The sequence below is a fragment of the Paramisgurnus dabryanus genome, chromosome 19 (assembly GCF_030506205.2).
Source record: "Paramisgurnus dabryanus chromosome 19, PD_genome_1.1, whole genome shotgun sequence".
NCBI classification, from domain to species: Eukaryota; Metazoa; Chordata; class Actinopteri; order Cypriniformes; family Cobitidae; genus Paramisgurnus; species Paramisgurnus dabryanus.
Window position 1 is genome coordinate 8,000,112 of NC_133355.1, and position 72,089 is coordinate 8,072,200.

Here is a 72,089-nt window from a genome sequence, read left to right on the forward strand (position 1 = left end):
AACCAACTATGTGACCTGAGTCCTGACAATGTCAGTAGCCTACAGTATATATGCAAGATGATAAACAGTAAACATAATAAAATTGGCAATGTTGTTTGGTTTTGCAATCATTAAAATTACGTGCTCCGACATAATGGTCATATAAACGTGTCTTCTCTACCTAGATTGACTGGATACGGATAGTGGAACAAGAGATCATGCGTGTCACTAATCAAATCAAACAACCAATCACAGAAGCGGAGACATCAGTCAATGTCCCGCCCCCAAAGTCCCAAAAGTCATCTTGATCGAGCGAGCGCGTGTGGTGCAGCTGTGAGAGCATAGAGAGAGTCGAGCGAGCGCTCATCCAAGCCTTTGCTCGCGTGACTACATTTGTGCGCGCTGAGCGGAGGTGCCCTCTCGCGAGGACGCTTTTCCGCGCGCAAACTGTATTCTGCGCGCGAACTGTATTCTGCGCGCTCGCGGGGACGCTTTTCCGCGCGCGGATAGTGTTCTGCGCGCTCGCGAGGACGCTTGTCCGCGCGCGAATAGTGTTCTGCGCGCTCGTATCTCGCGCTCGCGCGTGGTTTTTGTGTGCGCGACTTTTGGGTCTGATTAAACGCCATATAACTATCTTTAAAAAAGTCTGAACTTATGCAGATGTAATGGTATAATGGTTCAGACATGCTTTAAACATATGTTTTAGTTTTTTATTTATTACATTATAAATGGCAGGGTGAATGATGTCTGAAAGCTAAACAAACACACCCCTACCCCAATAGAATCTGGACCTTTTTTGATAGACCCACCCCACACATACGCAACCCAGGCAACGATGTCGGTTAGTAGACACGCCCCTTACTGCTGATTAGCTACAAGTATGTTTTAGTACTCGCCCTACTACATTCTCCAAAATGTTTTTAAAAAAACATGCACCCAGCCTTTAATAACGTCAGTTTTTGTACAGTTGTATTAACAATCACTTGTTTAGTGGTGAGAAGGGAATTAATTTCAGCATAGGCTAATATTTTTCTATTTTCATGGCATCTAAAACGAGATTACTATCTACATTATAAGCAAAGTCAACACCTCTTTAGCCCATCCTAGTTTATTTAAAAACCCTGCAAAGATGACAATCGTGCTCTAAGTGCAGACAAGCTTTCAGATTCACACATCTAAAGAATTCAACAAATGTATGTATATTTTTATTATTATTATTTACAGTTACACTATTTCAGTTTAAAAGCTGTACTATTTGAAAAATAAAAATAAACTAATGGTAAATGTAACTTACACTAATACTGAAGCACTTGTATTAAAAACACATTTACTGTATGCACAGATTTTTTTCTCTGCCTGTCCGTGTATTTTTTTTAAATGGGGATTTAAGTATGTGTATTTTACAGCTATTTCTATTTCAACTTTTTAAAAATGCCTCTATAATTTATTATATTACATTATATTACTTTTTTCCCCTGAGGTCCACTTATGACGTTAATCATGTTTCTTGTAATTTCATAACAATTTTTACATGTAATAATATTTTTAAGCAGTTTCTTGTTTTGATAACATTTTATATTGGAACCGAAATTCATGAATAGAAGTCAATATATCTAAAAAAAAAAAAAAATGATCAGAGTTTATCATAAAATAAATGTATACTATTTTTGATAACAGTTTGAATAAAGTCAATGTTTCATTATTCTCTTGTAGCACTAACAGCACTGCAGTCATGGTTACTAGAGGGAATCTAACCTTTATGACATGGAACACAAATGGGGTAAAATCAAAGATTAAGGAAGTGATTTCAGAAATAGAGAAACATAATTGTCATGTTGCATATATTCAGGAGACACACATTGGGCCAAGCGACAAAAATGTTTTTAAAAGCTTTGGCAAATGGACATATTTTGTTACAAAGTACAACTCACAAGAGAGAGGGGTGGCTATTTTAATAAGGAGAGATATTTTAAACAAATCAAAGATCTGTACCTGGAAAGATCCTGCCGGCTGCTTTGTTGTAGTCAAATGTACCCTCAAAGGTCAGCTGTACACACTTGTGAGTGTGTATACTCACCAAATAGATTCAAGACCACTAAAGAAACTCAAACTCATACTGGAAAACTTTGCAGAAAGTGTCTTGTTGATTGGAGGAGACTTCAACATCGCTCTGAATCCGTATTTGGACAGAGATTCTTCAACACTGAATGAGCGACATTTTATGTTGAGACCAACTGTAGAGAAATTCATTAAATCCTTTCACCTTGTGGATGTATGGAGAAGGTTCAACCCAATATGTCGGAAATATACCTATTTTAAAAATAATTTTAAAAAATCTTCAACCAAGTCACGATTGGACTATCTTTTTGTACCAGAGGAATCAATGCAGTATGTTAAAAGTTGTAAGATTTCTGTGGAAACCTGTCGCTCTGACCATCAGCCAATTCTGTTTCAAATCAGAAGGTCGAACACAAAAACTGAAACAAACCAAAGAAATATCTCTGACTTTACCTCAAATTTTTCACAGCAATGGCACAGTTGTGAACAAAAAATTTGGCATCACAATTTTAAATTGAATCCGCATGCTTTTAAAATGGTTCAGGTTATGGATGTTGAAAAGGCAATTCAGTCTTTGGCAGTAAACAAAAACAAAGTTAAACGGCCAGATGGTATAGCACTCTTATTCTATCAGAGTTACTCTTATGTTCTCATTCCATATTTGTGTGTGTTTTATCACAATTTACTTAAACAACTAATGAATGTCCCAGAGTCTTTCAATAAGACTTATGATGTATCTGGGATTCATTACATATTCAATATTGACTATCTGATTCTGGCCACAATCATGGCCAGGTGGCTTGATGAACACTTGGATTCTTGCTCAACAAACTACACTGTTGACAAAACAAGTAAAACAGTGCTGTTTGCTTTTAAAAAGGGACCCAAAAAGGTAAAATGGTCAGTCTTAAAGAACTGCTTAATAAAAGAGCATCATAGAAATCCACCATTACCAACTAAATTTAGCATTGACGTTCTTGAAATGCTTTTGAAAAACAGTGGCGAATACAAATCACTATGCTGGGGTTGTCCACTATCTCCTGTACTGATGAGACTGTGTCTTACACATGTTGCTGAAAAGTTCCTTAAAAGTATTGACCAGTCAGATTCAGAGGTTTATATTTGCAAAGAGAATGTCATTGTGAAAGTCTCTGGAAATGTCAGTAGAGATTTCCTGGAAAAGGCAGAGGGTGAATTACCCACTGTGCACTGTAAATTTGTTGATGAGCTCAAAAGTGAACAATCTAAGTAGGCACACATTCATCAAACAGTTAAAACAAAAAGTTGAGTGCAATGTTATTTTAACATACTGAACATCTAAATGCAACTTTAGCTGAAGTTCTTTAATTGCATAATATATATATATATATATATATATATATATATATATATATATATATATATATATATATATATATATATATATATATATATATATGCATTGTAGAAAGTAAAAAGTTGGAATACTTACATTTTTTAGGTGTTACAAATTGAAATTATTTTTTAAGTTGATCCAACTCCTAACTTTTTAAACTGTACATTTACTCTAGTTGTAGTGTCTAGCTGTCCAGCATCTTCTATGCATTTCAGATGATAAACAAAAATAATGTGTTAGTCTCATGTAGTATTATTGTTGTCATTTACTGTAACTGTTCTCTTAGTTATAATGGTTTGGTGGTGAGCCTCAACATACACACTAAAACATGTGATCTGAAAACTGAACAATAGGCCTACGTATCTATAACTGTTGTGATATGGCCACCACTATGGCAGGGAAGTGGGAAAATTAGGCTAAATATGTCTACAGAATTACTGCATATGGTACTGAATGATTCCAGGTTATTTAACAACTTTTTCATCTTGATTTTTACTTGATTTGTTTGGTTTTTCCTTGTGATTTTATCATTGAATTTGTTTATCACTTAACGTTTTTTTTAAACAAAGAAGATAATAAATGAAAAAAAAAAATTAGTTTGCTGTTTTATGTACCTTTTTTATATTGTGATGAGCAAAATTATGCTTTTCAAACTTACAATGAACTGTACCAACTGATTTGTTGGTTGCACTTTATTTTACAGTATGTTTACTTGTACATATATGGTAAATATGTTGTACTTACAGACAAATGTGTGGTACTTACTTTTAAGTATCTACATGGTAATTAACTGGTATCATTATTGTACTTACCAGGGTTACATACTTGGCAGTTATTATGTAACTCTAGGTAAGTACTAGGGAATATTATAAACATACATATTTATAGTGTATGTATATTGCAAATAACAAGAAACACTACTTTACTTACAAATGAATGTACAATATAAGAATTTAGTATTACAGGCAACTGTGGGTTAATGACATGTAGTTGTGAACCTTTATGATAACTAATAACAAACACTACTGTACTTACAAATTGTATGTACATGGTAAGTGTATAGTATATTGCCTACTGGTCAGTGTATGTTATTGGCCAGCACCTACAGTGTATGTATACTGTAACTAACAAGAAACACTACTGTACTGATAAATTGTATATACTGTACATGGTATGTATTTGATAACTAATAACAAACATTGCTGATGTGCCCTTTTTGTACTCCATATCTTTGTCCTTTATTGTACCCTTTAAACCAAAGCATTGAATCAGAGTCCTGCAACAGGTTGGGTACCTGCGGGTACCCGTGGATACCCGATAAAAGTGTCTAAAATGGGTGGATTGTGACATTCCTAAAATTCATGGGCGGAGATGCTGGCGTATAATTATCTCTGTGCAGGCGGGTAGTAGCGGGAATGAAAATATGTGCAATATTTGTATGTCTAAATAACCATTACACGCGCAACATATGACATTTGACCCATCATGTCAACACCTCTGCGACGGTGCGCGACCTTTGTTGATGCTTCTCATAGCCTAGTTGGAGCGAGTGTTGCAGGAGTTGGATAAAGTGTTGCCGTTATTAGCCGGAACCTGGGAACGTCTTCTCTTAGAAGGCATTTCGAGAAGAGACTTGTATGAGTACAGCAGGGGTTGTGTGTAGGATAAAAAATAAAGCACATTAATTGGAATGATTTTAGCATGTGTGATTTATGCGTGTGCGGGTCAGGTAACGGGCCAAATATTAACGGGTCTGTAGCCAGTGTAAAGATGCCAGAATTGGGCTTATGTGGTCATACTTCTTAGATCGAGTAAGTACCCTTGCAGAAGCGTTTTGATATTAATTTAGTTTAGAAAATGTGACACGTTGATGTAGATTAAACTATTCAACAGTATATTAAATTAATCAACCTTAGAAATATGTATCATAAAAAGAATAATATCAACACAAAACATAACTTATAATACTAATAACTTTTTTTGATAAATACACACTTTAATTTAATGAAGGTTTATTGTTTATTTTAGAATATCCAGCCGCTGTTGCAGGCGCGCAATGAATCTTGGGATATCCTCGGCTGTTAAGGATCCATTCGTTCTATCCTTAACATCGCGGAGAAATGAGGACGCATTTTGAGGCTTCATTCTAAGCATCCTTTGAATTGGGACGTCCTTACCAGCCTCAAGTCGCGCTGCTGTGACGCAATCGGTCTTAAAATATGTCCTCAGAAGGTCGCAGCCTTTGAATTGGGACACAGCCATGGAGAAAGTGGGAGCACGAAGCGGAAATTAAAAAAGGAAAAGGACATCAGAAACGCAGAAAATGTAAAGTATAAACAGTGGTGTAGTCTATGTGATACGCAGTGGTATCTGCGCGATCCGATCGGCGTATGAAATCAAATTACTATAACAGCGCAAAAGTGACTGGGGAGCAGAGAACCCACAGGCGAGTGACAGCAAAGTAGCGCGAGAGCGATTCCAGTTATCACATGGAGAAATCTGCTTTGAATCGCTCTCGCGCTACTTTGACATCATCAAGAGGTCTGCTTAGCGCCACATGAAGTCGAACCTGCAGTGTAGCTGCTCACGCGACACTTTAAACAAACCGACCATGTGGAAAAGTGACCCCTCGTTCAGACAGCCAGCGACGTTATCGCTGTGTGTCGCTTGTCTCTTTCAATGAGGCGTTTCTAAATCTGCTTGTCATAAACAAATGAGTACCATCCACGCCAGTAACTGACGAGAGAAGGATGACGTGAACTCCACTGCTTCGTTCTCATTGGTAGTCGCTCCCGAAAGTCGCTCGACATTTGCATAAAGTTAAACTTTTCTTAACTTTCTCGCGTCGCTGGACACGTCCATACGGTCGCCAACGGTCACTTTCGCTCGTGTTGCCGGAAGTCGCCAGGTTTCCATTAAAATGAATGAGATCGCATAGCTCTGCTACTGCTTGTCGTTGGCTGTCTGAATGGGGCGTGAACGAGTGAAGCAGTACACAACATAAAATCCGGAGAGTTAACAACGTACATGTGAGTAAACAACATTTAAATCATCAATCCAGTTTATTACTTTATCTGGAGGTAAGTTAAGGCTCCAATAAAATAAAATAGGCCAGTGTTTATGTCCTGATGGTTCTTAGCTGCCCTCCAGCATGTTTGCTTGTGCTTCACAGTGTTAAACTTACTTTGCCTGTGTTCATTTATATATCTACGTTCAAGATGTAGCCTATATGATCTTAAACTTCTGTGAGAGAAATCATGTCTGCGTTGATGTTTAGTTCAGACTTCAAATTAAAGATCATTTTCTTCACTTTGGTTTAGGTGTCTAATATTAGGCTATATGATGGTCTTGTAATAATAATTAAGTAAAACCCTATTTTCATTTTTAGACAATGCTTGTATATGCAAACAATAAGCTTTTTATATCAATGACTATGCAAATTAGAGTTAATCCATGGTCATCTTAAATGTGTATTAATTAAAAAGTTCTGTTAAGTCAGATTCCGTCAACGATGAGGACAACTCAGCTAAGTTAGCCAGGACTTTCTACACCACCAGCTTATGTTTACAGCCCAGAGATTGTACAGATGCTGATGTGTTTTGTTTTCATAGCATCATATGTGAGTAAATGTCTTTGATAGGGGACATACAGTAGTAGTGCATTTGTATGAGCATTTAAATATTTGTAAATCAAAATACACCTGATGACAGTTAGAATTTGAAGTATTGAGTATATGTACTGTACAATACAGTAATATATTCTGTATATGACCATATTATGGTGATCCTGGGGTCATGATGATGGGGCCCTTGAATATTGTTGGCCAGGGTATAACAAAGTGTTAATCTGGCCCTGCCTGGACACAGTATCTACAAAGAAGAATATGAACCACATATACTTCAGACCTACTGTGAAGGAATTAATGACATCTTTTCATCTTGTTGATGTGTGGAGAAGGTTTTTCCCAATAGACAGACAATATTCTTACCAGCAAAAAAAGGTCAAGTCAAGATTTGACTACATTTTTGTTCCAGAGGAATCAATGCAATATATTGAAAAGAGTGACATTTCTCTAGAAAAATACTGCTCTGATCATCATCAAATTGTGTTTAAAATTAGTATTTGCAATGATGAATACAAGGAACCAGAATTTTGGGTGGATATCACTACAGAAGAGACCAAAATGCATATCCTTATCTTTCCGATGACAGCAGTGAATAAATGGTTCACTTTACTGGATAAATTTGAGATTAAGATTCTTCAGAGCATCCTAATAAACAGCCCCAAAATTACATGCAAATTACTTTACTGGGGTTGCCCTCTGACTCCTCTGTTGATTTCAAGGGAGAATGTCATTGTTAGATTCCCTGTTAATTTTGTGTGTGTGTGTGTGTGTGTGTGTGTGTGTGCGTGCGTGCGTGCGTGCGTGCGTGTGTGTGTGTGTCCCTTTAAATATACCTTAATCTACTTCCACAAACCCCACTCACCCCTCAAACTAACTCTTCTCCCTCCTGCCCTCTGGAAAAAGGTTCTGAAGCATTCGTGCTGCTACAAGACGACTTTTAAAGCAACACTATGTAGTTTTTCGACCTTTAAATAATGTCTCTAAAATTATTTTAGTGAAAGAACAACTCTTAACTGGATGAATTCTACTGCTGCTGCAACCTAATCAGCCTCCTAGCTGCTACAAGCACACTCTGAAAGTTGCGTGGTCAGGTAGAGCACACAGCCCCTCCCCTCCCCCTGCCTGCAGAAGAGTGTCTGATTGCGGACACTGTGGCGCTTTTCCACCACATGGGGGAGCCAGAAGTCAATCTTACATGGAAAATGCATAGTGTTGCTTTAAACAGTTTTTATCCACAAGCCGTCAGGCTTCTTAACACCAAAAACTGACTTCGCCATACACAGGATAGAAACTCACTCAAAAGATATTTGTGACTTCATTACCATTTACGAATAAGTCACTTTAAGCACTGTTACCACCATTATATGTTTTATTACCTTCATGCACAGTCACTTTAAATAACTGTTACTGTAAATACTTCTGATCTATGTCACTTTGCCTTAATCACTACTAATGACACCTTATTACTGTTATTACTGTAAATACCTCTCACCTACCTGTATGTCACTTTACTCTTTTTAAATTGCTATTACCTTAATTAATCTCTTACTGTTGCTATCATTATTTGGTAAAATGTCACATTGCACTATGGTCTAAGACTATGTTTGTCTTGTTTGCACTTATTGCAGTAGGTAGTTCTGTGTTGTTGTTGTGTTTGGCTAGTGTAGCTCTGTATGCCTATGACTCTCTGTTGTAGCTCCATAGTCCTGGAGAAATGTGTATTTTTTAATATGTAAAGCATTCCAAGTTGCATTTTATGTTTGAAAGGTGCTATATAAATAAAGTTTTATTACTATGTTTTGTTAACTTTTGCTTCTGTCACAGTCCTGTTTTGTGTTCCACTGTCTGTGACTTAATTTTAGAAATGCAGGAAACAGTAGGATGTTTATTGTGAGCGAATCTTTCAAACACGGTAAGGAGCTTCACATTTCTGGCTGATGTCAGAGGTATTCAGACCAATCACAATGTACAGATTAGCTGGCCAACAGGGACACAGCGCTGATCAAAGAGTTTTGTACAAAAAAAGCATTTCAAGGTATATCAGGAGCTACAAAAATGTATGGTATGTGGAAAACTTGCATGTGTTTTTTGAACCATAAACCACACAAACACATCGCATTATACCAAATACACAACATAAAGTTGTTTTTAGCAATGAAATAGAAACACTTTAAATTAGAAAATGAGTTAATTCTGTGGAAAAAACAGCTAATTTTGTCCTTTATTAGGAAAGAGGGTAAGCAAATGTTTCACCCATTGTAATATATAGTCTCTGCTGCTAAATTTAAGTAAAATGGACTGTTCCATCATTGTTCAAAGGAACAATGTAATTTGATGTGCAGAATCACATCAACTGGCCCAAAGAAAAATGGCGTTACTGTACATTTTGTGGCCTGATGAGAGTAAACATTTTCTTTTGGGGTCTGGTGGTTATTGACAGAACCTTAGGTGACCCCTGGGTGAATTCAAGAGACAGTACTCTGTAAAGACAGTTTAAGACGCTGGAGCAAAAGTCATGGTATGTTAGGCCTATTTATCATATACAAGGAAACATGCATCAGTTTAAATTAGGGCTGTCAAAATGAATGCCTTATTAACGCGTTGACGCAAATTCATTTTAACGGCACAAATTTTATAAACGTGCGATTAACGCAATATGCAATGTCTGTTTGAACCTTTGTTTCGATAAATTGAGATGCAGCCTTAATCAGTTAATGTGACCCGTACTGTCTTATTGAGTCTGATGTTTTCATAAACATTAAGCCTTCATCTAGTGATCCCAATGCTCTAAATAGTTGTTGAACATCTAAAATTATCTTTTTTTCTATGATTTCTAAGATATGTAAGCTAACGTTACCATCTTAAATGCTTAAGCAAGCACATTTATGGCTTGCACACAAGCAAGAGGGCAAAGTCTTGGTTCCAGAAAAAAATTGAACATTTGTGGGGTGACAGTAAAAATGCAGTTTCTGAAGCAAAACCTAAAAATTGACAGGAATTGTGGATCCTGGGCTGAAATATCTGTTTCTAAGTCCCAGAAGTTGGTTGACTCGAATTGACACAGATGTGCAGCAGTTATCAACAACAATGGTTATGCAACTAGATATTAGTCATTCAATAGTTTAAAGTTAAGTTAAATATTTTTAGTTTTAAGTGTCTACAGAGAATAATATTTTTTAACAGCTTAATATTAGTTTTCTTTGTTGAGCGGATCCACTTGCAGTAATTTATTAAACAAAAAGGCAATGCAAGGCAAGGCAAGGCACGATACTTCGTGCATACCGTAACATGCGTACACAAACACACACAATGGACTGGGACATAAAGGTGAACAGGAAGTGAATATTTACATGACAATGACCAATGAGTAAACGGGAACAATGAATAACCATGACAACACACAAGAGGGCAACGAACGATAATTACTGAGTCCATGGAAACTAATCAAGGGGATGGAAACATTAATAAGACAGGGAAGCAGGGCAAATAATAATACAGAAATAATACAAGACAAATCCAGACAAAACCCTAACATGCTTCCTTTAAAAGAACAAGACAGACTTGATAATTTTGTTAATGCTTTGATTTGGAAATGAAAGTGAAATGTTTTTTATAACATATTTATAACATTTATACCGTTTTTGCACATTAATTAGTACCCTGCTATATTTTGGACACAACTGTCTCGAAATTGAAACTACACTGTAAAAAATACTTTGCTGCCTTTTTGCTGCAAATTTTTGTTGAATCAACTTGGATTTACAAGTCATTTTAACTTACTATTATTTATCTTGACTAGAGATAAGTTGTTATAACTACAGGTGAGTTGTTCTAACATATAAAATTAAGTTTACTTTTCTCAACTATATTTAATAAGTTATGACTCACCTTGGTTGACATGACTTGTAAATCTGAGTTGATTTTACAAAAAATTTTAAGGCAGCAAAGTATTTTTTACAGTATACTGTCTAGGATGTTAATAGTAAGATTAATAGATTTCATAAAGATTTAAACTCAGACAAAATGCTGGTGGTAGAAATTTACTCTGGTTTTTTTTTTTCAGACTTGAAGCTGTATGACCAAAAATAATTGTATAATTGTGCCAATGAAATTGGAATAGCGTCATAGGAGGCTTTGTGTATTGCCTTTCTTACAGGTTTGTCAGGTTAGAAGTTTCCAGACCTGATTTACCTAAAGTAACACAAGTTATCACAGCTTGTACTTCATTGTGAAAGTTTTGTTTATGAAGAATAGAGGGTGGATGCAGTTTGGCATTTTCTTTTTATACATACAGTCTTTACATATGAGACAAATACAAAGCCAAAAAATGTAGACACAACAAGGTAACACCCCACATAGCAATTTTGTTCCAGCCCAGCTTCGGCCCACAAAACCAGTTTTATCTCGGCCCACATACAACAAAGAATGACGGCCCTACAGTGGCCCAGTTCTGAATTACATAACTGGCCCATGTCTCTGTCAGGGTCCTGCTTTTGAATTATGTTTTGTATTTGTCTAAGTCATGATGGCAGGATTCTGGCAGTTCTATGTGGAGGTTCATGGCGTTAGGTGTGTTCGACATCGGCTGTGGCTGGATGTAACCGATTGGCGAGATTAGCCGCGTGCAGGCGGGGAGGAGCTGAAAACGGAGACGTGAAGTCGGACGCGCTGTGGTTCCCGTAGTTTGCTGCATTTACGTCAGGCATGGCTGATCACGTGCCGTTTGCTTGCTTAATCGCATTAAACATGATTTGTAAGATGTAAACTACATAAAAAGTGAATTATACTGTTTTGAATGTCCGTGTATGAGCATGAGTGGAACTGAAGAGGCTTACAGCAGTGTTTTTACAAGAATAAAGAGTTCAACATAAGCATATATTATTTAAATACCAATGTAGTGGGGTCTACGTTTTTTATCCATTTTATTTTGATGAAGATGACACAATATAACATCGCGACTACATGAAAATAGCTTTAACTGTTATAAAAATACAGATTTGTGGAACTGAGGGCGTGAAAATAAACACGAAATACACGTGATTGTTGTCATGTGGTGAATCCGACCAATCGTGAAACAGCTGTGTCGTCATTACAGCCCGTGCAGCTCCTCTTCGCGAACTGCGCTGGCTAACTCAGGCGGCTGATCTCGAACCGCTCTCGCGGTACTTAAAAGCCATATGACACAATCACGTGACTGCAGCGCCAGCTGAAGTCGGACAAAAATACTAACCGGAATGCACTGCTTCAAGTCAGCCGCCGATCGGTCTGCGCAGCGCCGCATGAAGTCGAACACACCTTTTGTGTATTGAGTCATGTGCCTCCGGTGTCTTGTCTCTTGTCCCCGCCCCCTCATTCTCGTGCTTATTGTTAAGCAATTGCTTGGTTTGCTTGCCTAGTCGCGACGGGCCTGCAGTCAATAACATTACCACATTGTATGTGTTAAAACTATTCTAGTATAAACTGCCAGCAATAAACAAAAATACTTGTTTTTTCAAATACATTATTGGGATTAATCTAACACCAACAACTTAAATTACAATGCAATTTCATCCTTAGTAAACAAACAACACATAGCAACTTTTCGGTATTGGACCAAGCAAAAATCTGTCGTATTCATTACAAAAAGTAAAGATAAAAGGCATAACAAGGTCCATGCACATTGATTTTAATGGGAGTTTTCCCCCATGGCATAAATGGATAAAGGTTTGACATTTTGTGGGCTCTCAACACTCTTTTTTTGCCTTAGAGCAATATAATATGAAGTTTAAAATAATGCTTGGAAGAGCAAATGTCCACAGTCCACACCCAAATATCTGTTCTATTGTCTTGTTCATTGATCATGCCATGTCGTGGATATGTTTATAGTTTTGTTTATTAAAGTCACCATCTGCATTTAGATCCTGCCTCTTCTAATGTTTGGATTACACACATTAAAATAACTTGGTGTTTTCAGTTTTTAAATAAACTTTGACCTTGTACTAAATGTTTGAAATAGTTTGAATTTGTTTTATTTTTATAATGATTTAACCCCTAAATGTGTTTCATAAATCAAAGGCATTTATTTAAGAATAGATGATACAAACTTGAAAAAACAGAAGTTATAAAATCAGACTGTTTCTTGTGCACATATAAAACATAAAACCTTTCCCACATGGCAATCACTGGACATTACATCACTACAAAATAAATCATCAATTTTCATCATTCTTCAATCAAAAAGTAAGGCCATCTCAGTCGCAAACTACCAATCAAATCAAATCAAAATCAAATCAAATCACTTTATTGTCACATCATCATAGCACATGTGCCTTGGTGAGTGAAATTCTTGGGAGCGTGCTCCAGAAATAGCAGAATTAGTTAACATATAACCAAAAGACAACAGGTAAAAAAATTTGCAACATGCACATTTAACAGGTAAAGATGTGCAATATGCACATACAAATAGTCGATACACACTGTGTACTATTGGACATACATACAGTTAACATTACACATTATACATTATACACTAAATGTACGCCTGGATTATGTAGACATAATTATGCATGAAAATGAAAATCTCCTAAAGTGCAACAGAGTGTACTTGAGCTGGACACAGAAATGGATGCAGAAATGTTATGTCCAGTGGGAGCAGGTAGATTATTGTATTACATAGTTCAGTGTTGGACTGTTAAAGTTAAAGTGCAGTGTGTGGCATACTGTTAAAGTTAAAGTGCAGTGTGTGGTTTACCATGTTGTGAGGTATGCTGTGGTGTGTATTATTTCTGACTGTTCATTAGTCTGATAGCCTGATGGAAATAGCTATCCCTTTTGACTGTTTATTAGTCTAATAGCCTGAGGGAAAAAGCTATCCCGCAGTCGGCTAGTGTGTGATCAAATACTGCGGAGACGTCTTCCCGAGGGCAGCAGAGAGAACAGTCTGTGGGACGGATGGCTTGAGTCACTGATGATCCTCCGGGATTTCCTTATACACCGCCTGGTGTAGATGTCCTGGAGGGAGGGAAGCTCACCTCCAACAATGTGGCTGGCAGTTCGCACGACCCTTTTCAGAGCTTTGCGGTTGCCAGTAGTGCTGTTTCCAAACCAGGCAGTAATGCAGCCCGTCAGGTTGCTCTCAATAGTGCAGGTGTAGAATGATCTGAGGATGCTGGGGCTCATTCCAAACTTCCTTAGCCGTCTCAGGAAGAAGAGGCGTTGGTGTGCTTTCTTCAGCACTGCATCAGTGTGTGTGGACCAGGTGAGATCTTCCCTGATGTTAACACCGAGGCACTTAAAGCTGCTTACCCATTCCACAGGTGTCTTGTCGATGGTGATGGGTTTGTGTTCTCTGCTCTGTCTCCTGAAATCCACCACCAGCTCCTTGGTCTTGTCGATGTTGAGTGAGAGATGGTTCTCCTGACACCATTTTGTCAGGACGTTCACCTCCTCTTTGTAGGCCGTCTCATCGTTGTCAGTGATCAGGCCTATCACCGTTGTGTCATCAGCGAATTTGATGATGACATTGGAGCTGTGTGTGGCTGTGCAGTCATGTGTGTACAGGGAGTACAGAAGCGGGCTGAGGACACAGCCCTGAGGAGCACCAGTGCTGAGGGTCAGCGGGGATGAAGGGCGCACTCACACTATCCAAACCAAACCGCGCTCGGGCGCGTTTGACCCCCAAAGCCTGGTTTGATTGACTAGTGTGATCGCTCTGATCCGTGCCCGGCGCGGATTGATTAATCGCGCCGCGGCCGGGTTGCAGAGGTGGGCCGGAGCGCGGTTCACTTGGGCTCAGGCGCGGAAGGCTGTGGTGTGAGCGCATTCGCCCCTGAGCGCGATTCAAAAGGTGAAGACGTCAGTTGCGCGACCACTCACCTTCATCTGCCTCCGTAAAAACCTTTTGATGCGTGCAGCGCGGTTACGTGAATGTCCGAGCTGCACACGTGACAGATCAACTTAGCAATATGACGACATGTGAGAGGGCTGTCTGTAATCGCGCACCGAACGACTCCGAATAAAAAACACAGACTTATCATTACGGTGGGTTCCAGTGTTAAGAGAGCGCTTTACTTCCTGCTTTTATCAAAACAATCGCATCTTATTGACGAAAGCGCGCCCGGACTCGGATCGATAAGAAGTACAGTGTGAGTGCGTGCACCTGGGGGAGTAGGGAGAGGTGACAATCGCGCTGGGGCTTGGTTTGGTTTGGTTTGGATAATGTGAGTGCGCCCAAAGTATTGTTGCCCATTCTGACCACCTGACTTCTGCCTGTTAGGAAGTCCAGGATCCAGCTGCACAGAGATCTGTCCCAGAGTCTGGAGTTTTGCAACAAGTGTGGTAGGCACTATGGTGTTAAAGGCTGAGCTGTAGTCCACGAACAGCATTCTCACATAGGTGTTCTTATTTTCCAGGTGGGAGAGAGCAGTGTGTAGGGTGAAAGCAATAGCATCGTCTGTAGAACGGTTGCTACGATATGCAAATTGTAGTGGATCCAGTGAGGCAGGCAGCACAGAGCAGATGTAATCTCTGATGAGTTTCTCAAAACACTTACTGAAGATGGGTGTGAGAGCAACGGGCCTCCAGTCATTCAAGCATGTGATTTTATTTTTCTTTGGTATTGGCACAATGATGGATTTTTTGAAGCACGAGGGAACCACAGACAGACAGAGGGAGAGGTTGAAAATGTCTGCGAAAACACCGGCTAGTTGGAATGCGCATGCTCGGAGCACACAGCCTGGGATGCCATCAGGACCTGCAGCCTTGCATGTATTCACCCGTCGAAAGGATCGGGTTACATCCGCGACTGAGAAGGAGAGTGCATTCACATCATCTGCAGCAGCTGCGGGAGCGCTCTCTTTGTGGGCGGTGGTGTTGTGAGCCTCGAAACGAGCATAAAAGTTATTAAGCTCATTAGGTAGAGAGGCGGCAATGTTCACAGTAGCTGGTTTATTCCCTCTAAAGTCTGTGATGATATTGATTCCCTGCCACATGCCTCTTGCATCGTTGGTGTTGAATTGTTCTTCAACTTTGTTTTTGTAATGTCTTTTTGCGACTCTGATGGATTTCCTAAGATCGTAACTGGCTTGTTTGCAATCGTCAGCGTTTCCGGATTTAAAAGCGGATGTCCGTGCTGACAAGGCTGCTCGAACGTCGCTATTAATCCACGGTTTTTGGTTAGGGTAGATGTGGATTGTTTTTGCACTACATCTTCTACACCCTTCCTTATGAAACACGTTACAGTTTCTGAGTAAGCTTCTATGTCGCCATCAGACGCTGCCCAGAACATGTCCCAGTCCACGTGATCAAAACAGTCCTGTAGTATAGCGTCTGATTGGTCTGTCCAGCATTGAATCGTCCTGAGGGCGGGTGCTTCCCGTTTCAGTTTCTGCCTATAAGCAGGCAGCAGCAGAATGGAAGAGTGATCCGATTTGCCGAAAGGTGGGCGTGTGAGAGATTTGTAGGCGTTCCGAAAGGGAGAGTAGCAGTGGTCCAGTGCACGGTCGCCACGCGTGTTGATGGTGATGTGTTGAAAATATTTCGGAGCTATTGTTCTGAAGTTGGCTTTGTTAAAGTCCCCCATAACAATAAACGCTGCATCTGGGTGCGCGGTTTCCTGCTCACTTATATTCCAATACAGTTCCTTGAGTGCCTGGTCTGTGTTGGCTTGTGGGGGAATGTAAACAGCGGTGATTATGACAGCTGTGAATTCCCTCGGTAGCCAGAATGGTCGACACAGAAGCATATGAAATTCCAGATCAGGGGAGCAGAAGGATTTAATAGTGTGTAGATTCCTTTCATCACACCACGAGTTGTTGATAAAGAAACAAACGCCCCCACCTCTGCTTTTCCCTGTGAGCTCTTTCGATCGATCATGAAACTCAAATCATTAATTTCTGGGTTACAAGCCGGACTCTCTAAACCAGTGGTGCCCAAACAACAAGTTGGCTCGCAATGACCTTTAATTTGTATCGCTAGGCCATGTGAGATAAAGAAAAAGTATAAACGTCATTGAAGCAGATTTTATATTTCTAATTAAACATTTTCTAAAATGTATCATTTTTTATTTTATTTGTACATTACTCAAACAAATTAGCGTCGCACACCTGAAGTAGATAGGTGCGTAGGATAAGAAGACACAAAGTCTCGTAACATACACAAAAGGAAAATGCTAAAGCATTAGGTTGGATATCTCAATCTGAGTTTCAATTTTTGTACTGTTTACATCCTGTGAGACCTGTGTTTTATACCCTGCCTAAAATACATAAGAGGTTAATAGACCCCCCAGGTCGTCCTATTGTAGCACAGACCAATTCCCTGTTATCTCCTTTATCTCAATATGTGGACTATTTCATTAAACCTTATGTACAGGCCTTACCTGCCTACATTAGGGACTCTACTGACTTTATTAACAAGATTTCTGAGTTACATGATTTACCTGAGAATGCTCTGTTACTGACTTTGGACATTACTAGTCTATATACCAACATCTCACATGAGAGGGGATTAGATGCCCTTAAGTATTATCTGTCCACACGGAGTGATGTTACACCTCCGACTGATTTTCTGATTGACATGGCGAAATATGTTCTAAAATATAACTATTTCAGCTTTGATAAAGACTATTATCTTCAGATTAGTGGGACAGCTATGGGTTCGAATTTTGCCCCTAATTATGCTAATTTGTTTGTTGGACATTTTGAACATTGTTTTGTGTCTAATCCTAAAAAAAATCCTTATTGTTCACAGATCTTGAAATGGTACAGATACATTGATGATGTGTTTTGTATTTTCTTGGGCGATCACAATGATGTTCTAAAATTTGTGTCCCTCTTGAACAACTTTATTGAGGATTTGGAATTCACTTGTGAGATCAATGACACTAAAGTGCATTTTCTTGATATGTGGATCTTGAAAAATGATGGGAAATTGATTACGACCTTATTCACTAAAGAAACTGATCGTAATACATTACTATTAGCTAACAGTTTTCATCCTATATCTTTGAAAAAGGGTCTTCCCAAAAGTCAATTCTTCAGATTAAGAAGAATATGCCATTCTGACACGGATTTCATTGAGAAGGCTTCAATTATGAAAAAGAAATTTGTAGATCGGGGATATCCCGCCAAATGGATTGATGAAGCCTTTAATGTAACTCTCCATAAGACACGTGCAGAATTGTTAAAAAAGAAGACTAGAGTAGCTAAAAAACATTCTTTTACTTTCATTACCACTCATTCTTCTCAGTCTCACCTAATGAGATCCATCTTCAAAAAACATTGGCACCTGTTGTCTTCCGATTCAGAATTAAGTGTCACTTTTCAAGATCCTCCATTGATTGTATTTAGAAGGGCGAAGAACCTAAAAGACAGTCTTGTACACGCGCGTTTTCAGAGTACTACTCCGAGTCCCACACAAAGAATAATTAGTCCTTTACATAATCAGGCATGTGATTGGCTAAGGACAAAAAAGCAGGAAAATATATTGAGACCCCCCACAAACACACACACGCCAATCAAACTGGTGGCGGATCTATACGGATAGTAAAGTAGGACCCATAACAACTTATTTGAACAAAAAAACACATTTTAATTCATTTTACAGCTAGATGTGCAACATGCTACTTTTTTGTACAGTATGACACATAACAACTTATTTGGTGGATGTGTAGCAGTGGGAATCAAAAGCAAGTGTCTTGTCCACTGCTCCATCACCACCTCTCTCTATATCAACAACCATGATAAAAAATTTTTTTTCAACTTATTTTTGTTTTGCATTTTTTACCCAACTTTAACAGCTAAATGTGCAACATGCAAATGTTCATGTCAAAAGAAGGCCTATTTTGCCGACATCCAAATAAAATGTAGGCAATGGCTTATAAAGAACTAAAGGTATGGCTACTTTTAATTTTATACTTTAAATAAATTTCCAAGCCTGTACTTTGATACTTTTACTTGAGTAAAGAAGTTAAATCAGTACTTCTATTTTTACCAGAGTATTATTTTAATACAAATATCTGTAAAATGTGCTACACAGGACCATTAGTTATAATAAAGTGTCTTAAAGGTCTCTTTTTCTAATTTTAGACCCCTGTAGATGAGTAACTTTGTTAGCTGTTAAACATGAACAATAGAAGGTTGACACTAATAAATAGAAGTAATTGTACAAAAAAGTGCAGGTGCTATTTATTTTAATCAAACTGGTCAACCTTAAAACTTTAAACACACGAAACCTTAGAAACAAACGATGATACAGAGGCCGTTTCTCAATCCTAAGTCTGCAGCCTTCCGGAGGTCGCATTTCTAAGCTGCATACGTCATCAAGACTCATCAAGAGTCACAATATTAACAATAATGAAGTTTACTATTATTCTTAGTTAATCGTAAATTGTTGTAATATGTTTATCAGGGCTTTACATTAACTTTTTGAGGAACTTGTCCTTCGGACAAGTAAATTTGTGTTTCACTTGTCCATGCACAAAAGTCACTTGTCCGGGTAAAGATTTATAATATAATGTATTTTTTGTGTTTGGCTAATCAGTGACAGAGCAAGGGATTTTTCATAGGGGTGGCCAGGCAGGGGCCAGCAGTAACTCTGGGGTGGCACATAAAATCTCTATCATCCAACCTTAAAATACTTTTAAGTATTATAGTGTGTTAATCAGAATAATGTATAACATACAATTGCTACAATAATTTAATTTTTATTAAAATGAATTGAGATTAACATACAATTTATAGTCATAATTCAACCTCCATGTTTTTTAAACTATTTAATCAAATAAAACTTTTGAAATTTACTTTGAAACCAGAATTTATATCTCCCATTGCTGAAAAAACTAGAGACCAGAAAATCATGTGAATTTTCAAGGCTACTTTAATGTACTTTTGCTAAGATTTGTTTGGCTGCTTCTTGCTACTCTTTCTGAAGAAGGATGCTATATCTGCTGCCTTTCTCTTCATTTTTCCCTCATTTCAATGATTGTCTGACATTAAAACACTAAAGCAAAACATTAAAACATTACCATGTTTTTAAAAACTTATTAGGGTAAATGTATCCAGATTATCTGTTATATATAAAATCAATCTTAATCCTAGCATTTACGCTGTAATGTCTGTGTGGGATTTTTTAATGTACAGTGACGAACTCTGTCAGATTCAAAACGGCTGTCACGCGGCGCAAACACACGTAGGCGCACTGAAAAAGAGATTCTCATTATAAAACAGATTCTTAAACAAGATTTTAAGCCATTTATGTGTTTTTACCGAACTTTAGAAGAGAAATTTATATTCATGCCGGAGCCTGAAGAAACATCACTCTAGACTCCACTCCGTCCCGCGATTCCCGCCCCTCCGTGTTCGTCGATCAGGTTTCATGCACGAATGTAATGCTCAGTTAGGTTAAACCAGGCTCGATGAGGTAACTTATTTCCTTGCCTTTTTTCGGAACCAATATTGTTGCATCGTCCCTCTCTCAGTCGCCACCGGGATTTTCTGCAATGGCGCTCGTTTTTCCTCTCATTTCTGTGAAAATTGCTGCTCCAAATCCACCAAGTAAACCGTCGTGTATATGTTTCCCGCTTTGTTTCGCGTCACGCGAGTGACAGCCAAACGTCGCAAATGAGGAGAAGAGAGGAGATAAACGATCGTGTCTGATTGGTGAATACAATCATACTTCGCCATTCGCCATTTGCGAAAGGTCAGAAACACGTCCTTGTTGATACTTGGAAAGGAAGGAAAATGCATCTCTTTGTCCGTCCCGGGTTACCATGGCGACGGCTGTGAGATACCCCCCTCCCCCCTTATTTTTTTTTTTTTACATATCTGCATGATTCACGTAGGTCACATTTTCAGGTCGGAAAATCCGGAATTCCGGATTAATCAGGAAAAATCACATCCCTGCATAATGGAAATTATTGTTGTGGAAATTGTGCACAATGTAACAACACCTCTAAAACTTCTTATTTCTGTCATCCCAGAACCGGAAAAAAGTTTGACATTAAGTCAGTTATCACCTGTGTCTCTACTCATGTGATTTATTTGATTCGCTGTCCTTGTGGTTTGGGATATGTGGGAAAAACGACACGTCAACTTAAGCAAAGAATAAGTGAACACAAGAGTTCAATTAGAAGAAAGGATATGAATTACCCTGTGGCTATGTAGAGAACTTAATTCAACTACATGCAGGGATCCTCACCCTTGTTATACACAAGTAACAGGCTTACACCAAAAGTCATATAAAAGTACAAAATTTATTAATACACAATTTTAGAACAAACAAACAGCATAAAACACAATTTAAAAGGGAAAGAATTATATATGGTTATTCAAATTCAAGGGTTAAGGAATGATCACAATCTGGCGCCCCCTGGTTAGACGGTGAATGAAAAGGGCTATCTCAACAAATCACACCAATAAAGTCATAACACGGCAAACAGTCACACGTGAGATTTACACAGCAAGGGCAAATAACAAATTTTAAATCGGTGTAAATACTGCAAAATTAACCCCACACATTTAGAAATAATATGACTAATTTGGTTTGATCAGTATAGAAGCTCTAAAAACAATTCACAATTATACATCAAACACAGGCGAGCAGCCAATATCCCACAAAATCAGGAAGACTTTACATAAGCAACAAAGTCACAATCATAATGTCTAAAAAGCAGGGTTTTATCAAACACAGTCAACAGTTTCGTCACTCATGGCCCCGCCCACTTCGCACTCGTAGTGCGGGAAGGAAGCGCTACAGATGAGGCAATGACAGCGATACACAAGCAACTCTCGGCTCCAACGATTTCCCGGACACGATGGCCAGCGAGAGAAACCGGAACTGTAGAACAGATCTGTGAAACAGAGGAAGAGCAATCAGTCCCAAATCGTTACACATCAATGTCCACTCTTTCGTAACCGGGGAGAGTTCACACTTCCCTCTACACGAATAAGTAGCGCGCGTTGTTTATCTCTCGTGGACCTCTCGCTGCCCGGAGTCAATCGCGATCGTCGTCACTGCATGTATCGATCGGCACACGGCGGTGAAGCTTATCTCGTTGCAGTTCCCCTCTCCGTCAAAGAAAAAAAAACCTCCCGAAAGGGCTGCATGCTGGCGCTTATATTCTGTGAATCTTCCAATCATGTTACACCCCTGGCTCATCAGCAACATTGAACACACCTGCGAACAAAAGCTTGGAGACACACATGCACACCTGATAAACATTAACCCACCCTCACAAGATGTCAAACGGTCAGTGTTCTCCTCCCGTTACATTTTCCCCCGCCTTTAACAATGGTCGGCCCGAACATAGTCCTTAAAAGCCAAGCAGAGAGTCCAAGGCCACGGGGTGTCCAGACAGTTAGGGTTTGTAGCGTGCAGGTTTTGTGCCCCGAGTAGCACGCAAGGGGTATCGACGAGAGTCCTGGTTACCGATTTCTGCAACAAGCTCTAGGGCGGGGTCGTGACTCGTAACTACAGGAGGCAACATTACTGGGTCCCGCTCAACAGGAGGCAGAGTGTCTATGTCAAACCCAGGGGCTTCATGGGCTTGTATGACTGGTGCATATGGAGGGGAAATACCAATTGTTAAGTCCACTGGCTCACAGCGAGGATTTAGAGCATCAATCTGGAGTTGGGGGGCCAAATGGGGTGAGGCTAGAGGGGCGGAGGGCCGATGGTGTTGTTCTAGAGGGTCGGCTTGGTGTTGGGGAGCAAAAGTAAGTGGAGCTGGGGAAGTGAAAGGCCAGTGGTGCTGCCCGAGGCTGCGTCAGTTGGGATACTGACTTTCGCTGGAGCAACCCTCTTCACTATGGCTGGTCGCTTGTTGATCCCCAGGACAGGGTCGTAGGTTATTGCGGTGAATTGTTCGAATGGGGCCCTCTTTCGTCTCAGGGCGAATGCTAAAGACCGGTTGATCTTTGCGTGGTTGGCCCACCACTACAAAGGGTGTAGGGAGCCATTGCGGGGCTAGTTTTCCTTTGGCTCTCCGGCGGAAGTTCCTTAGCAGTACCCTCTCCCCCGGTAACAGTGGCAAGGTTCTGGCATGCTTGTTGTAGCTAGTTTGGTTCCACTGCTGGCGACGTTCAACATTGTTGCGTACGGTGGCATAAGCTTGAAGGAGGGTTTGATGATGGTTCCTGACCCAGCCCTCCACATCATCCCGGTACTGTGACGGTGCGGCCTCATGGAGCACATCCACTGGCAGTCTAGCATGGCGGCCAAAAAGCACATAATGAGGGGTCAACCCAGTGCTTGAGTGAGTAGTGTTGTTGTAAGCTTGCAAGAGAGCTGGCAACTGGCTGGGCCATTTAGCGTGAGAGTCTGCATCCATAGTGCTCAGGAGGGAAAGGAGGGTACGGTTAAACCGTTCACAAACTCCGTTGCCCTGTGGGTGGTAGGGCGTAGTGCGACTCTTCTTACAACCATACACTGCACAAAGCTGGTACATCAGGTCCGACTCAAACGCTCCCCCTTGGTCGCTGAGGATACGCTCTGGGCAGCCAAATGGAAGAATGAGTGCTGTCCATAAAGCCTTGGCCGTAGTGGGAGCAGATTGATCTTTGGTGGGCACTGCCAATGCGTAGCGGGAGAACAAATCTGTAATCACAAGGATATATTGAAAAGTGTCAGAAGGCCTCCCCAGGGACAGATAGTCTATTGCCACAATTTCAAAAGGGTAACTGACAGAGATGGGACATAAGGGCGCTTTTTGTGATACTCCCCGTTTGCCTACCACACAGTTAAGACATTCGGCCGCCCACGTTCTGGCATTTGTGCTCATCCCCACCCAGTAGAATCTCCTCCGCAGTAGCGAAACCATTTTGTCGCCACCTGCATGACCTGCAGCCTTATGATATTCTTCCCACACTTGTGGAGCTTGAGCTACTGGCACAATGAGTTGTTGCACTGGGGCTCCGGTGTCTGGCTCAGTGACAAGTCTAACAAGGGCACCATTATGGAATTCCAGCCGGTCCCACTCCCTCAGCAAGCAACGGAGCTGTAGAGATAAAACAGAAGGGTCATTTATCATTGGGGGCTCACCCTGTGTTTTCCAGATGTGCAACTGCCGCAGGTCAGGGTCCATCTTCTGCTGATGCTCCCATCGGCCCACCCTCCCGGGTGACTGCGGAGGTGTGATGCCCTGTGCTGCATGTACCGCAATGTCTGCCATCTTCCCTGGTATTCGAGAAAGCACATCTGCATTCCTATTAGCAGTTCCTGGTCGATAGCGGATTTCGTAGGAATAATTTGCTAGCTAGGCCACCCACCTCTGTTCTGTCGCCCCCAGTTTTGCAGTCTCCAGATGGACTAAAGGGTTGTTATCGGTGTATACCGTAACCTGAGCTCCCCACAGGTAGTCCTTGAATTTCTCTGTGATGGCCCACTTCAAGGCCAACAACTCTAACTTGAAGGAGCTATAGTTTTGGTCACTGCGCTCTGAGGGATGGAGGCTACGGCTGGCATAGGCTATAACCCTCTCCCTGCCCTCTTGGACTTGAGCAAGGACAGCTCCAAGGCCATTCAGACTTGCGTCTGTATATAGTCGAAATGGAAGTTGAAAATCAGCATAGGCCAGTATTGGGGCACTGAGGAGGGCTCGTTTTAGGGACTCAAAAGCGACCTGGCACTCAGGGGTCCATTGGATGGCCGAGGAGGGGCGGTGGGCACTTCCTTGCAGGAGCTGGTTAAGGGGGGCGGCTACTTTTGAGAAAGCAGGGATAAACCTCCGATAATATCCTGCGAACCCCAAGAATGAACGCACCTGCTTCACTGTGGTTGGTATAGCCCAGTTACGAACAACTGCAGTTTTCTCTGGGTCCGTTGCTACCCCCTGGCCGCTGACTACATGTCCTAGATAGGTCACCTTTTTCTGGAACAGATGGCATTTGCGAGGTTGCAGCTTTAGGCCATGCTCCTGGAGGCAACGAAAGACCTGCTCAAGATGCTGTATGTGGGTGCTGAAGTTGGGCGAATACACAATGACATCATCCAGGTAAATGAGGAGAGAGTCATAAACCTGAGCACCCAGGCAGCGTTGCATTAGCCTCTGAAACGTGGCCGGAGCATTACAGAGGCCAAAAGGCATGCGTTCAAACTGGTATAGACCAAAGGGCGTGGTAAAGGCAGTCTTTTCTTGGTCTGCAGGTGACACTTCCACCTGCCAGTACCCGCTTGCCAGATCCAGAGTTGAGTACCACTGGGCCTTGGTGAGGCTTGTGAGGGATTCCTCTATACGTGGCAGTGGGAAGGAATCTTTATGAGTTACTGCATTAAGCCTGCGATAATCTACGCAGAACCTCCACGACCCATCCTTTTTCTTCGCCAGAACAACCGGGGCAGCCCACGGACTTGAACTCTCTTTTACAACGCCACTCTCCAACATTCCTTGTAGTAGTGCCCTTAAGTCGGGGTAAAGGTTAGGAGGGACTGGTCGGTACCTTTCTCGAATCGGTGGAGCTGTGCCTGTGGGGATCTGGTGGGTGACAACTGCAGTCTTCCCAAAGTCGTCTTCATGGGCTGCAAATACCTGGGACCATTTCCGTAGGAGGGCGGCCAGTTGGGCTTGCTGGCCCCCGGTCAGGTCCTCACCACACAACTCAAAGGCTGGGTGATCTCCAGTCTGCATCTGTTCTACGTGCATAACGTCAATTTCAACCAACTGGGGTTCGATGTTTCGTAGCACCAGTCTGGAACGTCCCTTTATGTTCCTTGAATCTATCTGGGTCACTGAAGCAAGGGGGCGCCGTTGTGGCAGCTCCAAGGGGAATGGGTTAGGATTGCAGACACGTAGGGGAACCTTCCCATCTTGTACCCAGCTCAGCGATCTAGCAACACACCACTCCAGACCATGGTGATCCAACCCTTCAACTAAGACGGCACAATTAGGCTGGTTAGTAGCTTGTGGGACGTGGGCCCAGATAATCATCTCGCTTCCCGGGGGTAGTACTACAGGTGGTTGTCTCTGAAGCTTGGCTACACCTTGGAGCTCCACCTCAGGCATAGAGCTGTTTACTCTCTGGCAGGCGGCGAAGGCTGCATCCCATGCTTTCTCTGCAGAAGGGGAGAACACAGATTTAAAAGCTGCAATACCAGGGTGTCTACCCTGGAAAATGCCCGCCCAACAGTCTGCCAACATTCATACCTAAAAGTCCATATTCTGTGTTTATGCAGTCGTCTCGTACGATGACCACCCCCTTCTCATGCACTTCCACGCCTCCAATGTTAAAATTCAGCACGGCATAACCCACATAAGGGATCTGAAGTCCATTGGCGGCTCTCAACGCCAACCAAGATATTTGACTGGGATCTTGTATACATTCATTGCTAAAATGACGCTGGAACAGGGCATGGCTAAAGAGTGTAACCTGAGAGCCAGTATCTATTATGCATGGGATCCTTCGCCCCTGGACCAGCACTTCAACCTCTGGGCACTTACCCACTATAGAGGGCCTCTGTAGGGACTCGGTTAAGGGCCCCTCCCGATTCACTGGCCCTGCTGTGACCGGGAGTATCGAAAACCCGACTGAGCTGGACGTCTCCTAGGACAAAAACGCTGTATGTGTCCCACTTCTCCACAATCATGACAAATGGCGCGGCCTTGAGCATCCCACTGGTAGCGCTGTTGGCCAGGGGGGGCTGACCCCAAACGTTGGCGTCGGGAATCACGGTCTGAGTGAGGACGCCAATGTGATGAGAACGGTGCCTCTGTTACTGGAGATTGTGTTGTTGAGGCTTGGCCCAATTGCCCCTTCAGTTCTTCTACCAGGGATTTCCCCAAGAATGTTAGCTGTTCCTTTAATTCCTGTTGTAATTCAGTTCGCAATGAATCCTTCATTCGTTGCCAGTCAGAAGCACTCATCCTTTCGTCCTCCACTCCAGTTGGTGTCGCTGCTGGCCTTGATGGAGGGGTCGAAAAGGTTGGACAAACCTCAACCTCTTCCTCTGGGGCCAGTTCCTGTTCTAGCGCTTTTGCTTCGCTACAAGTATCAGCAAATGTGGATGTTGGGGCCCGGCGGACCTGTCTTGACAATTCTTGCTTTATCAGTCCATGCCTTAGACCCATGATGCATTGAGTTCCCAGCAATTCATCATCTGTTCCAGCAGTCAGGGGTTCCCTAGCCCGCCACCTCTGATGCAGTTCACGTAGACGGAGGGTAAATGGTTCTACCCCCTCCCCTGGTTGCTGTTTACAATTAAAGAACTGGATACGTAGTTGGGCCACAGACTGTTGACCACCATACAATGAAGCTAAGGCATCTAGAATTTTTACATCAGTATTTCGTTCTCCTTCAGCCAATAGTATAATTTCCCTTTTAGCATTCCCCTCCAATGCACTCAGTACAAAATCAACCCGCTGCACCTCATTCAGCCCCTGAGCCCGAATAAAAGCCTCAATTTGGTTTCTCCATTCTTGAAATTTAGAGGGCCCCCCTTCACCAAATTTTGGGACCCATGGCCCCCCCATAAACCATGGCATAAATGCATTTACCTGAGGCTGCTCGCCGTGACTCATATTACTTGTGTATGTCAAGGGCCCTGCCGACTACGCCAAAATAGTGTAGAGAACTTAATTCAACTACATGCAGGGATCCTCACCCTTGTTATACACAAGTAACAGGCTTACACCAAAAGTCATATAAAAGTACAAAATTTATTAATACACAATTTTAGAACAAACAAACAGCATAAAACACAATTTAAAAGGGAAAGAATTATATATGGTTATTCAAATTCAAGGGTTAAGGAATGATCACAATCTGGCGCCCCCTGGTTAGACGGTGAATGAAAAGGGCTATCTCAACAAATCACACCAATAAAGTCATAACACGGCAAACAGTCACACGTGAGATTTACACAGCAAGGGCAAATAACAAATTTTAAATCGGTGTAAATACTGCAAAATTAACCCCACACATTTAGAAATAATATGACTAATTTGGTTTGATCAGTATAGAAGCTCTAAAAACAATTCACAATTATACATCAAACACAGGCGAGCAGCCAATATCCCACAAAATCAGGAAGACTTTACATAAGCAACAAAGTCACAATCATAATGTCTAAAAAGCAGGGTTTTATCAAACACAGTCAACAGTTTCGTCACTCACGGCCCCGCCCACTTCGCACTCGTAGTGCGGGAAGGAAGCGCTACAGATGAGGCAATGACAGCGATACACAAGCAACTCTCGGCTCCAACGATTTCCCGGACACGATGGCCAGCGAGAGAAACCGGAACTGTAGAACAGATCTGTGAAACAGAGGAAGAGCAATCAGTCCCAAATCGTTACACATCAATGTCCACTCTTTCGTAACCGGGGAGAGTTCACACTTCCCTCTACACGAATAAGTAGCGCGCGTTGTTTATCTCTTGTGGACCTCTCGCTGCCCGGAGTCAATCGCGATCGTCGTCACTGCATGTATCGATCGGCACACGGCGGTGAAGCTTATCTCGTTGCAGTTCCCCTCTCCGTCAAAGAAAAAAAAACCTCCCGAAAGGGCTGCATGCTGGCGCTTATATTCTGTGAATCTTCCAATCATGTTACACCCCTGGCTCATCAGCAACATTGAACACACCTGCGAAGAAAAGCTTGGAGACACACATGCACACCTGATAAACATTAACCCACCCTCACAAGATGTCAAACGGTCAGTGTTCTCCTCCCGTTACAGCTATTCATTTTAATGCATTCAATCATGACGTTTCCTCTTTACGCTTTTGTGGAATTGAAAAGGTAAAAATGCCACCTAGAGGCGGAGATATTGATCTACTATTACAGAGACGTGAACTTTATTGGATTTATACTCTTCAAACATTATCCCCCTTAGGACTAAATGATGAAGCACTTTTTAATGTGATGCTTTGAAAGTGCGACTATTCTTGTATGATTACTGTATCACAGATGCAAAATGATATAGCCTAATGTGTTTATCTGATTGAGCTTGTATCATGTGACGACTCTGAATGATCTATTTATCATGCGACTTGATGTTTCCCAACTGTGATTGGTCATTTGTTTATTTGAAATTGGATGTTGTTTGTAACAATTGCAGTTGCCTGAGGAAGATCGTAAGATCGAAACGTTGCCACGCAACGATTATTAAAAACTTTTTCAGCAAGCAGATAGTGTGCGGGAATTGCCTTTTTTGTATTTGTACATTACAAAAATGTAATTTGAAGTTAAATGTAAGGAATTAAAGTGATTTTTTTCAATGTACATGCATACAGTACTTAAAAGGTGCATAACATGCTTCACGAAACTCACCAAACTCTAGAGGTGGAGGCAGTGGCACACAGACAAAAGAACATTTGAAATCATAGAGGAACCATTTTAAGTGCTATATTGTACTGATGAAGTACCTGTGTAGCATTGGTGTAGAACCATATAGTGCTATTTAGAACCATATGTGCTGCTATAGTCAGTGGCGCCGTAAGGGGGGGGGGGGGGGGTTAGGACGATTCTAAGGGCCCATGAACTTTTGAGGGCCCCAGCCAAGGACTGTGTCGCAAACGCAACCCCCTTAAACTGAGCCCTCTTAGCTCCGCCCCGTCTTTACTCTGCGTGTTAGCGGTCTTCAATCCACGGGCTCACAGTGCGCGTGAACTGCACAAGAGAGCAAGGTGTGTGTATTTACTGCTATTTGCTATGATATCTGCATATGTTCACTTCCTTACTATAAATGCAGTTTACACAATGTGACGCTGGAGCAATACAATGCAGTTTTCTTTCCACTGTAAAGTCTTCGCTCTGTTCACCTCAGTTTAAAAATAAACAAGGTGATTTACGTTCCCTGTTTTGTGTTATGATTGTAACGCAAAGTCAGCCCTTATAAGGTGTTTTAATTAACGTAGCCCGTATAAGCTGATTTACATAAACTAGAAATGTGATCGGTTAAACACTTCAATGTTTTGTAACGCAATATGCCAAGGAAGTATTTTTATGCAGTCGTGAATCGAGTTGATTGTGATAAAACTGAAATGCAACTAAGGCTAAACTAGTCCAGTTATGTATATTAAAGCTTGTCACCTTGCAACAGGTTTAAGAAATCAATGGAAATCTATTTTGTAATCTGCTATAGTTGTCATTAATTTCATTTAGAGCCCCGTTGATTACAGTTTTTCTCAGTCGCTTTGGTACATTTCTCAGATCAGAATTGAAATTCTCAAAACTGCTTGTTCAATTCTCACATCATTGTGTCACTTGTGCACATCAAAAAAGCAGTTTCTCATTTCTTTGAACAAGTTGCAAATGCTTTTGGTACATCCATGCAAATGATTATGTACAATTCTCTGCTTTTTCCTACATTATCAGTTGCTTATGTCATGTTGATCAAAATGTATTATAATGGGTCTCTGTTGAATAGTCTCACCCCCCACAATATTTAGGCATTAGTTCATCGTATAAGTCTTTACATGCAAAATGGTTGAACATGTTGTCAAAATACAGGATATGGCAAACATATTTCTATACATTTCCATTAGACATTTTTTTCTAAATCTGTCCTGAATTGGTAAATTGCTCCCAGGTGAATCTTGACTTTCTCTAGCAGACAGGAACGTCCCCAGCAAGCAAAAACCGAGACGTTGAAATGACTGCTAACTATAGACCCAATATAGTCTGGCAATGAGTAACCCACTTCTACCCTAAATAACATTGAATTTGGTTACATGCCATTTTTGCCAAAAAAACTTGAAGATGTATGATATTCCAACAGGTGTTTAAGGTGTTTGCTTTCATTTCTTTTACATGTTCTAAAAGTATGTGCATCATCTATCTATGGTTAGACATCTTTTAGACATCTATCATGTTCACATTTCTACTTTTGTTTTGTTTTTTTCTCTTCATGCTATGCAGTGCTTGCAGTGCTGTCTTTATCTTTCTTTATGACAATGACATGGTCTTTCAACGAATTACAGTACAAACAGTAAAAGCGTAAATGTAAATTTTGTCCAGTCTCTTGCAATCAAACTCACACATAACTTATACTAAGGTGTAACTTACAATTTACAATACTTGTCTTCAAAACTTTAGTCATAGTTTACATCAGAACATCCCTCCAGAGTAAACTGTTATATTGACAACATGACTAAACAATTTGACTGTCTTATCCGTACACAATGAAACAAGGACTTGTTATTCTGATGGCACTGACATGTTCATTGACACAGATATTTACTAAGTATTTTGAGTAAAAGAGTGGCTTTTGCAGGTTATCCATGATGTTTTGCTATTTGTACAAATTGTTTTGAGAAATGCACTTACTGTTTTGCAAATTGTGAGTATGATTCGAGAAATGTACCAAAGCGACTGAGAAAAACTGTAATAAACAGTCTGAAGAATCATTTAATAACAGTATAGCTGTTTTCTCAAGTTCACAGTTTCAATGATCTGTCGTTATTTTTGCTTTATTGAAGCTGCTGGTGTGTGAAACTTGTTCTTTACCTTATAAATAATGCTAATAATTATAATACAGGCTTTGGTCAAGCATTTTTGACCCAATCTTATTTAAGGCATAATGTAAATGTATAGAAAAGATGCATTGTTGTTGTTCGCCATTTTTAAATGTTACAATGTTACAGGGATGGTCAGTATTTCAAATACATGTATTTAAAATACGTATTTGAAATACAAAATAGTATTTTGTATTTTAAAGCCTTTGGAAAAATGAAATGTAATTTGTATTTAAATACATTTAAGATGAGTATTTTTGTATTTTTAAAATACTCAAAATACTTTGAGGCAGTCAACCAGTCAGGGTGCTGTTTTCATGCATCAACTAGTTCAGACCAGACATGACCAAAGTTGCCCATCAGTGTATAATCCTCCCTTCTGTCGTCTGATTGGTCTGATTGCTTTTTCACAAGGACTTCTGGCTTGGTAAAGTAAGGCTTCGCCGATTACCTCATTAAGCGTGCAAAGGGGGCGCAGATTAGCACACTTCGGAGTGTAAAAATGACAGATGGGACACCCTACTGACTCGTAGACTAAGCGAGCATGCGCAGTTTAAGGCCACAAGACCGAAAGTCCACATGAAGTGCGCCATTTGGGACAGGGCCAACGACAGCGTTTGCGGTCCGCATAGAACTGACCCACTGTTAAAAATTTTGCGAGGTGCACGTCAGGCTACACAGAGCTAAGCACAGGCTACAGATAACCTATACGGTGTAGAGCTTATGCACGACTATAAATTGGGCTTAATGCGTGTATGATGTCACCACACAGGATTGGATGTTTTTGATGGTTGGTACATGTCCTGAAAATTTTTTCTGACAGTGTTTTTACACTCTCATAAATAAGGAGTGTTGATGTTACTGCGCCAGAAGTCGAAGTGCTGCAAACTAAGTGCTCTTCCACCATACAATATAGTTCTAATTTTTTATCCACTTAAAAAATCACCAGGTTTTATTTTGTGCCACCAGACTTACTCATGTAACTACTCATGTAACAGTATTTGAATGGGGAAAACATGGAAGTGTTTGGTGGCTTCTAAATTCTTCCCTGTTTGGATCCTAAAGAATAAATGGGACTAGGCTAAATGCTAACACATTCACAACGCGCTGTACAAAGATGAAGTGCACGTATTGAATAAAGATAGGTGTATTCATTCGTCTAAGTTGAAGTAAGAACATAGTAAAATGGTGATGAGACACAGCTATTTTTTAACAGAATACATATTGGGAACCATATTCACAGAAGGCGAAGCACTGCTACTTGGGTGGAGTGATTTGCTCACAGCACCCAAGAAGCCCCCCTGGTGAGGAGCAGAGAGTTCGGTCAGAGTTGTGCAAATCACTCCACCCAAGTAGCAGTGCTGAGAATATCACTCCCCTCCAGAAAACACGCAAACCAAAGTTCTTCGTTTACTGATGGATTTATTTGTTTTCTTTAATTCATCCTTAATCCACCGTCGAACTATTTAAAAGCAGTAGAAAACATAGTATAAACAAACAACACAATCAAAAGAGCGAATAAAACAAGAAATAAAGCATCACAATACACAAACATACCTCGCTGGCTGCATACCAACTGAGAGGGAAATGAGTCCAAAATGCAACTATAAAAAAGACACGAATTACTTCAGACTCAGCGGTGTACCGGCATGACCGCGAGTCGACATCTTGAGTCTCTCACTCTCAGGTGCATCATAGGGTATAACAATAAATGTGCGCATGTAACCCTTGACCCGCATGACCTCACTTCATATTAGACGAATAAATAATCATCTTCATCGTCACCATAATAAATAATAATAATGACAGAAATGGGATGCAATTGGTATGCCAAAAACAAATATATCAAAAGGAAAAACAAACAAACAAAACCAATACATTTAAACAACAGCTAAACTCCCACCAAATCATACACTGATTTCACTCAAGAAAATCATGAATAATTCTAACCTTAAAAAGTTATGATATGTGCAAAGTACAGCATTATTGAGCCTCAAGCAGCAAAACAATCTTTTGAACAGGCCTATCAAGATACACAGGCTTGGAAGTACGCCTTCCTGAATGGTCCAAAGTTGAATCACTCATCAGTAACTTAACCTTTCGAACCCTTCCATCAGAGCTGGGATAAACTTCAGCCACCTTCGCCAATCTCCAATGATTTCGAGGGGAATCATCTTCTTGGAGGATGACTATGTCATTGACTCTTGTATTCCGCTCATCCCTTTGCCACCTTTGTCTTTGTTGAAGATTAAGAAGGTATTCCCTTTTCCATCTAGACCAAAATTCATTTGCCAAAAACTGTACCTGTCGCCATCTCTTGCGCAGGAACAGATCCTGACTCACAAACTGGCCAGGGGGAGGCAACACAATGCTAGATTTCATCTTAAGATGTGATTTGGCGTAAGTGGTTCAAAACTTGTTGGATCATTTAAGTGCTCAGTTGTCAACGGCCTGCTATTTATAATAGCCATCACTTCATACAGGAAAGTTCTCAACAAAGCACTATCAAGTCTCTTACCAGATTGATCAAGGATTGCAGTTAAAACACTTCGAATTGTCCTTATTTGTCTCTCCCATACACCTCCCATATGGCTAGATGATGGAATATTCATGATGAATTCGCATCCAAAGTCCTTCAACTGCTCATGATTTTGAAGCTCCTTCAATGCACTGGTGAGATCATTTTTGGCCCCCACAAAGTTGGTCCCCTGATCGCATCTCAGTTGTCGTACGTTCCCACGTATTGCAATAAGTGTACGGAGAGCATTGATAAAGGCATCTGAGGTAAGGTCATCCAGCATTTCGATATGTACAGCCCTGGAACACATACATGTAAAGAGAAGGCCATACTTCTTCAACTCCTTTCTTGCATCCTTCACATAAAAGGGACCAAAACAATCTAAGCCAGAATAAGTAAATGGTGCTGTTGTTTCCATTCTTTCAATTGGCAGATCTGCCATTTTTGGGTCCTGCGTGCATCTTCTATACTTTCTAAAGGTTGTACACTTGAAAATGTGTGATGCAACGGCACTGCTACATCCTATGACCCAAATTCCATTGGCACGCAATTCATTAACAGTTATTCCTCTGCCTTGATGATGTACCCTTTCATGGTAATGCTTAATGAGCAGAGAGGACACGTGACAACCCTTTGGGATGATGACAGGGTGCTTAATATAAGGATGGAGAGTAGATCTTGTCAACCGTCCCCCAACTCTAAGGACACCATGTTCATCTATAAATGCACTTAATTGGCGCAACTTGTTGGCTTTGTCTTTAGTTTTAACTTCACAATTCCTTTTGATACTTTCCATTTCAGTACTGAATGCTTCCATTTGAACCATTTTGATGATAAATATCTCTGCTTCTTGTCTTTCTTCAATGCTTGTGGCACAGCTCAAGTCTGACTTACAGCCACTAAAATGTTTAACGTAACGCTTGAGACATGCAACAGCTTTGACAACTCTTTTCCAATCAGAGAACTTCGCCAGACAATTTAACAATGTCCTTTCTTCTGTTGCCTTAGTGCTTAACACCTGGACAGCTTTACGTTCTGGATCATCATCAGTGACTTCTCCCACCTTGTCATCTCCTACAGGTAGCTGGCTCTTCCATAAGAAGTCTGGACCGGTGAACCAATTTGAGGAAATCAGTTGATCTGCCATTAGGCCTCTTGACGCATGATCTGCAGGATTATCCTCAGAACGTACAAAGCGCCATTGCTCTGGATCAGTAAGGGACTTTATTCTTTGAATTCGGTTTGCCACAAACACATGAAAACGTCTAGCATCATTATTTATATATCCAAGGACTACTCTTGAGTCTGTCCAGAAATATTCTTGCAGCCCATCTAGTTCAAGTTCATTCCTGAGCATAAAACTTGTCCTAGCTGCCACTACAGCAGCAGATAGCTCAAGGCGAGGTATTGTTGTGACCTTAGTGGGGGCGACACGTGCCTTTCCCATTACAAATGAGCAATGGATATCTCCACTGCTGTTAATGGCTCACAGGTAAGAACACTCCCCATAACCTGCCACACTGGCTTCTGCGAAGTGATGGAGCTCATAATTCCTTACATCTGTGAAACTTGGGGACAAATAACACCTTCTCATCCTTGCATTAGATAAATTTGGGAGATCTTGTAACCATTGTTCCCACTGATATCGAAGCTTGTCTGAGAGTGGCTCATCCCAACCTACTCTCTCTTGACAGAGCTGTTGCAGGATTTGCTTGCCACGGAGGATAAAGGGCGCTACAAACCCCAAAGGGTCATAAATGGAAGCAACTGTAGCCAACAGCCCCCTTCTGGTCATTGGATGTTCTTTAACAGTAACTCTGAATTGAAATTCATCAGAGAATACGCACCATTGGACACCAAGAACTCTTTCCATGAGCGGCTCTCCAAGGTCCAGATCTCGAACACTTTGAGCACACTCCTCTTTTGAAATTGATCTCAAGACCTTTTTACTATTAGAGATAAACTTATGGAGGTGAAGTTTGCCAGTGCCACAGAGCTCTCTTGCTTCCTGAATAAGTTGAATGGCTTCTGCTTCAGAGGAGACGCTTGCCAGCCCATCATCCACATAAAAATTTCTTTGAATAAACTTTATGGTTGCTTGATTAAACTTCCCCTGGCCTGCGGAGGCTAGATGTTGAAGACCAAAATTAGCACAACCAGGTAAAGAAGCTGCCCCAAATAGATGGACCTTCATTCTAAAGACTGTGGGTGAAGACTCCAAATCACCACTCTCCCACCATAAGAACCTCAGGTAATCTTGGTCTTCAGGTCTTACATGAAATTGATGAAACATTCATTCCACATCGCACATAATTGCAATGGGGCCCTTGCGGAACCTACAAAGGACCCCCACCAAGGTATTAGTGAGCTCTGGACCTGTGAGAAGATGATCATTTAAAGACACATTCTGAAACTTTGCTGAACAGTCAAAGACAATACGGATTTTTCCTGGTTTTTGAGGATGATAAACCCCATGATGGGGTATGTACCAAGCAGGGGAATTGGTGACTTCTTGTTCTGGAACTTTCTCTGCATCACCTCGGACGATAAGATCATTCATAAAGTTAACATACTCAGAAAAATAGCCATTATCCCGTTTAAGCCTCCGCTTCAGACAGGTCAAACGTTGGTCTGCACAAGGCTTGTTGTTAGGCAAATTTGGCCTCTCACTTTTAAAGGGTAAAGGCATTTCAAAGTGACCATCTGATTTGTGTTTAATTCCATCTTTTAATCTTGTCAAGAACAAGACATCTTCTTGAGAGAAGGAATCCTCTCCTGCCCGCTCATTGAAATCTGACTCCAGCATCTTCATGACATCATCGGGAGCAACCATTTCTTTAATCTGGGTCTTAAAAACAAAATGAACTTCACCCTTGAGCTGATCAGGTACTTCAAGTTGAGGGATTACTTGCCTTACAATAATACGATGACTCACACCAAGCGCATCACCATAGTGTTCACCTGGGTCACCATAGCTTACTATGCTCCAGCCCAAGTCAGTTTTCTGTGCAAATGGTTGGTTTTCTTCTCCGCAGACAACCTCCCGGGGCATTAGAGCTTGTGGGCAGTTGTATCCTATCAACAAGCCAATTTCACATTCTCTTTGTGGAGTGATATGCGGTGCAAGATGCTCCAAATGGGGCCATGCCTTGGCGGTCTCAGGAGTGGGAATGTGTGATCTATTGGCGGGGATAAATTCTCTTGTGTACACTGTTGGCACTGTGATTTCCTTGGTGGAATTTAACCCTCTTATTTTTAAACCCTTAAGTTTTTTACAGGAGACAATTGTTTCCCTTGAGGACATGGTGGATAGCTTAAGCTTTATTGGTTCTGTATTCATTTTCAAAGCATCTGCCACATGCTCTAGAATAAAAGAGGAATCACTCTGGGAATCTAGCAAGGCATAAACAAGGACTTCCTTGCCTGAGGTACTTGACACAATAACTGGAACTTTGGCTGAAGTTTGAATACTTCTGCCATCTTTTAAAATCCTGTTAGATGTAGTTTCTGCAATGATGTCTTGTGATATAGGACCTACTTGATAGCGGGATGATTCTGCTTGGATTCCCGTTCTGAACGGTCCTCATGTAAACAAGTAGGATGACGTCTGGAACATGAATCACAAATCAACCTCCTCTTACAGCTTTTTGACTGATGACCTGGGTTCAGGCAGCCAAAACACAGACGCTCATGCTGAATATATTTAACTCTGTCAGCAACAGGTTGCTCAAGAAATTTGTGACACTTCTGGAGGCTATGTGCAGTTTTCTTACAAAACATACAAGAGACCCAATTGTCAGTAATGTTGGTGTTAAAGCTCTTGGCATCAACGGCAGAGTTTTGGAAACAGTTGCACTTTGATTCTTTAGTCTTGACTTCTCTGGCTCACATGCCCATATAGCTTGATGCGAGGTTATTGGGTTACAAGCAATACTGGCCTCCATGGACAAGAATGTTACAAAAGAATTAAAGTTTGGAAAATGTCCATGCTCTAGTTGGTAAAGTGTAGCTCTTCTGTTCCATCTCTGGCTTAAACATTCAGGCAGCTTGGCAACAAGTTTTTGATTCTCCGTTGGATCATTAAGAACATGTAGATTCTTGTTACGGGACATGGCACATTCACAACTGCGCAAAAAATCTGCATACTGTCTTAATGCAACACTATCTCTAGTGGATATACAGGGCCAAGCATATAATTGATCTCGGAAGGCCTTTGCAATGACAAATGGCTGACGATACCTTTCATCAAGCAGATTCCAAGCTAAGCTGTATGAATCTTCTGACTGAAGCAGAAAATTACCTTCTAAGGCCTCCTTTGCTGAGCCCCCAACATATCTCTGAAGAAAGAAAATCTTCTCTATATCTGGAATATTCTTTCTCTCAATTAAAGTTTGAAAAGATAACTTCCAATGATTGAACTTAAGTGGGTCACCACAGAAAATGGTTGGTTCTGGAACAGGTAGCCTATTTGCTGCTATGGCCTCAGCCAAAGCCTTAACAAATGTAGCCCTCTCACCGATTAACTGGCTCAAATTATGTCTAGGGAAACTTACAATTTAAGTTTACACATGAGAGGCACATCTAAATTTACTTAAGGTATAATATTTAATACCAAAGTAACCAAAAAAAATAACTAATATAATTCACCCCAGGCTTCAGATTATAGTTTTCTTGTAAATTTTCACTTCTATTACTCAGAAAATACTTAACTATAAGCACAAAATAGTAAAGGTATAAGTACAACACTTTAAAATAAATCTCAAATTATATTACATGCCCCCTTTAACTTTGTCCCTCTCTCTTTACATAAGAATCACAGGAGTTGTTATGCTGTATAAACCATTAACACAAATATTTATTAACTGATGTAAGTTACTCTTGTTTTCTTTTCGTTTGATTAGTTTCAAATAGTTTCAGATCACAGGAATCAACTTTAGAGCAGAAGTTAACTCACACTTCAATGTGCACATGTACATCACAGGCAATAACTCGATATGAAACACTCAAAACAAATGTAAACAAAACAAAACAAAACAAATATCCCCACAAAAGAAATATTACCCAGCTGGGATTTAAGTCTTTCGTTGGCGCGCTACGTTGGAGCTCATGTGAATGTGTGCAAGTTTAGAATACTCACGAAATCCAAGGAACAGTGAAAGTGAAGAAGAAAGTAATGAAGAAACAATTATCAGATCAGCCGATCCGATTTTCAGTAGCATCCATCCACGAACAACGGTGTGCGAATCCATCCGATGATGTAAACAAACCAAAGTTGCAATATAGGCCACGACGCAGCATCTGTCTCTCTCTGGAAGAATCGCGCAGCCTTTACTCTCTTCGTTTGTACTCACTGCAGATGACTATTGGCGTTGACTGTGTCAGCGGTGTTTGTGAACTCAATAAACACTATAATAGTTCATCTTCTGTAACGTTGCAAACTATAGAGTCCCGTAAAGCTCGCGTAATACTGATATTAAAAGAAACTGCGTCATCTCTTGGTCCATCACGTGAACGCGTGCACGTTGAGCACGATCACGCACACTCTTACACTATTCACAAAGAGTTAATTCACGAGTATTTTTCTTAACAGTCTCTTATCTGTCCAGTGTCCTTTCACCGTTTGCAAACTCAATTTCAGCTTTTAGCGTATTATTTTTACCCGGACAGTGCGATTCGCACACGTTCATCCAGCTCCTCGTGTCGTTCTCTCTTGCACAGTCACTTCCTGCGTGCCGACGCACTCTGACCTTCAGAGGTCAGAGAAAAACCCATCTCATTGGTTAAACAACAACACGTTTTTTTTTATAACAGATTTTTTTTAAATATATCCCTTCTGTTTGTAATTAACACATTTTAAACTTTCTTTAACATAACAAATAGAAAGTATTTTACTATTTATGAACTTCTATATATATTTTACAAGGTTATTAAATCCAGAACATGAATTGAAATTCTTATTTCTCATTTAACATTTTTAAAGCTTCAAATTAGAAAACTCTATAATGTAAAATAAAAATATAACAAAATAATTACTAGACCCAAATTTAGCAGGGCTCTACACTCTCCCCCCACCACAATTCGTTATGTCCTCATAACGAGGGGAAAGAATAGCAAATACAAAACTGTTACATGTCCCATTACTGAAATAACACACTGTAACATCATCAGTATACCTTCATCTTAACAACATAAAAAAACATATGCATAAAATAAGGATACTAAACACTAGAAAACCATGTGTACAGGTAATGGCTTAATCACATTTAAGACAGTACAAGTTACTTAACCGGACATGTATTCCTACATGAAGGCACATTCATCCACAAGAATACAGTAGAACAGTACCTTACAGGATTTAAAGCTTTTACTTGAGAAATGTTAGGCTCAAACTTTGGCTCCCCAAAAGTATCATAAGTAAAACGCTTAGGAACTGTTCTTATCCTCTGAGGCCTTCTACTCTTTTCTTTAACTTCAATAGTAACCCCTGGATTTGTTACACTCATTTGCTCATCTGAGAGCTCATGTACATCAACATCATTACAGATATCTGGAACTTCACCTGCATTCTGCAAATCATCAGTAAGTTTTTCAGGTAAAGGACCTAGCTCAGACTCTGTAGATACATCAGCAATTTCAACAATCTCATCAGACAGCTCAACACTCTCATGAACATCATCAAAATCTGTCTGAAAAGGTTCTTTCTCAGAGAACAGAGAAGGTTCTTCAGGCATATAAACCCGAGTTTCATAAACATAGTCATCACTTTCTGAATCTTCATCAGAACTCAGAATATTTCTAGTCTGCTCTTCCTGTCTCTTAAGTGCACTATCAGTCTCAGGTCTCAAGTTCTTGTTTTGCTCTGCTTGCTTTCTTTTTCTCAAAATCCTTTTCTTTGGCTCCAGAACAACATCTGAGTTGGCTGCTGTCTCAGTCTCTGACGGATAGGAAGAAGATGATTACGATGGAGAATCTTGACTGGTCCATCACCGACTTCAGGCTTCAACCGAAACACAGGTAGGTTTGGCATCTGACTTTGGACAACGTATGGCACAGAACCCCATCTGTCTGCCAATTTATGCTTTCCTTGCAGACCCAAATTCCTGATTAGAACTCGATCACCTGGAGCGAGGTGTGAATAATGAATTCTTCGGTTATACCTCCTCTTATTTCCATCATTCTTCTTTTCAGCAGCGGCCTCAGCCAGTTGAAAAGCAGCTTTTAGTTCTCTCTGCATGTTCTTGACATACCGCTGGTAAGACTTAGTGGAGGTACCATCGCTCGACACCCCGAACTTCAAATCAATGGGCAATCTGGCTTCCCGTCCGAACATTAGGAAGTATGGAGAGAAACCTGTGGCTTCATTCTGGCTGCAGTTATAAACATGCACGAGATGGGCAATATGTCGGCTCCAATGTTGTTTTTGTTTTGGATCTAAGATCCCCAACATGTCCAGCAGCGTCCGATTAAACCGCTCTGGTTGCGGGTCCCCCTGGGGGTGATATGGAGTCGTTCTGGACTTCTCAACTCCCAACGTATCCAACAACTCATGGATGAGTCGACTCTCAAAATCTCTTCCTTGATCTGAGTGCATGCGTCTTGGAAGCCCGTAGTGAATGAAGTACTTCTCCCATAATACCTTAGCCACAGTGGATGCCGTCTGGTTTTTAGTGGGGAAAGCCTGCGCATATCTGGTGTAATGATCAGTTATGACGAGAACATTACAGGTGTTACTGGAGTCAGGCTCAATAGATAAAAAATCCATACACACCAAGGGCATTGGGCCACTGCTGGACATGTGTGACATTGGTGCGACGGTCTTAGGCAGTGTCTTCCTCTGGACACATCGAGCACAGGTCTGACAATACTGCTCCACGTCGGTCTTCATCCGAGGCCAATAAAACCTTTCCCTAATAAACCAATAGGTTTTGTCAAATCCTAAGTGCCCAGAGTCATCATGCAATGACTTGAGGACAGTCATTTGAAATTTCTGTGGCAGGAGCAACTGTTTTCGTCTGGGCTTGTTTGGAACTTGTGTGCAACGAAATATTACCCCATCCTCCATCTCTAACCTTTCCCACTCTCTCATGACAAGGGGAAGGTCCTTATGGATACTCTTATTTACCCTGCTGGAATCTCTCTCCTTGAAAGCCCTCCACACCTCACCAAAACAGGGATCATCCTGCTGTGAACATGACAGATCAGAAGAACTCATTTTAGGAGTAAGAGCAAGGTCTAAGGTAGCTAGATTACAGTAAACTACAGGGACAGATTTTGGAGACCCCCCCAAAGAAGTAACAACCCGGCTACAGTTCCCAAAATTACCAGAATTACCAAACATTTGAAAGTTGTACAAGGCTTTTACACCAGCAGATGAGATGTTTGTCCATTTATCGTCGTCTCCCATACTTGGGTGAGGGCGACGGGACAACGCATCAGCATCTATGTTTTGCTTACCAGGCCTATATTTTAGACTGAAATCATATGAAGACAAAGCTGCCAGCCACCTATGCCCTGCAGCGTCTAGTTTGGCGGTAGTCAACACATATGTTAATGGATTATTATCCGTTTGTACCTCAAACTTTGCCCCATAGAGATAGTCATGTAGTTTGTCTACAACAGCCCATTTTAGAGACAGAAATTCAAGTTTGTGCACAGGATAGTTTTTTTCTGAAGGTGTAAGGCTTCTGCTGATAAATGCTACAGGACGTAGTCCCTGACCCTGGTCTTGATACAACACCCCTCCCAACCCTTCACAACACGCATCTACATGTAACACATATGGTAGCTTGGGGTCTGCGAACGCCAACACAGGAGCTTGGGTAAGCCTTTCCTTCAACTCCCTGAAAGCAGCTTCACAACTATCATTCCACCTATTACCAAAGGGATCTGATGCTTTGTAAAATACCTTTTCAGGATTTCCTGTTCTGGTCTTTTTTAGGCTTTTGTTTGGCAAACAACCCTGCAACAACTGGTTCAAGGGGTAAGATACTTTAGAATAATCCTTTACAAACCTTCTGTAATAGCCGCTGAACCCTAAGAAAGAGCGAAGTTCAGAAACATTCTGCGGTCTGGGCCAGGACTTTACTGCCTCTATTTTAGAGGGGTCAGTTGACACACCTTCTTGAGAGACAATATGACCAACGTAAGTAACAGAAGGTTGACAGAAGATGCACTTGTCTAAAGACAATTTGAGTCCTTCACTCTGCAAACGATCAAGCACTTTAAGTAGCCGTTGCTCATGTTCCTCCAGGGTCTTTCCAAAAATGATGAGGTCGTCCAAATATACCAAAACTTCCAACAGGTTCATATCACCAACCGTATTCTCCATGACCCTTTGGAAGGTCGCGGGAGCCCCAGAAATGCCCTGAGGCATCCTTTGGAATTGGTAGAACCCCACTGGACAGATAAAAGCCGTCTTTTCTTTGTCAGCCTCACAGAGTGGGATCTGATAGTATCCACTTCTGAGATCTAATACACTGAACCATTGACTTCCATTCAGGCAAGCCAGAGCATCTTCAATTCTGGGGACTGTGTATTGATCTGGGATGGTGCGACGATTCAGGGTTCTGTAGTCCACGCACATCCTTATCTGCCCGTTCTTTTTCCTCACTACAACAATTGGCGAGGCGTAAGGACTGCGGGACTCAGAAATGATACCAGCTTCCTTTAACTTCTCCAAGTGTTTTCTGACATCTTCAATGTCGGCTGGAGCAAGTCGACGTGATCTCTCACGAAAGGGTCTGTCGTCAGTGACTCTGATGTTGTGTTGGGTGCTTTTTGAACAACCTACATCGAACTCATTACAGGAGAAAACATCCTTCCTTTTGAGCATCTCTTCAGCCAGCTTTCTTTTCCACTCCTCGGGTACCGGGGAATCACCAAATTCAAAGGAGTCCAGGGTTAATCCTGTTTCAGCGCTACTTTCTTTAGATGAAGAAACAGAGTGCACAACATCAACGGGAAACACATGGGCGATGCGCATACCTCGTTTCAAAGTGACAGGGCGAGTGGAAACATTTCTGATGGTGACCCCAAGTCTTTTGGAGTGTACAGCAGTAGCAGGTTGAACTTCTGCCCTTACCAGTAGCTCTTCTGGAAAACCGAATTCTTCAGGCTGATCCACCAAGAATGTTTTTGCAGCTAGATTTCCTGGGTATTTTAAGATTCCCCTAATTCGCCTACTTTCACCCGGACAGATTTTCACAGGCTTAAACCCCGGAAACCAAACAGTACCATGACTATTGTCAACTTTAACATCAGCACTGGCAATGACCTGTTCATATGCATCTTTAATCTCAGGATGCACTGTCAAAGTATGGAGAAAATCATTCCCCATCTTCTCTTTACATGCCTCAACGAGTCTTTTTACCACAGAGGTGTTCGTTCCTACCAAAATATTAACTTCACCTCTTACAGCGGGATCAGGACAAACCAACACGAGCGCATCAATGGTCTCAACCACTCCAGCTACAGACCCTGGAAATTCAAGCCTTAGCGACAAACAGCCGTCATATGGATACTGCTGGGAACTTAGACCCCATATTTCCAAATTCTCAATTGGCGTTAAAGGAAGATGCTTAAGATACTTGTTATAAAAGGATCTGTATAAAAGAGTGACTTGTGAGCCACTGTCAAGCAAGGCTTTGGCATAAACTCCTTCTATCTGAATAGGAAGGACAGAGCTAGGACCAACTAGCCCTGCTGGGAGAACAGCCTTTCCTATTTTTACTTGTTTGCTCTTGTTGGAACGTGTCTTACCCGGAGCATCAGTCCGTTCCTCTACCGAGCCCCGGAGAAGTTTCCCGTCGGCCGCTTGAGTTTGATGAGGCGTTCGTTCACTTTTCTCAAGTTTTCCTCATTAACACAATCCCGCTTCAGGTGCCCGTCTTCGCCACACCTATAGCAGAAATAGCTTGTGCTACCACCTGCTCTGTTTGTTGGTCGTCGCTCACCAGTTGCTGAGCTATGATTTTCAGAAGGACCATGAATCACAGTTTCAGTTGTCGCAGTCAATAAACGAGACATCTCACTCTTTAACCCCCTAACTTCCTTCTTTAGTCTCTCAATCTCAGACTCAGTAGGATTTGCTTTAGTAGAGGTCTCACTCTTGACAGAGGATGCAGCAGACACAGCAACGTTGGCCTGAACTGAGTTCCTGCTGTGCATCATGTTCTCTTCTTCTCTGACCTCCTTCAAAAGATCTGTGAAAGAAAGTGGGTCACATAGCTTGTGTATCATCCTGAACCGTAAAGCTACCATGTCAGTTGGAAGTGCTCCTCTGATTATCTGCTGCATACGAAGCTGATTCATTTCAGAGATCATAATGCCTCTTTTGCGTAACACACTGTGTAGCAATTTATCCAACCTCAATATGTATGCTGAGAGTTTTTCACCCTCGTTCTGAAAAGTACTCCTAAACCTCACCATCAGATCTGCAGCACTTTCTGTGGTACCAAAGGCTGTCTCCAAAGCACTGAGATAATCACTAGAGGAAGCTGTTGGATTTGCAATCTTTTCAAACCTCACTATATCGGCTGCAGGGCCCCTAAGACACTCAACAAGTCTTTGTTTCTTTATGTTGTCAGAACACTGCCACTCTTCAAGAATATGAGTGGTCTGTTCAGCCCATGCTTCATACTCATCCTCACCACTGGGTGTGGGTGTCACCCCGGAAAATGTACGCAGTTTCCTATAACCTGGGACTTCAGCAGGTGTAGCCACATTACACTTCTGCACCAAAGAGTTAATAGCACCAACAAGCTCAGTGCTCAGGCTAAGTGAAGGAGAAACCATACTCTGAACATCAGCTAAAGATTTACCCTCTTTCTCTAGGAAAGAAAACAGTTTAGTATGGAACTCACCCTCCCTATTTTGTTCAGGTGCTTGAGTTGTGACATTAACAACCTGTGTATACCAAGTACCTACATCAGATCCTCCAATTTCAGCAGAAAGAGATATCTCAGAAACCTTCCTAGCAGTTTCAATCAAAACAAAATGCTGGCGCTTAGTCGGATCAGCATGACGGCCACGCACTTTGCATTTACCCATACCTTGAACTGTATCAAGCACATTGTACACTATCATGTCTTCACAGTCCAAAGGTACATTACTCAAAATGAGGGCGTTTTCAAGCTGAACATTTTTTTCACTACACTATGCAATTGCCTTATTTACATCCATATTGCTCATCTGTGTCTTCAAGTAGTATTTAAAATTACAGATTTAGGTAGATGTAAATAAATAATAGCTGCACAGCCTTAAATGTCTTGCTCACTTAGTCAACAAAAGAAAATTGCATACCTCAAAAAAACATTACCTTTACAGATTTTGCCCTTCAAATAAAATACAGAGAAAGAAGGAAAAAAAACAGTTATCTGAATCCCGGACGAGCCCCCACAAATGTAGCCCTCTCACCGATTAACTGGCTCAAATTATGTCTAGGGAAACTTACAATTTAAGTTTACACATGAGAGGCACATCTAAATTTACTTAAGGTATAATATTTAATACCAAAGTAACCAAAAAAAAAAACTAATATAATTCACCCCAGGCTTCAGATTATAGTTTTCTTGTAAATTTTCACTTCTATTACTCAGAAAATACTTAACTATAAGCACAAAATAGTAAAGGTATAAGTACAACACTTTAAAATAAATCTCAAATTATATTACATGCCCCCTTTAACTTTGTCCCTCTCTCTTTACATAAGAATCACAGGAGATGTTATGCTGTATAAACCATTAACACAAATATTTATTAACTGATGTAAGTTACTCTTGTTTTCTTTTCGTTTGATTAGTTTCAAATAGTTTCAGATCACAGGAATCAACTTTAGAGCAGAAGTTAACTCACACTTCAATGTGCACATGTACATCACAGGCAATAACTCGATATGAAACACTCAAAACAAATGTAAACAAAACAAAACAAAACAAATATCCCCACAAAAGAAATATTACCCAGCTGGGATTTAAGTCTTTCGTTGGCGCGCTACGTTGGAGCTCATGTGAATGTGTGCAAGTTTAGAATACTCACGAAATCCAAGGAACAGTGAAAGTGAAGAAGAAAGTAATGAAGAAACAATTATCAGATCAGCCGATCCGATTTTCAGTAGCATCCATCCACGAACAACGGTGTGCGAATCCATCCGATGATGTAAACAAACCAAAGTTGCAATATAGGCCACGACGCAGCATCTGTCTCTCTCTGGAAGAATCGCGCAGCCTTTACTCTCTTCGTTTGTAATCACTGCAGATGACTATTGGCGTTGACTGTGTCAGCGGTGTTTGTGAACTCAATAAACACTATAATAGTTCATCTTCTGTAACGTTGCAAACTATAGAGTCCCGTAAAGCTCGCGTAATACTGATATTAAAAGAAACTGCGTCATCTCTTGGTCCATCACGTGAACGCGTGCACGTTGAGCACGATCACGCACACTCTTACACTATTCACACAGAGTTAATTCAGGAGTATTTTTCTTAACAGTCTCTTATCTGTCCAGTGTCCTTACACCGTTTGCAAACTCAATTTCAGCTTTTAGCGTATTATTTTTACCCGGACAGTGCGATTCGCACACGTTCATCCAGCTCCTTGTGTCGTTCTCTCTTGCACAGTCACCTCCTGCGTGCCGACGCACTCTGACCTTCAGAGGTCAGAGAAAAACCCATCTCATTGGTTAAACAACAACACGTTTTTTTTATAACAGATTTTTTTAAAATATATCCCTTCTGTTTGTAATTAACACATTTTAAACTTTCTTTAACATAACAAATAGAAAGTATTTTACTATTTATGAACTTCTATATATATTTTACAAGGTTATTAAATCCAGAACATGAATTGAAATTCTTATTTCTCATTTAACATTTTTAAAGCTTCAAATTAAAAAACTCTATAATGTAAAATAAAAATATAACAAAATAATTAGTAGACCCAAATTTAGCAGGGCTCTACACAAGATCTTGATTATCATCTGAAAGGTGACCCCTTGATGGTGCATATCTTAGTTGTAAATCACACACAGGATCAGTTTGTTTAGCTGCATGGACAATCATGGGGGTATCAGATTTCTGAATTGAAAGATCTTGATTTATGTCAGAATTGATTTCTTCGTACACTTGTAGCTTAGCCTTGGCAGCATTCAATCTCTTCAGTCCTTCCAAACGATCAAGCTCTCTCCTTACGTTTTTAACAGACTGTCTTCTGATTGCATTTTCTTCTTGTTGCTATCTCAACAGTGCATCCTCCTGTGTTTGTCTTTTGATTTTTCGTTCAACTTCTTCTCTCTCTTCCTGGAGACGCCGGGATACTGCTGCTGCTTCCTGGGCTGCAGCTATCTGCCTATTTTCAGCCTCAAGTGCCTCTAATTCTTCTTGCTTACGCTCCTGTTCACTCATAATTTGAAGCACAGCTCTTGTACCGGCATACTCTGCAGCAGCTTCTTGTCTTTTTACTAGTGACTCATTGGAACAAATGGATTTGGTTCCACAGCTCTTATTTACAGGAAAAGAAATACTAGAGGCAGAGGATGCAAAGCCAGCATCAGGCCAAAACAGCTCTTCATCAACTCCCTGAATCCTTGACGTAGCATTCTTTATCATAACCTTAGTAATTGAAGTGCTTTTATCCAATTTGCAGCGCATGTCATGAGTTGGAACATCAAGTTTTCTAAAGACATCATAAATATTGGTAAGTTCATCCAATTCCTTTTCAATGCGAGTTACATGTTCTTGAAGAATGTCACTTGGATGGTTTTGCTCCAAAGACTTTTTTGTCACTTTAGTCAGGACCTTCCAACATGCGTATGCATTGTTAAAATGGAGCAGCAGTGACTTTAACTTGCCCATGTGTAGGTCTTTGACTTTCTCTGTCAATTTTCGTGATCTGACACTTCTACGAGGCTCCTTTTGATGCTGTTCAAATGCACTTGAATTTTCAATTTGCTGTTGCTCGACATCAGGCTGGTTGGCCTTTAGTAGCTTTGCTGGTTTCTCTGTGTGCTGAGGCTCTACTACTTGCTGAGACGTTTCTAACACACTGCTAATTTCTAATATCTCTAATTGCAGGTCTTCATCTTTACTATTCTGAGACATAGTGAATTATAAGGTAGACTAAGCTACAAATAATCACAAGGCAAATGTCTGAAACAAGCTCAATTTAACTATTTGACTAAGTCACTGTCTTTCAAACAATTAGTAGGATAATTTAGGCTTAGAAACCTCATGAAACGATATGAGTTTGAAGTACAAACTATGCCTGTTTGAAAATAGTTGTCATATAACAAGACAAATGTACATAAAACTTCAAATTCAACAACTTGGTGAGACAATATGATAACAGTTTCAGGTACAAACTAGGCCTATTTGAAAACAGTTGTCGTATAACAAGACAAATGTACATAAAACTTCAAATTCAACAACCTGGTGAAGTATGCAAACTTATTTTCAATTCAACTGCATTTACTCATACCCCCTTTAAATGTTCTTAAATATGACTAGTTGACTAATCAAAATAACCCAACATTATCAGTGTTCAGAAACCGATCAAAGTCTTATTTCAAAGAAGATCTGAAAGAAAACCTTAATACTAAATAGTGCTTATCTGTTTCAAGCCGCTCCTCCACGCCTCTTTAATGAGAAACTTTGTCTTTCGTGGATCCGAAATCAGTCCGTACGCAAAGTCACCTTAACAAGTCTTTTTCAACAAAAAACGTGGCTTTAATCCGAGGAATTTACTTCAATCCCAGGAACTCCCAAGCCAACAATCTGACGCATCTTCGCGTTACGGACGAGTATCCGTAGGCTGATGGCTTCAGCTCCGAGTTCGACTATCACTCCCCTCCAGAAAACACGCAAACCAAAGTTCTTCGTTTACTGATGGATTTATTTGTTTTCTTTAATTCATCCTTAATCCACCGTCGAACTATTTAAAAGCAGTAGAAAACATAGTATAAACAAACAACACAATCAAAAGAGCGAATAAAACAAGAAATAAAGCATCACAATACACAAACATACCTCGCTGGCTGCATACCAACTGAGAGGGAAATGAGTCCAAAATGCAACTATAAAAAAGACACGAATTACTTCAGACTCAGCGGTGTACCGGCATGACCGGGAGTCAACATTTTGAGTCTCTCACTCTCAGGTGCATCATAGGGTATAACAATAAATGTGCGCATGTAACCCTTGACCCGCATGACCTCACTTCCTATTAGACGAATAAATAATCATCTTCATCGTCACCATAATAAATAATAATAATGACAGAAATGGGATGCAATTGGTATGCCAAAAACAAATATATCAAAAGGAAAAACAAACAAACAAAACCAATACATTTAAACAACAGCTAAAGAGAATATTGTATACTGTTAAAAGATAGCTGTGTCTCATATCACCTAGTTATTTGTACACGATGTGACTATACAAATCACAATGTTCGCGTTATTTTGTCACTTATTGGGAGCAGTTTGTTAGCTGAAGCCATTCACTTCCAGTTTTTGTGCTAAGCTAAGCTAGCGGGGGCTGCGTCAGACAGAGTTACAGCACGCATGGAGATGAGAAAGGTATCTATGGACTTATCTAACTCTGGAGGATACGGTGAATAAGCTAAATTCCCAAAATCTGGGCATGTTCCTTTAAATGACAGTTTAATGTAATGTTAACCTACAAAGCTAGGGGGTTTCTTAAGTTTGATAATTATTGTTTATGACAGATTTATAACAAGTTGTGTTGTATTTGTTTATGTTAAGTTGTCATAACAAAGATATCTCAAACAATGTCATCTTTGAGTGAATGACATTTAATGGCAGTTGTTATAAATGTGCATAAAATCTTCTTCATGTTCATGACACGTGTCATGTCATGATTATGAAGGTGTCATGTCAGTCTTATGCACACCCCTTCAAGTAAAGTGTTACCAAGGTTTTTTGTAGTTTTTTATTTCTACAGGGGAAGGCAAGAGGTATGTAAAATAAAACAAAAGTTTCTAAGCAGTTGCACACATCTAAATGCTTTTTGGCATTCAGAAATAGACCCAGATAGATTTCAGCCTAATAGGGATACTTGCACTGAATTCCCAATTTCACATGTTTTGTGTATTTTTCAAAATACAAAATACTGTATTTGTATTTAAATACATTTTTCCACTAAGTATTTTGTATTTGTATTTAAATACATTTTTCGACACAGTATTTTGTATTTGTATTTGAAATACATTTCCATGTATTTATGCCCATCTCTGCAATGTTATTGGTGTGTGTAACAGCTCAAGTATACAGTATGTCACTGAGACTGCATGTGAAAATCAGACTAAAGTCTCAAATCTTATTGTGAGATAAAAAGCATCACAGTTTAATTTCAAGCATTAATTTCACTATGATTTCAATCGCTGACATGACATTACTCAGTCGATATTAAAGATATCAATTTATATTTTCACAAAATGTTCTTTACACTATGTAGGATGAATTTATGTGGGAAACAGTAAATCAAAAAGAAATACTTCAGCTGGGTTTTCACAGGCATGGTCACATTTATCTTTAATCTTTAAGAACGTTGCATTTTCTCTGAAAATTCGATAAATGTACTGTATTTTTCAATTAAATTTACATTGCACAATAAATTATCTTAGCTGCAGACATTGTAGGTGTCTATAAATACTGATAATTGTGGTCATAACAATAGCAAAATAAATAGTTCTGTATTATGAAATTAGAGACAAAGATTTTGAATAGCTACAGTAGGTTGGATTGTATGTTTGGTGCGAAATGGGTATGGTGGGGGCCTGATCCCCTATTCTTTCATAGGGCCCAAAATTGCTAGCGGCGCCCCTGGCTATAGTGGTGCTATATGACCCCTGTATGATTCTTCATAGGTGCTTCATAGGTGCTATATGGCATTTAAAATGGTTCCTCTATGATAACGAGCCAAGAACCACTTTTAGTGCTATTTAGCACCATTTGTTTTTAGAGGTAGGTGACAGCTGGCGCGCTGGCATTTCACGAAAACCTTGGGTAAAATTTTCTCTGGCCATACAAGGACATTTTCAAATAACGGATCCATAAAACCAAATTATATATTAATAAAATGTTTACATACTCCACCAACGTGTACAAACCACCATATTAAAATAATGCACAGACATGTGTCACAGGTAGGGGTGGACCCAGATGTTAATAAGGTCACGCCCCTTTCTCCACCTCGAGGAGGTTCCCAAAGCCACCCCAATGACCAGACACACAAGGTAAGCATAATATTAAAATGTACTTTATTTAATTTACTTAAAATAGTAAATAGGGGAGGGGAGAGGGGGAACTTAAAATAACGGCCTCTTCAGGCTCTCGTTCTTCACAGGCTGGGTTTCCACACAGTTCATTCTCGTGTCGCTCATCCTCTCTCTTTCTTCACCGGCAGCAGCTGGGACACAAGACACAGTTAGTTCAACTTGGCTTTCTCACCTCTTCGCTGCATACAGCCTACAGTAAGTATGAGGTTTGCCCTGTTCGTTTTCTCTGGCGTTCACTCTCTCTCTTTCTCTCTCTCTACAGGTAGCAGCTGGGACACAAGACACAGTTAGTTCAACTTGGCTTTCTCACCTCTTCGCTGCATACAGCCTACGGTAAGTATGAGGTTTGCTCTGTTCGTTTTCTCTGGCGTTCACTTTCTCTCTTTCTCTCTCCACAGACAGCGACGGGGACACAAGACACAGTTAGCTCAACTTGGCTTTCTCACCTCTTCGCTGCATACAGCCTACGGTAAGTATGAGGTTTGCTCTGTTCGTTTTCTCTGGTGTTCACTTTCTCTCTTTCTCTCTCTCTGCAGATAGCAGCTGGGTGCGGTGCCCTCCTGTTTCAAATGGATCACAGACCTGGGGGGTTATTTAGTTGGACAAGATAAGCACGGCGGACTTACGATACTTGATTTCTCTCAATGGGTCAGGTGGGACATGCAGTTTTCCATGTAACGTCGGGGGCGGACCCTCTCGACGAGCGCGTTGGTCACAGAGGGGTGTACACGTCGCACCGTCACACCAAGGCCGAGCGCTGCCCTCGCACGTCACCGTTAGGCGATCTTCCACCGGAACAGGGGCGCCCTTTTGTAGAGACCTCGGGACGGGCGGAATTCCCTACACCACGTTCTCTGCAACAGTAAGTATTTCGTAGATCAAAACATCCACAATAACATTCCTTAGTCGTACTCACACATCCACTAGTTTCCCAGCTCTTCACCGCCGCGCTGCTGCAAAACCCCCAATGTCTACGCAGGGCTCGTTTCGGGGCACCACTCCGTCACTAGTAGCCAGAAGCACACTCACTCAATAATTTAAAGTGTTTGTCTCTCTCCCTTCGCTCTGATCCACTCAACCGGCGACGTCAACTCTGCAACAGTGTGTCTCTTCCAAAAGTTTCCACAATTTCCTTCACGGTTGGTACTCACACAACTCCGTTTTTTTTCCTCTTAGTGCGTCTTCATATGCATAGTTTCCGTTCGTCTTTCAGCCCTTAAGGTTTACACTTACTTCCAATACATCACTTCAGTTTGAGAGAGAGAGTCCGACCGCCACTAGTAGAGCGTCGAGTGAACCCACACGATGACAACAGTCACAACGCACAACAGTCACAATAAGCACAATAAGCACTTTTTGGGGTGCTCCTTTAAAAGATCCACAGCTGCCTTTCTTTCGCCCCCTGTGGCTCCGTCTTCTTTCCGCGCGCTTCCTAGCGCAGCCCGGATCAACAGAGCCTTCGGCTCTTCAAAAGGTGCGTGTCTTTACTCTGCCTTTGGCAAAAGGAGCTTTCCCCGTGACAATTTCTCTCGTGTCAATCGCTCCCCTTTGTGTTCCCACATAGCCATTTAAGTGATTCATCCTCCCACAGCCTCCAATCACGCTTTGCTTCTTAATGTCTTGCACCTGTGGCTCGTAAAGCCCTGGTTGCGTTGCCCTGGAAACCAGGAAGTGAGCGAGTGCGTCGTCGAATATGGCCTGGGCGGAAACCATCTTCGAGCGGAACCGAGTTTCGCCAATTTCGGTTCCGCTCTATAAAAGTCACCCTGTGACACATGTACAGACTTACAGATAACAGCAATATGTAAGATACTGTATGTAATATAAACACTGAAATATTCTAATCCAGGTTGTTTAAAATGCCTTTCAAATGCTGTAAATTTTAACTAAGTTCAACTATATTATGTTGAACTATATATTACTATATATTATATAAGTATAAACACAAAACATTTAGCCATTTATACTGTGACATTTTCTCCTGCCAATTGTTGTCATCATCATGATCAATAAACAGACTTTTTAAGGATGTGATAGCAGATAAGTTAACCAACTAATACAGACTAAAATATTAAACAAAATTCACAGTACAACTGGGCTAATGGAAAACAGGTCTTAACTTTTGTCGTCATGCAGTTTTTAATAAGTGGCCATATTAAAATGGTGCGCAAATAGTTAATACAATTGAATGTGACTGCACTACAATTCCCAGCGAAACTGTAAGAACAAATCATATTACTTCTGGAACATTGTATACATCTAGCTCGAGGGTGGGGGAGAATGTGAGTCTGTTTGAATCTTAAACAAAAAAAGGATTTTAATATCAAAAACACATCATGAGACCTCCTGCAGGGGGAACCCAGCGATCATATGTTGTGTTCGACTAAAACCGAGAGCTGAATGACACCAAAGTACCGTGAGGGTGATTCAAGAAATCATACTGAAGAGTTTCCTTTTGAACGCTCTCGCAGCACTTTGATGTCATGTGTTTTACTAAAATATTAAAAATATTTTTTTGTGAGCATCATCATAGCCTGTTAATTTCTGCTGTTTTGTCTGAATGCTAGGACTGCCATATGCAAATCCTGTAATCTGTCCTAATTTATGTTCAAAAGATGCAACTATAATCTTTTACATTTCAATCCTTTATTTTTTTCATATTTAAAAATGTTTGTGTGCTCCTGCGCATCCCTGTGTGTGTAATAAGCAATGTGTATGTGCGTTGTTGTCCCATTTATAGGCGCATGATACTAACTCACTCTTAAATAACAAAAAAAAAATGCGCCATTGACTTTAGAAAAGGTTATAGTTGGTCAATTTTAGTTGCCTCAAAAAAGCAACAAGCCAACAATGTGCCAGAACACACCTCGTTTTCAGACCAGCATGCCCATGGGTGCACAAATTGGCGCAAATGCATTTGCTAATTAAATAAATTGGTGCAGGATGTAAAAATTATAACTGCGCCGGGCTGAAACTAAAAAAAAAAAACATTTCCGCATTGCACCGGGTGTAAGATAGGGCCCTAGGTGTTGGGGTGTTAAAGGTGAATATAATTTGGTGCAAAGACTCTTATAGTGACATGTCTACGAAAGTCGACATTTGACAGATCACAACCCCGATCTGGGTATGCACATCCAGATTAAAATGTATATTTCACCCATGCACACATTTATCACTAAATATTAAATAGTTATTATAACTCAAGATTGCACTGACTGGTAAAACAGCTAATGTAATCGTCACAAGGTTACTCTAAGATCTACTGTATGTTGTCTTAACTCTGAAAATCATTTACGTATGTTAGCAAGAAAACAAGAACGTATTTGCAAATTCCACAAGACATTAAATGCCAGTAAGATAAGACAAATAGAATCTTGTTTTTCATCTCCAACCTGTTTTGCAAGATGTTAATATTAAGTTCTAACGTCAGAGGTCTTGTTTGTTCAACACAAAAACAAGAAAAAAAAAACAGAAAGGATATGATAGTGAAAACAAGCCTTAAATGGACTTATATTTCATTTTAGACTTTTCTGTTTTCAGTTTTAACTCCAATATGGTACACTTTGAGGCACTGTCTACAGCCCGTCAGGACTGACGTTTATACAACTTTTTCTTGAAAGGGCCTGTTAGATTGCAGGTCGGGTCTTTGCAGATGATGTGAAATTAACTCTTTCCCCGCCATTGACGATTTATCTCGTCAATAAAGAGAAAACATTTGCCTAAAAAAACGTGCTCCTGATGAGTTTTATGGTAATCTGTAATGCCACAACCATGTTCACCATGTTGTTTTTACATCTATTGTTTGGTCAGCACTTAGGTCAGTTGAGTGGCTGTTGTAAAAGTGCTATGAAAATGAACTTGCACTTGATTCCAACTATGGGTTACCATATTTGGTCATCCTTCACCCTCTTGACATATTTGTCAGGTTAGGATTGTTACATGAAATAACTACATTCACAAGTCAAAAGTCATCACTGTTTGTACTTGCATCTTTTTCCACTGGTTAAATAATATAGGGCGGTGACAAGCAAAAATGCAGTTTGGCATGACTTTTATACATCTAATCTCTACATAAAGATACAAACAAAGCCATACAATGTAACGTATGCACTGACATAAAACTGTTATTGTAGTAGTCATGTTGTCAGTTCTGACGTAGAACTAAATACTTTTGTAAGAAGACAAGAAAGCATCTTTAAATTCCATACAATGTTTTATGCAACTGAGATTCAAAAATAAAATCCTGTTTTTCAACATACAACCTGTTTTACAGGACATTGGTATGCAGGATTAACGTCAGAAGTCTTAGTGTTTCTTTTTTAACACAAAAAAGAAACGAAAATGAAAACTAGAAAAAAAAAATTAATATGTTAAAATAAAAAAACTGTAATTAATATGTTTTAATGACCATCCGTATAAATTTTACATTAGACACATTAGTTTATAAAAAGCTGATCCCCAGAATGTATTGCAACAAGTTCAGTGAAAAAATAAATCAACATTCTTTTCATTCGTTGAGCAAAACTAGACAGAATAGCTGTCCTAAAATGTGAATGAGTCAATGTAAACTGTAAAAATATATTTTTAAATTAATAGCCTATTAAAAGTAAAGATATTTTTAAAGATCTGCTCAATAAAATGAATGTCACACCACTGTGTTGTGAGTATTGAATGCAAGCGACTGTAGTCTTTTCTGACAAATCTATCAGGTTTTGGGGGCTACTAGTCTTCCCTGATATGCATTCATCAAAAAGTCACATCTCAGTTTCACTATGAGTTATTAGCACAGCCATGGAGTTTTTCTCATTTCACAGTCAGTGTATGAGGGACAGTAAATACTGCAGATATTTCTTTAGTTTCTTTCTGAAGCTAAACATTAGTGATTCACTTGAATCTGAGCTGTGCAAATAAATTGAACTCTTTCTCTCAACCAGCACAACCGTTGCAGATTCTCATCCATGAAATTGTTACTCTTCTGTAGCTAGTGTGTGGTGAATGATCTAGTAAACTATGGCTGATGTTGGATCATCCAGGTGGACACTGCTCACTGGTAGTGATCCTCCAAAACAGCATAGACTGTGACAGCTTAAATTATCCAAATCCCTATAAATCCATATGTAGACATATTTATGTAATAATATAAGAATTTGTCTTCTTTAGATGTCTTTCCGATGAGCTGTCTTAATGAGGTACACTTCAATAAATGCAAATGACCCTTCCTTATAAGGCCTATTTGGTTCAAATAATGTGATGTCCAGTGAGCAGGTATGTCATTGTACCTTATTATGTCATTTCTTGTTAGTCTTTTTAAAACTCTCTTGTGAATGTTAAAGGTAATCAAATGTCTTTTTTTTAATTCTGAAACTTTAAAGACTTTACAAAATAATGATAAAAATCTCACAACAATGAAAGTACTGCATTCTTTTAATGTTACAAAAGAAGATAATGTATCAGGAATGCAAATGCTAGGTGAAAGGTTTTTAGAAAGGCTCCACCTCTTTGTATTTAATAATTTTGAATGATGAATTCCTGTCAGCAGGATTCAGGTAGACTCTGCTGATAGTACAAGCTCAAGATTTCAGTAAGTCCTTAAAAATAATCTGTTTTCTCTAATTGTCAATGAACCACTTAATTGACATGAACTACTTAAATGATATATTTTCAACTCAAAACTGTCTTTTGTCTTTTTTGTCAAATATTAAATACTAACATCTGAAATTGAAAGTTAAATTCACTTTGATGCTAAGATGTAATACAAAGTGTCATAATTTAGTCACATAATTTTAGTCAACATTTAATGCCCATAGTTAAATTTGTGTTATTATTCTACTATTATTCCAAAATGTGTACAAATATACTGGATGATATGACTTTTATTATAATCAAAATTGAATTGATGCTTTACATTTTAGGCATGAATTCTGTTTGTGTTGTTCGCTGTGTGCTGTATGTCTAAACATAAAGTTATGTTTAACTGATTGAAATAATACAATAAAATTCAAAGATATTGAACCATGCAACATTTAAACAAAAATAATCTTTTATTACACATTCTAGATTTCAGTGACATTCATGGATTTTGAGGACTCCATTACCATGAGTTCTGCGAGGAGGCTGCGTTTTATGTCATGGAACTCAAATGGGCTCAAATCGAAGATAGAGGATGTGAAGAGTGAAATACAAAAACAAAACTGCGATGTTGTTTTCATTCAACAGACACGTTCAAGTACTGGTGAAATTTTTGAGAAGCTGAAAGATTATAAGTCATTATATACCACACAAACATCAAAGTGTACAGGAGTGGCTATTTTAATAAAAAAAGAAATATATGAAGAAACCAGCTGCACAATAGAGAGAGATCCTACTGGCTGCTACATTTTGGTTAAATGTATCCTGAATGGACAACTATTCACTCTTATGAGTGTTTATAATTGTCATACTGATATAAAACCCTTATTGACACTCAGAAGTGTACTTGAGAAGCATGCAGAAGGCATCTTGCTGATTGGAGGAGATTTTAATGTTGCTCTGAATCCATATCTGGACAGAACATCTACAAAGAGGAATAAAACCCACTCACTGCTAAGACCAATTGTGAAGGAATTAATGACAGCTTTCAATCTTGTTGATGTGTGGAGAAGATTTCACCCAACAGACAGAAAATATTCTTACCAGCAAAACCATGTCAAGTCAAGATTAGACTATATTTTTGTTCCAGAGGAGTCGGTGAGGTATATTGAAACGTGTGATATTTCTCCAGACAAAAGCTGCTCTGATCATTATCCAGTTGTGTTAGAGGTCACTTTGTCTGGTGATGAAAGCAAGAAACTAAAATTATTTCTGATAGTTTTTAAAGAGGAGGAGACAAAGAATTTCTCAAGTTTCCAGAAATCAGTAATTGATAAATGGTTGAGCTGTAAACGTAAATACTGGCCAAACCTTGATTTGCCTGTAAATCCCCACACACCTTTGATGATCAGTGTCAGTGAAGTTGAACAAGCAATTCAGTCTTTGGTATTGAATCACACTGAACGTCCAGATGGTTTACCACTCTCTTTCTATAAGGGTTACTCATATGTTCTGATTCCATATTTGTGTGCCTTTTATCAAAATATACTTGAGCAACCAGCAAACATCTCAAAAGGTTTCAATGAGGGGACTAAAGTTTCTGAGACCTGTTATATATTTAATATTGACTATCTGATTTTAGCCACCATTATGGCAAGGTGGCTTTATGAGCACTTGCAGTCTCATTCAACAGACTACATTGTTGGTAAAAAAAAAACCCAACCACTGTTGGTGTTATTTACCTTAAAAGAGGCACCAATTAAAATCAAGTGGTCTTTCTTACAAGAATTACTGGAAAAAGAACAAAATAAACAGAGGACAGAGCCAACTTTACAGGATAGGTTAAAGATCACTGCTCTTAACAAGATGCTGAAAGAGAGCCATAGTGAAAACCCACGAGAATTCCTTGTCTGGGGCTGTCCTCTGACTCCAGTCCTGATGACGCTGTATCTGAAACATGTTGCTAAAGAAATGATTGAAAACGTAAAAGACCCAAGATCATCCATTCATATTTCTATGGAGAATGTCACTGTTAGATTCTCTAAAGAATTTAACAAATCTTTATTAAAGAACTTAACAGACAAATACACCAATGTTGACTGTATAATTTTGAAAAAAACAGATTCCCTTAACAACTGGGATGAATTAAAAAATTCTATTCAACATGATATTGGCAACTAAAATAAATGCAATTGATTCTGATGTTTTCAGATTCTTCTTAGTATATTTAAAGTATCATTCATACACTGTAAAAAAAATACTTTGCTGCCTTAAATTTTTTTGTTAAATCAACTCAGATTTACAAGTCATGTCAACAGAGATGAGTTGTCACAACTTATAAAATATAGTTGAGAAAAGTCAACTTAATTTTATAAGTTATAACAACTCACCTGTAGTTATAACAACTCATCTCTAGTCAAGATAAATAATAGTAAGTTGTAAATCCGAGTTGATTCAACAAAAAAATTTAAGGCAGCAAAGTATTTTTTACAGTGTAAGGAATCATGACCTGGTGAGAAAACTTATAAATATAAACAGGAAAAATTATATTATTTAGCATTTATTTTAAACCAAACCGTGATCCTTTTAAACCAAATGTTTATTTTTTACAATAAGTTGATCAAGGGAGTTTTTCTTTTGTTGTGAGAGATTATGTGGTCAAGCAAACAGCTTGTGGGTGGTGTTGCAATCTTGCAAACCTTTAGCAAATAAGCGTCATTTGTCAAAATTTTCTTTCTCATGTATTTTAAAATGAGTACAAATGAAGAGTTTTGTTGCAAAACGAGATAAATCCATTTTTAACATTTTTGACATACATGTTTATTACTATGTTATCATGTTATTATTTTGTTTTATGGTGCTACTTAGCTGTATTTTTTAAGTTATGAAGGTTTAAATCAAAACAAACCAAATGCAGTTGAATTGAAATTAAATGGAATGCACAACAAAAAAAACGAGATTTCTGAACAATTAAAAAAACGGTGGTTATCTTGTTTTGCAACGAAACTCTTCAAATATTCAACATTATTTAGATATTTAGTCTACATGGCTTCAAAGTGTTTAGTAGTTTAGTAGTACAGTTTAACAGAATGTTTTCAGTTATACTTTAATATTTTATATTTATGTTGTTGGGCTTGCATCATACACTGTAAAAAATATGCAGCATTTTTGTCAAATCAACATATATTTTTATGTCACTTTAACTTAACAAATTAAGTTAAACAATTTCAACTTGTTTTTATAAGATATGTCAACTTACAAGCCAAAACTTTAAATACTAGGTTGAATTGACTTGCAAAACCAAGTTGTTTTAACTTCATGCTGCATTTTTTACAGTGTATACTGTAAATCATTTATGTTTGCATTGCATCGTATGCAAATATATGTATAAATTATGACTTCTAAGTGTTTCATTTGTAAACACAAAGAAAAACTGTTCAGGTCAAATCTGAATATTATAATTTTTTAACATTATCTGACATCAGAGTAAATGTTTCAAAGCTTAATAAGATAATCCTATATATTTTTAATTAAGCAGAAGAAATGTTCTACCAGTGCCACATTAACTTATCTGCTTCATGTAAAACTGCAATGTGCAATTAAGCTCCAGAGAACACTAGTGGTCGCTGTTTTTAAGTTTAATAATGAAATCATAGAACTATTGTGAAATAACTATTGTGAAATAAAGTTTCATTGTCTTAGGTACAGTAGAACAGGTTTCCTTTACCATTTTGTACTCCTTTCATTTGTGTGCTTATTATACATTCCTCTTGCAAGTTTAATTATATTTCTGTCTTCTGCATTTTAACTGCAGTTTTGTGATGTTTTTAAATATGTTTTAGTGGTCTAATTTTATAGAATACTGTGCTCATAGTATTTTTTTGTGTTATTTTATGTTTTACATTAAACAAAGGTGGTGTATGAATATGTTGTTTGCTTTCTTTTATAGGCTTTATGATATAGCTAGAGACACATTGTGACAGCACTCTAAAAACATTTAAAGTATGCAACGTAATGGTACAGTACAGTGTGTGTTGTGCAAAGGAAGTTTTTGGTTTGTTTGTTTTAAATCAGTGAATAAATACTGATTTTACCTGTTACAGTACGTATGCACTGATAGAAGTAATGACTTCAACATGGACTGATGAGTTAACTATGACTTGAACTATGACTTACTGTATATGTTCATACTGAGACATGCTGTGAACAGATCAGATATCTGACAACATTGTATGAACCTGATCTGAAAAAATTGTTCTGTTGCTTGAAGAAAACTTTTTCTTCTGATTTAACTTTATTAAACCAAAAATGTTGCATCTTTTTTAAAATTCTTTCACCACAAATGAAGTTCTTTTATGTAATATAGTAGCTGTCATTTGCATTGGTTTACACATTTACAGTAATAGCCCGCATTACATGTAGCAGGATCACTCATAAGTCATTGGTTTAGTCATGAGACAGACATGCTCATGTTCAAAGTATCCAAGATTGTCTCTAAAATGTCCATCATTTTTATATAATGACGGTTTAATTTTAAGAAGCCATAAAGAAAGCACAACCCACCACAAAAGAGGAAAAAAATATAGAAAAACAACTTAAAAAAAAACACAAAACTAATTTGAAATAAAACTAATGTGTTTGGCAAGTTTTGATTTAAGGTGCGGATTATTGATAGATTTAAAATTGTCTTTTTTTCCTGCTAGATTTACAAATGTAACTACTGCACTGTAAAAAATACTTTGCTGCTTTCAAATTTTTGTTAAATCAACTCAGATTTACAAGTCATGTCAACAGAGATGAGTTGTCACAACTTAATTTTATAAGTTATAACAACTCACCTGTAGTTGTAACAACTCCTCTCTAGTCAAGATAAATAATAGTAAGATGAAACGACTTGTAAATCCAAGTTGATTCAACAAAAAAATTTAAGGCAGCAAAGTATTTTTTACAGTGTGGACATAGTTAACTCGATATTTACTTTCAAGATTATTTATCAGTGTTTTATTAAAGTAGTGATTTAAATCAATACAGTTTTTTTCTAAATAACTTCTTGCTTCTATGTAATGTAATAGAACATGAAATCATAAGGGCTGCGTTCAGCCCCGACAAAATTTTATACAACGTTTTTTAAACAGAAATGGAAATGCGTTGAACACAATTGCGGCTTTTATATGGCTAGGCAACCACCAAGTCAGCTGTCTTATCAATCAAATATTGAAACAGTGAGTGACTGCAGTCCAGTTGTTCCAAGCAACTGTAAACTTCTGTCACCACAACCAAAGGCCCACCTGATGCTGGATGCTTTTCCGCTTTCAGCGCTCCTTCAAAAGCTTTAAACAGATGCTGATCTGAACAAATGCAAAACATATATACAAAGCGTATACAAACTAGTGCTTCCTTTTACAATAGGTCAATTAATCTGATGGTAAACCGAAAGCAGATTGTTGTGACCATGTCATTTAGGCCTAAACACAAATGCAGAGTCTGAAAGATGCAAAAATGCAAACCTGTGTATTCTCTTTTCAAGAGACTTTAATACTTATCTAACTTTACTGCAAGTCTAACTACTGATTATAATAACACAGCTGAGAGTTTTTGTGTAATAATTATCCTCAAAAAAGTCTAAACCTTTCATTAAACCTTTCAATTTTTACAAATCTGTTGTTTAGTTTTGATTTAAGGCTAATACGTAAACGCTATATTGCAATACAATAAATTTAAATTCTAGCAACGCTCTTCCACATATTTTGCTATCATAAGTGCACTTATTTGTGTCGTTGGTGTAAGTTGCAAAAGGGTGATAATTGATCAGAAATACACAGTTTTACACCATTTTGCTGTTAACATTTCTCAGTTATTTCAGCTTTCCTACAAACTGAGGCCCTGTTTACGTGTTTTTGGGGCTTAAAAATGCAAAAAAGTGTAACTACTCCCCAGAGTGGAAATCTTAAAAATGCTCTACCGTCGCGTTCCTGTCTAAAGGGTAAAAACGCGAAAGTCTACACCTGGTGGCTCTTGTCGCATATGCGTTTACGTCACAGGCATTCGCCAGTTCAGGAAAATAACAACAAACACTTCAGATTATTTCCATACGTCGGACATTCAAGTTGCCATAGCAGCTCTGATAAATATACAAGAGTCTTTCCAGCAGTTGTACAAAATATTCACAGTTAGTTTTACTGATCAGAGAAGGTGCATTAATTACCAAATTGTTTATGCGTTGTACGAGACCTGGGAGAACAAGGAAGACGGTTGTACGGAGGCGCGTGGACTTGGTGTTGTTGTGTGGATCATAGGTAGGGAGAGAGCTCGGACACAGACTCACACCAGAATGGGTATGTGTGGTAATGCTAACCTTTTGTTAAGTCACTCATGATGAACTCGATCAGTCGTCTTCTCTGTCAGTGCCATCCGTGACTGTTGACGTTTACAAGAAAGTATACAGAGGAATGCAGAGTCAAAATACTTTTCACTGTTATTTCTCTTAATTTCCCGTCCTTTCTTTCTCACATTTATGTTTTATGTTTATTCTTTGTTTGTTTGTTTGTATGTGTAGTTAGTATCGTGTGTTTTTCGTAGTGTAACGTTAGTTTAATAAACCGGTTTTGCATTTCACAATGGAATTGTTTTTATGTTCAATGCTCATGATATCAATGTCAATTTATTTGCCTTTCGATCCTGTTTACATGCTTTTAAGGTAATACTGTATAGCAGTAGGAAAGTTATTTTCGGAATTAACTTCTTAATGTACAATTATGAGTATATTCGCTGGATGAATGCATTAATTAATTGTTATTATTATTCTGCTAAATCAGTTAAAACCTTTTTAATTTGTATAGTTACTCACTTATACTTATAATCCCCTTTGAGCTAAAATCTGGGATTAAAGTAGTGTTTCGGTAGGAGGTTCAATAGTGTTTTAAATAACTTTATTCCCTTCCTCCCACTGAATCGCTACACAGGAATGCAAATGCTAAGTAAAACATTTTTAGAAAGGATCCACCTCTTTGTATTTAATAATTTTGAATGATGAATTCCTGTCAGCAGGATTCAGGCAGACTCTACTAAGCGTAGAAGCTCAAGATTTCACAGTAAGTCCTTAAAATAATCTGTTTTCTCTAATTGTCAATGAACCACTTAAATTATAAATTTTCAACTCAAATCTGTCTTTTGTATTTTTGTCAAATATTAAATACTCAGCTAACATATTTTACAAGTTAATACTAAAAGTTAAATTCACTTTGATGCTAAAATATAATACAAAGTGTTACATAATCTAGTCACATAATTTTAGTCAACATATAATCCCAATAGTTACATTTGTTATTATTAAATACTATTATTCTTAAATGTGTACAAATATACTGGATGATATGACTTTTATTATAATCAAAATTTAATTGATGCTTTAAATTTTAGGCATGAATTCTGTTTGTGTTGTTCGCTGTGTGCTGTATGTCTAAACATAAAGTTATGTTTAACTGATTGAAATAATACAACAAAATTCAAGGATATTTAACCATGCAACATTTAAACAAAAATAATATTTTATTACAAATTCTAGATTTCAGTGACATTCATGGATTTCTGTGAGATTGAGGACTCCATTATCATGAGTTCTGCAAGGAGGCTGCGTTTTATGTCATGGAATTCAAATAGGCTCAAATCGAAGATAGAGAAAGTGAAGACTGAAATACAGAAACAAAACTGTGATGTTGTTTTCATTCAAAAGACACGTTCAAGTACTGGTGACATTTTTGAGAAGCTGAAAGATTACAAGTCATTATATACCACACAAACATCAAAGTGTACAGGAGTGGCTATTTTAATAAAAAAAGAAATATATGAAGAAACCAGCTGCACAATAGAGAGAGATCCTACTGGCTGCTACATTTTGGTTAAATGTACCCTGAATGGACAACTATTCACTCTTATGAGTGTTTATAATTGTCATACTGATATAAAACCCTTATTGACACTCAGAAGTGTACTTGAGAAGCATGCAGAAGGCATCTTGCTGATTGGAGGAGATTTTAATGTTGCTCTGAATCCATACCTGGACAGAACATCTACAAAGAGGAATAAAACCCACTCACTGCTAAGACCAATTGTGAAGGAATTAATGACAGCTTTCAATCTTGTTGATGTGTGGAGAAGATTTCACCCAACAGACAGACAATATTCTTACCAGCAAAACCATGTCAAGTCAAGATTAGACTATATTTTTGTTCCAGAGGAGTCGGTGAGGTATATTGAAACGTGTGATATTTCTCCAGACAAAAGCTGCTCTGATCATTATCCAGTTGTGTTAGAGGTCACTTTGTCTGGTGATGAAAGCAAGAAACTAAAATTATTTCTGATAGTTTTTAAAGAGGAGGAGACAAAGAATTTCTCAAGTTTCCAGAAATCAGTAGTTGATAAATGGTTGAGCAGTAAACGTAAATACTGGCCAAACCTTGATTTGCCTGTAAATCCCCACACACCTTTGATGATCAGTGTCGGTGAAGTTGAACAAGCAATTCAATCTTTGGTATTGAATCACACTGAACGTCCAGATGGTTTACCACTCTCTTTCTATAAGGGTTACTCATATGTTCTGATTCCATATTTGTGTGCCTTTTATCAAAATATACTTGAGCAACCAGCAAACATCTCAAAAGGTTTCAATGAGGGGACTAAAGTTTCTGAGACCTGTTATATATTTAATATTGACTATCTGATTTTAGCCACCATTATGGCAAGGTGGCTTTATGAGCACTTGCAGTCTCATTCAACAGACTACATTGTTGGTAAAAAAAAAACCCAACCACTGTTGGTGTTATTTACCTTAAAAGAGGCACCAATTAAAATCAAGTGGTCTTTCTTACAAGAATTACTGGAAAAAGAACAAAATAAACAGAGGACAGAGCCAACTTTACAGGATAGGTTTAAGATCACTGCTCTTAACAAGATGCTGAAAGAGAGCCATAGTGAAAACCCACGAGAATTCCTTGTCTGGGGCTGTCCTCTGACTCCAGTCCTGATGACGCTGTATCTGAAACATGTTGCTAAAGAAATGATTGAAAACGTAAAAGACCCAAGATCATCCATTCATATTTCTATGGAGAATGTCACTGTTAGATTCTCTAAAGAATTTAACAAATCTTTATTAAAGAACTTAACAGACAAATACACCAATGTTGACTGTATAATTTTGGAAAAAAACAGATTCCCTTAACAACTGGGATGAATTAAAAAATTCTATTCAACATGATATTGGCAACTAAAATAAATGCAACTGATTCTGATGTTTTCAGATTCTTCTTAGTATATTTAAAGTATCATTCATACACTGTAAAAAAATACTTTGCTGCCTTAAATTTTTTTGTGAAATCAACTCAGATTTACAAGTCATGTCAACAGAGATGAGTTGTCACAACTAATAAAATATAGTTGAGAAAAGTCAACTTAATTTTATAAGTTATAACAACTCACCTGTAGTTATAACAACTCATCTCTAGTCAAGATAAATAATAGTAAGTTGAAATGACTTGTAAATCCGAGTTGATTCAACAAAAAAATTTAAGGCAGCAAAGTATTTTTTACAGTGTAAGGAATCATGACCTGGTGAGAAAACTTATAAATATAAACAGGAAAAATTATATTATTTAGCATTTATTTTAAACCAAACCGTGATCCTATTAAACCAAATGTTTATTTTTTACAATAAGTTGATCAAGGGAGTTTTTCTTTTGTTGTGAGAGATTATGTGGTCAAGCAAACAGCTTGTGGGTGGTGTTGCAATCTTGCAAACCTTTAGCAAATAAGCGTCATTTGTCAAAATTTTCTTTCTCATGTATTTTAAAATGAGTACAAATGAAGAGTTTTGTTGCAAAACGAGATAAATCCATTTTTAACATTTTTGACATACATGTTTATTACTATGTTATCATGTTATTATTTTGTTTTATGGTGCTACTTAGCTGTATTTTTTAAGTTATGAAGGTTTAAATCAAAACAAACCAAATGCAGTTGAATTGAAATTAAATGGAATGCACAACAAAAAAAACGAGATTTCTGAACAATTAAAAAAACGGTGGTTATCTTGTTTTGCAACGAAACTCTTCAAATATTCAACATTATTTAGATATTTAGTCTACATGGCTTCAAAGTGTTTAGTAGTTTAGTAGTACAGTTTAACAGAATGTTTTCAGTTATACTTTAATATTTTATATTTATGTTGTTGGGCTTGCATCATACACTGTAAAAAATATGCAGCATTTTTGTCAAATCAACATATATTTTTATGTCACTTTAACTTAACAAATTAAGTTAAACAATTTCAACTTGTTTTTATAAGATATGTCAACTTACAAGCCAAAACTTTAAATACTAGGTTGAATTGACTTCCAAAAACCAAGTTGTTTTAACTTCATGCTGCATTTTTACAGTGTATACTGTAAATCATTTATGTTTGCATTGCATCGTATGCAAATATATGTATAAATTATGACTTCTAAGTGTTTCATTTGTAAACACAAAGAAAAACTGTTCAGGTCAAATCTGAATATTATAATTTTTTAACATTATCTGACATCAGAGTAAATGTTTCAAAGCTTAATAAGATAATCCTATATATTTTTAACTAAGCAGAAGAAATGTTCAAATACAAGTTCTACCAGTGCCACATTAACTTATCTGCTTCATGTAAAACTGCAATGTGCAATTAAGCTCCAGAGAACACTAGTGGTCGCCGTTTTGTAAGTTTAATCTTGAAATCATAGAACTATTGTGAAATAACTATTGTGAAATAAAGTTTCATTGTCTTAGGTACAGTAGAACAGGTTTCCTTTACCATTTTGTACTCATTTCATTTGTGTGCTTATTATACATTCCTCTTGCAAGTTTAATTATATTTCTGTCTTCTGTATTTTAACTGCAGTTTTGTGATGTTTTTAAATATGTTTTAGTGGTCTAATTTTATAGAATACTGTGCTCATAGTATTTTTTTGTGTTATTTTATGTTTTACATTAAACAAAGGTGGTGTATGAATATGTTGTTTGCTTTCTTTTATAGGCTTTATGATATAGCTAGAGACACATTGTGACAGCACTCTAAAAACATTTAAAGTATGCAACGTAATGGTACAGTACAGTGTGTGTTGTGCAAAGGAAGTTTTTGGTTTGTTTGTCAGTGAATAAATACTGATTTTACCTGTTACAGTACATATGCACTGATAGAAGTAATGACTTCAACATGGACTGATGAGTTAACTATGACTTGAACAATGACTTACTGTATATGTTCATACTAAGACACAGAACAGATCAGGTATCTGACAACATTGTATGAACCTGATCTGAAAAAATGTTTGTTGTTCTGTTGCTTGAAGAAAACTTTTTTTACTTTATTAAACCAAAAATGGTGCATCTTTTTTTAAATCTTTTACCACAAATGAAGAACTTTTGTGTAATATAGTAGCAGTCATTTGCATTGGTTTACACATTTACAGTAATAGCCCGCATTACATGTAGCAGGATCACTCATAAGTCATTGGTTTAGTCATGAGACAAACATGCTCATGTTCAAAGTATCCAAGATTGTCTCTAAAATTCCCATCATTTTCATATAATGACGGTTTAATTTTAAGAAGCCATAAAGAAAGCACAACCCACCACAACAGAGGAAAAAATTATAGAAAAACAACTAAAAAAAAAACACAAAACTAATTTAAATTAAAACTAATGATGTTTCGCAAGTTTTGATTGTATTATATAATTTAAGGTGCGGATTATTGATATAAAATTGTCTTTTTTTCCTGCTAGATTTACAAATGTAACTGCACTGTAAAAAATACTTTGCTGCTTTAAAAATTTTTGTTAAATCAACTCAGATTTACAAGTCATGTCAACAGAGATGAGTTGTCACAACTTATAAAATATAGTTGAGAAAAGTCAACTTAATTTTATAAGTTATCTTCTTTAACTCTGTGGACCCTGTACCGGGTCCAGAATTATCTTATTTTTACTTAATATAAAATATTCCTGTAATTTGTAATGGTCTGTCATGGGCCCAGTACCACATATGAGATACTGTTTGAAAGCTTAGACTCTCTACTTTCTGCAGATATGCATCACTTTGACATATCTTTTACTGTAAGAAAGTTATTTACAATTAATTTACACCATCACCCCCCCGATATTTTTTAATATCTTTTAATATTCATATATTTCATGTTTTTCAAGTATGACAAACATGGGCAAGTCTTATATCAAATGAAAGCTCTCACTCTCAGGAATAAGTCTGCAGTGTTATTTTTGTCCTATTATCATCACCTATCTAACAATCATCGAATGAATAATGAGATAAAAAATTGTCTTTTGTAAACATATGGGAAACTTGAGTGTGGACTGCCTCAGATAGCACAGATAGCCACAAACGATACACCATCTTTTATTTTAGGTCCTACTCTAAAAAATGAGTCCATTCACAGCATTTTCTTTGGTTGTGTGCATAATTAATCCCTTTCTATTTATTATATGTGCAAAACAAAAAATTAATATTTATATGAAAAATTTATTTTCGCACACTTCAGTAAAATGAGAATAACTTTTGAATGCAACATGCTAAAGAGTTCATTCTTTTTTTGGGTGTTTACTGTCTGCTGCTGCTAACAACCAGAACTGTCTGCAGTCTGCTAGAGCACCCAGAACCAGAGTTATACACTATCAAAGATAGTATTTACAACATAAAAAAAGAAAATTTGGTGTTTTAGCATATGAAAAACCACATAAATAACACTATTTGTCACAAACAACAGCTTTTTATGTAACTTCAAAGGGATTTTTGCAAAATGATATAAAGATATTGCATTTATTCCACTGTATGTGGTTATGGGAGCACTTCAAATGTTTTTAGGCAGAAATTGTATACCAAAAGCGTATTAGTCCTCCCATCAGTTGGAGTAAAATAACTTTTGCATTTATTATGATAGAGAAAAAATTCCTTTTTCCTCTGTAAGCTGGCAATTGCTGGAATCAAACAAAACTGTCTGGAGGTTTCGTTACCACTCAGGGCCAGAGTTATACACTTTTAAATACAGACTTTAGAAAAAAAACATCAAAAAGCGCCTATTTATTTTTGTGCTTATTAGAGAACTGACAACACATACAACCATGTTTAGCACTTTTAACAGTGTTTTATGTAATTTCAAAGGGTTTCCTGTAAAATGATACCAAACTTTTGTATGTGCACCTCTGCATGTGGGTATGGGAAGCTTTTGAAATTGGGTAGGCCAAATCCAGGCAAAAATCCCCAAAATAGCCTCAGAGTGTATTATACAACTCACCTGTAGTTGTAACAACTCCTCTCTAGTCAAGATAAATAATAGTAAGATGAAATGACTTGTAAATCCAAGTTGATTCAACAAAAAATATTAAGGCAGCAAAGTATTTTTTTACAGTGTGGAAATAGTTAACTCAATATTTACTTTCAAGATTATTTATCAGTGTTTTATTAAAGTAGTGATTTAATCAATACAGTTTTTTTCTGAATAACATCTTGCTTCTATGTAATGTAATGGAACATGAAATCATAAGGGCTGCGTTCAGCCCTGACAAAATTTTATACAACGTTTTTAAAACAGAAATGGAAATGCGTTGAACACCCTGTTTTGAAGACACAAGAGTAACTGTAAGGGGTCAATCACACCAAATGGGTTTTAAACACTTGGAAACGCAATTGCGGCTTTTTATATGCTAGGCAACCATCAAGTCAGCTGTCTTATCAATCAAATATTGAAACAGTGAGTGACTGCAGTCCAGTTGTTCCAAGCAACTGTAAACTTCTGTCACCCAGTGTTCGAATTGAAGGGGGTCTGGGGGGGTCCCGGACCTGCTATAAGCCTCGAGGGACCCCCCATAAACCACAAAAATATAACTTAGGGGGGTCCCCTGGTTTTTATTAAAATTAAAATACAAGATGAATTTAAAATTCTCATGTTGCACTGTCACAAAGCGATAGGCTACTGTCCGTTATTCGTCCCAATTTCGCAATAAACTAATTCAAATGATTTCAGTCTGAAATAAATATAAACTCGCAAGTGCGCCTCCCGCTGTTTTCTGGAGGAATTGACAGACGAGTTAATGTCTCTGTCTGGTGTCGTGTGGATTATATTCACCTCAGTGACGGTAAAAATGTTTAGTAATCTTTAGGGTTAGGTTTTTTTTATTCTTCTCAAATTATTATTTCATAACAGTGGCGAGGCTACACGCT

At 38.8% G+C, this 72,089-nt stretch overlaps 1 protein-coding gene and 1 long non-coding RNA gene across 2 annotated transcripts; one reads left to right on the forward strand and one right to left on the reverse strand.

The window, feature by feature from the left end:
* Positions 1 to 44,755: 44,755 nt before the first annotated feature.
* On the reverse strand, positions 44,756 to 46,060 carry LOC135773458 (paraneoplastic antigen Ma2-like). Its single transcript, XM_065283055.1, has one exon. The coding sequence runs from the start codon at positions 46,058 to 46,060 to the stop codon at positions 44,756 to 44,758; it is 1,305 nt and encodes a 434-aa protein (XP_065139127.1).
* Positions 46,061 to 57,424: 11,364 nt separating this feature from the next.
* On the forward strand, positions 57,425 to 58,980 carry LOC135771684 (uncharacterized). Its single transcript, XR_010542985.1, has 3 exons — positions 57,425 to 57,532; positions 57,807 to 57,848; positions 58,325 to 58,980. It is a non-coding gene; the product is annotated as an uncharacterized lncRNA (long non-coding RNA).
* The last annotated feature ends 13,109 nt before the right edge of the window (positions 58,981 to 72,089 follow it).

Coding starts and splice junctions, on each gene's coding strand:
- LOC135773458 (XM_065283055.1), bottom strand. CDS start 46,060: ATGATAGTGTACAATGTGCTTGATACAGTTCAAGGTATGGGTAAATGC.